The 71,402-nt window shown below is 48.4% G+C and overlaps 1 protein-coding gene and 1 long non-coding RNA gene across 14 annotated transcripts; one reads left to right on the plus strand and one right to left on the minus strand.

Moving 5' to 3' along the window:
- Window positions 1-1,048: 1,048 nt before the first annotated feature.
- LOC146767024 (uncharacterized) lies at window positions 1,049-6,516 on the plus strand. The gene is made up of 2 exons (XR_014956105.1): window positions 1,049-1,325; window positions 1,612-6,516. It is a non-coding gene; the product is annotated as an uncharacterized LOC146767024 (long non-coding RNA).
- A 4,880-nt stretch (window positions 6,517-11,396) lies between these two features.
- On the minus strand, window positions 11,397-32,495 carry LOC144246595 (uncharacterized). Of its 13 annotated transcripts, XR_014956110.1 has the most exons (29): window positions 29,954-32,495; window positions 29,108-29,442; window positions 28,953-29,026; window positions 28,772-28,876; window positions 28,250-28,313; window positions 28,130-28,171; window positions 27,906-28,042; window positions 27,729-27,800; window positions 27,010-27,648; window positions 26,890-26,931; window positions 26,677-26,802; window positions 26,482-26,562; window positions 25,735-26,401; window positions 25,615-25,656; window positions 25,393-25,529; window positions 25,216-25,287; window positions 24,498-25,135; window positions 24,378-24,419; window positions 24,124-24,290; window positions 23,968-24,040; window positions 23,228-23,890; window positions 23,108-23,149; window positions 22,886-23,022; window positions 22,709-22,780; window positions 21,991-22,628; window positions 21,871-21,912; window positions 21,617-21,783; window positions 21,461-21,533; window positions 21,282-21,383 (listed from the first exon to the last, which is right to left on the minus strand). XR_014956110.1 is itself a non-coding variant. In XM_085582404.1 (8 exons), the coding sequence occupies exons 3-8, from the start codon at window positions 27,578-27,580 to the stop codon at window positions 26,390-26,392; spliced, it is 327 nt and encodes a 108-aa protein (XP_085438530.1). In that variant the 5' UTR covers window positions 27,581-27,648; window positions 27,729-27,800; window positions 27,906-28,041; the 3' UTR covers window positions 26,261-26,389. The 13 variants fall into 13 exon arrangements, 7 of the variants coding, with proteins under 7 accessions (XP_085438530.1, XP_085438525.1, XP_085438526.1 ...); XR_014956108.1 differs by lacking the exons at window positions 21,282-21,383; window positions 21,461-21,533; window positions 21,617-21,783; ... (17 more) ...; window positions 29,108-29,442; window positions 29,954-32,495 and having other exon boundaries at window positions 26,261-26,401; window positions 26,890-26,937; window positions 27,010-27,073; window positions 27,511-27,648; window positions 27,906-28,041; XR_014956106.1 differs by lacking the exons at window positions 21,282-21,383; window positions 21,461-21,533; window positions 21,617-21,783; ... (17 more) ...; window positions 29,108-29,442; window positions 29,954-32,495 and having other exon boundaries at window positions 26,261-26,401; window positions 26,635-26,802; window positions 26,890-26,937; ... (1 more) ...; window positions 27,511-27,648; window positions 27,906-28,041.
- Window positions 32,496-71,402: the final 38,907 nt, after the last annotated feature.

Consider the following 71,402-nt stretch of genomic DNA (forward strand, 5'->3'; position numbering starts at 1 on the left):
GCCCCGCGCACCTGTGCGCGCACCTGTGCTGGCCCCGCCCCCGGCCCCGCCCCCCGCCCGTAAATGGCGGCGGCTCCGCGCCCGCCCCGTGTTCTGTGTGGATGCTCGGGCGGACTGCGGCGGGACCGGCGCTCGGAGCTCCGTGCGGGGATCGGATCGGGGCAGCTCCCGGCCTGCGCGGCGTCCGAGGCGCTCAGCTGAGATCGGGATCGGGATTTGGGTCCTGGGCCCGCCGGTGTCTGCTGGGGGAGCCGGGCAGAGCCGCTCCTTCCTCGGCGGGCAGGGAGGGGGTGCCGGGGCCGGCGGATCAAGGCGGGATCGGGGCTGGGATCCGGACCGACAGCGCCGCGGCCGGGAGGAGCCGCTCCGGGACGGGCGCCGCCGCTCCAGCTGCGGCCGGCCCGGGGCTCGGGTCCCGCCTGGGCTCGGGTCCCGTTCTCGCTGTGGCCGCGGGGAGCCGGGGCTGCGTCGGGGCCGGGACCCCATCGGCACCGCCGCTCCCGCAGCGCCGCCTCCGGCCCCGCGGGCGGACACGGAGCCGCCCCGCAGCCCCCGCGGGATGCCGAGCCCCCCCGCCCCGGTAGCCCCGTGGCCACCGCGCTCCCCTGCGAGCAGCAGCGCCCGCCTCCCCCGACCCGTGTCCGCATCCCCGGGGGAGCCCCGCCGGACGAGCGGGGCTGCGGCGCCGCGGCCGGGAGCGGCCGCTCCGCCGGGGCCGCTGCTCCCGCTCCGGCTGTGCCCGGTGCGGGGCTGGAGGCGCCGGAGCCCCCGAAGGGCAGAGAGCACCTCCTGTCCTTGGCTCTGCAGGGCGGGAGCTGCCGTGCCCTGCCCGTGGCTCGCAGCGTGCCGAACGCACGTCCCGGCACGGGCACCGGCGCACGGGACAGCGCTGGCACGGACACGGCTGAAGGGCTGCCCGCGGCTCCTCGGCCAGGGGCTGCTCCCCACAGGCACGCAGGGATGCTTCAGCCCGGACAGACGACAGCGACAGCCCACAGGGACCCCAGGGAACGGCTGGCATTACCTGGGAATGGAGGTACGGGCCGTTTGCAGAGGGGCTCTGACAGCAATCCCTGTTGCCGACCTCCCCGAGCTCCCACACAGCTGCCAGGTATGTTCCAGCCACCCCAAATCTCCTCCCTCTTTTCCAGCCTGAGGCCATCATTCACCAGCAGCATTTCAGCCAAGGCAATCTTCCTTCACGGGTACTAAATGCCAAGCAAGAGCCTCGGAGATGCCTTGAAATCAGAGGTTTGAGTGCGATGATGTTCGGAGATTTCCAGGGAGCCAGCTGGAGGTGCAGAAGGGATGGAAAACTCTCACAGGTGGGTCCCACTGGAGGTGTGCTGCAGGCAGGGATGTGCATCCCTTTCCTGAGGAAAAAGGACATGCCGAGGCTCTGAAAGGAGCTGAGCTTCTGCAGGAGAGATGTTCTGCCTCAGCACAGGCTGGGAGCGCATCCAGCCACCGCCTTGTCGTGCTTTAAAACATCAACTGGAGCCTGAGCTCCGGGTGGGGAGGGAGCTGAGAGCAGGAGGGGCAGGAGCAGGGATGGGAGATGAGGCTGCTGGAATGTCACCTGGAGCAGCTGAACATGTTCTGTCCCTGCAGGAGCCAAAGCAGATCCCTCCTGGCCGGGCTGGATGGGAGATGAGGCTGCTGGAATGTCATTGGAGCAGCCAGGAGCCAAAGCAAATCCCTCCTGGCCGGGCTGGATGGGAGATGAGGCTGCTGGAATGTCACCTGGAGCAGCCAGGAGCCAAAGCAGATCCCTCCTGGCCGGGCTGGATGGGAGATGAGGCTGCTGGAATGTCACCTGGAGCAGCCAGGAGCCAAAGCAGATCCCTCCTGGCCGGGCTGGATGGGAGATGAGGCTGTTGGAATGTCACCTGGAGCAGCCAGGAGCCAAAGCAAATCCCTCCTGGCCGGGCTGGATGGGAGATGAGGCTGCTGGAATGTCACCTGGAGCAGCCAGGAGCCAAAGCAGATCCCTCCTGGCCGGGCTGGATGGGAGATGAGGCTGCTGGAATGTCATTGGAGCAGCCAGGAGCCAAAGCAGATCCCTCCTGGCCGGGCTGGATGGGAGATGAGGCTGTTGGAATGTCACCTGGAGCAGCCAGGAGCCAAAGCAGATCCCTCCTGGCCGGGGTGGAGGGCAGCTGCTGGATCTGCTGTGGGGGAAAACTCCCTGCCCCTGCCAGGAGCGCTGGCTCTGCTCTTCCTCCAGCTCCTGAGCAGTGTCAGGGCCACCGTGAGGGAGTTCAAACCCAAAAAATCCCCACAGCCCACGGAGTGAATGATCCCAGCAGAGAAACGCAGCATTGAAATAAAAATCTTACAGCTCTGTCAAAAAGGCTGTGACATCACTGCAACGGGATTGCCAGGAACCTTCTGGTTTGCTCTTGGATTGCTCTTGGTTCTCTTTTGTGTATTTTTAGTCCCTCAGTGGACAGCTTGTAGAATTTATTCTGAGACTTAGAGGTTGAGCAGGGTTGGCTCAGGATTGACCTTCACCTCTGGTGCCGCTTTGCGCAAACACAACGTGGCCGGGCTGGGTGAACTCGTGACCTCAGCTTTCCCCTCCAAAATGTCCCTCACTTATTTCCCTGGGGTGAGCTGGGATTTTGGCCCAGACTGTCACTCCTCACCTCCCCGTGCCCGCGCGGTGTCCGTTGTGTTCCCCACGGTGCCCTGGGGACACCGGCGGGTCCCTTTGCCTTTCTCCTGCCCCTTTCCAGCCCGAGGCTCCTCTGCCCTCGTCCCACACAGCACAGGGGCACCGAAGGGGAAAGGCTCCAGAAAACATTTCTGCGATTCCTCAGCAATTCTTTCAATTCCCCGGGGAGAGGAGCGTGAACTCACAGCCACCGAGGCCTGACGGGTTCCTGCAGCGAGAGCTCGGCGCGTGTCCGCAGAGGTGAGTGCGGCACCCGAAAGGAAAAAGCGCGGGAGACAAACGTGATTTCTTTTGCTTCAAAGTTATTGCAAGTTCTTAAAGCCCGACCAACTTTTGCTCTTGCTTTTGGTCGGGTGGAGCAGGAGCAGTGGGCAGAGGTGGTGCCATTGATGCGGACGTGCCCGATGCTTTCTGGGGCAGAAAAGGGAGATTAAGCTCGCCTTACATCAAGCAGCTATTTAAAAAGATTTATAGCTCTTTAAACGTAGTGCCCTTTAATTACCATAATGTTTCTTCCATGATTTTAACTAATTCTCAGTGTATTTTATAAAACTTAAAATAACACCTCCTCCCCATAAAACAGACTCATCAAGCATTAGACAAAAATTCCTTGTGCCAGTCTCAGGCTTCCACATCTAACAGGAGACCCTCCCCGTAAGCAAACAAAAAAATCAAAATAACATACCAAAACTAGTCCTTGCTAACATTAAAAATACAGCTCGACTGTATCCAAAAAACCCCCGATTTTATTTCTTCCAAATGCCAAATACTCTTCAAATTCTAAATCAAAAACTCTTAAAAAACAAAAACCATTTGTCCAAGCCCACAAAAAATATAAAACAATCCAATCGATATCCTACATTTAACAAAACCCACTACACAAATTAGTACCATTTGAAATGTAACATAAATAAAAATCTATGACTAAGAAACATATCTCCCAATAAATAAAACCACTCTGTAAAGATATAAGTAATAATCTCAACTCAACAAGCTAAAATTTCTCCAAAACCAAAAGACTTAAAAAACCTTCAATACTTATAAATAATAACATTCAATATGTTAAGTGTTAATAAAATCAAACAAACTTAAATGTCAATGCATTTAAATAAATACATTAAGTTTCTTTTTATCTATTAAAATTAAGTTTATTATTCCTTACTATCAAAATTCATTCAGTCTAAATTTAAATGTTATGTAATATAACTTACCCTAAATTTTATTAAAAATCACTTCTCTAAACTATACAGTATATGGTTAATTTTATTTAAAAAAAAATGAAACTACTCAAATTACAACAACTAAAAGAAAACACTAACAAACACCTATTCAGAAGTTAAAAAAATATAGTGTATTATGTCATCAATTTCATCAAAAATTCTGTTCTTCATTACAATCTCTACTCTTTTTATCTTTTATAAGTAACACCAAAAAATAGCAATTACTATTCATATCATGCTATTTAAGAATTTTACTCTATTTCCTTAATATATATTTTTAAAGTTATCCTAACTTCTTCAAACACTTACTACTAATATACTAATTATATAATAATTTTTATAATAAGCAATATTTATTAAATATTATTATAATATTTACAACCAACTTTCATATACTTTATTATCTCTTTATATAATGATCTAAAAAACACATAAAATTTCTAATTCCTACTTTTTTATTCTCTACTTATACAGCTCTTAAAACAAGTTAACCCTCTAACTAATCTCTACACTAACTCTATAATTTAACCTAATGTTATCTCACAGTTTTAAATATTTTTCAAGACTAAAAAAAAATATATTTCATTAAAAACCTCCTCCAAACTGTTAATCTTATCACTTTCCTCAGTTATTATTACAAAATCACTTTAATATAAAACCCGACTACAACATGAATTTCTATTTCTAAGTTTCACACTAAGTAATCGCTCTCTCATACATTTTCTCCACCTTCACACTCTCAATATCCAAATCCAAACTCACAATCCTGTCCATAACCACTTTCAAATCTTTAAAAAAAAGTTTACTATACTCAAATCTATTCTAAAAACACTTCTAAAAAATCCAATTATTAAATAATGTAATTCATCTTTAATCCTAACATTTTTACTCTTAACTACTATTTTTAGAAACATTATATAAAAATACATTAAGTAACATTCACCAATTAAAATTTAAACTAGAACCTAACCCTAACTCTACCTAAATAAAATAATTAACAAGAAACCTAAATATTTTCTACGTCAAAAATAAAATTCAAATAATTTTAACTTAACAATTTAACTTTATTGGTATAACAAATAAACTTATTTTTATTTTAAACTTAAAAAATCATTATCCACACATAATTATTTAACTTGCTACTAATTTAACATTTATCAACTGTTAAAAACTCTAAAATAACGTACCATCTTTTAATACTTAGTAATGATATAATTTCACCTATGTTACTAATTATAGATGTTATCTAAGTAATTCCTAATTATTGTCAATTTCTTCTTTACTACGTACATTATTTTATTCTTATATTTCTTCATGCTTATAACTGAAAAATTATAACAACCTATACCATTATCTTGCCAGTCTCTATACAATTTTATAAAACAAAACTTAACAATACTTATTTCTCATGTCAAAACATAAAGTTTACTTATATCTCAACAAGTACAAAAACCCAAGTCAATTTCAATAAGGAACATAAAACCAGATCACACAAAAAACACACTCGCCACTCCACAAATAAAACACCAATGTAAATACAAAGATACACTACACCTGACGTCTTGTACTGCACCCACCAAAATATAGAAACTTTAGGTTTCTTTATAAATATAAAAATCAATATTATAAACATCTTATTTAATAACTTACAAAGTATAAAATTCTATCAAATATTATACTTCTACTCTATTTACTTTATTTACTTTTAATTATATCACTTTACCAATTAACCAACCTAAAACAAACATTTAAGTAACTTTAACTAAAGTTTCAAGTTTAAATACTTTGTATTTATCTAGCGCTTCTCAAAAAAATCCATTCTTTACCTACTTACTTAATATACCAATAAAAAACATTACAAGTAATCCATATAATTAAAAAGCCCTTACATTATTAGCTCTTAATAGAAAAATAGTTACCAATTTAAAACAAAAAAGTCATTTATCCATCAATAGTAATCAAAATATAAAAGTAATTTTAAGCCTTGAAACTTAAAAATGGTAGGATCACATTTTATACCACCTATTACTTCAAGAACACTAAAATAATTAAATCAATTGAAATATCTAAATAAACGATCTAATTCTACATCTCTTACACTAAATACCTTTCTAACAAATATAAAAATATTAAATACGCAGTTTTACAAAAAACCAACAATAAATTTTCTTTTATTAACACACAAACATAAATATAAAAATTTAATAAAATTTATAAATGTATCTAATCACATAAAATCTACTTATAAAAGTGTACAACTTTAAGAAATATCAAAAATAAGAATAACTAATATAACAATAAATAAAATTTAACACCATAATTTTAAAATCTTATAACAAAATTATACATTTAAATTATATTATTATAATAATAATAATAATAACGATAACACCTTCTTTATGTTAATATATGCAACAAATGCTTAACAAAATCCATTATTAATTTTATTTTTTTTAAATACAGAGGGAGAGGGGAGACGTGGGAACGGGAAAACCAGAAACTCCCACGGACACTGAAAGATTTGATCTGCAGCCTCGGGAGAAGCTGGGATTGATGTGCAAGTACAAGACGCGGGCATTAAGCAGGAAAAGAATGAAATAAAAGACAATCCCTTCTGTTTCTGTGGCTGTCAGTGAGAGCCTGCCCCGGCTGAGCGAGAGAGAAACCGCGTGGGCACGATGGGGAAGGGCTGGCAGGGCAGGGCTGGGGCTGTGTGGGCTGAACGGAGAGTTTGCACCTTCTGACAGGAGGCGCTGAGCAAAAGTCCCCTCGGTGCAGCGGAGCCGAGCGAAGGCGCTGGGCTGGAAAAGCCAAATAAAGGCCGGGGTCAGAAATTCCGGCTGCCTCGGAACAAAGAGCCGTGAGCGCTCCTGAGCCCCGGCAGCTGCTCGCTCTGTGAACCCCCACGCGCCGGGGCTGGGTTTGCCTGAGCCCCGAGTGCCCCCGGCCCAAGAGCAGCCCCGGCCCTTCCCTGCTGAGCGCGCAGCGATCGCAAAGGAAAAAAGGAAACTCTGGCCGGCAGGGCTCTCTCTGCGTGGGTTAGGGCAGGGCCCTGCGGGGAGCAGGGCGCTCCAGCACGGACAGCCCGGATCCAGAGCAGCTCCAGGGCTGAGCAGCGGGCTGGGGACAGCTGGGGACAGCCGTGAGCAGAGCCCGTCAGCCTCCCTCCGGGGCTGGGACTGCCTTGAGCACACAGCTCCTGCCAGGTGTGGCACCTACAGACCTCAGACTCCTCGCCACAAACGAGTTCTGATCTCGCTCTCGGGGTGACCTGCACCTCCTCCCCAGAAACCGCAGGAATTAGAATTTCGGGCCGCTTTTACAAACTTTACGTCAGCTTTGCAAATGCAAATCCCAGCGGGTCCCTGCTTCCCAGAGCGCCGGTCCTCAGCCATCTCCACTTCCCTGGAAAACTGCTCCAGCCCCAGGCTGTACCAAGGTGAGCACAAGTCTGGACCGCTGCACTCGGAGCGAGATCCAGCTACAAATGGAATTCCAGAAACGGCCTCCAAAATGTTCCATAATCACACCTTTAAAATGGCTCCACAGGGCAACGGCTCCCGTGCCAGAGCGGCACCTGCACGAGTCCTTGTGCCAGCCCTGGCGCCCTGAAAAACACAAGAAACCAACATCACACAGGCCTTGTTTGCAGAATTCCTGATCCAAGCCCTCACCTGTCCTGCCCAGCACCGAGGGAAATCTGACACGGTATTCATAGGTAACCTTTGCTGAGAGCGGCCATCACCCCGGTCCTCCAGCCTGGGCAAGGTTTTGCAGTGAATGGACCCAACTTCTAACCCTGGACCTAAATTTCTGTCAGCTTTTGTTAGAAAGATACTGGAGAGTAAATCCTACAACAGATTTAAAACGTTGCGCAAGGAATAACCGGCCCAGACAAAACCAAACCACCCCCATCTCTGCTCCACCCCATTTCTCCCAATTTTGGGAGAAATACTGATAGAGTTTGTAAAGACTCCCCTTCCCTGCTGCACCGTCCTTCACTGCACGTCCCTGTTGAGAGAGAAATGGAACTGGAAACAAGTTTTAAAGGATGAGTTTGTAAATAAGACTAGATACTTTAGAGAAATAGAACTATGAAAGATGCATTCTAATAAGATTCATGAGGGGTAATTTCAGATGATTGGTTTTAAGGCATAGTGTAGCAAAAGCTAATAGGCCAAGAAACGCTTATAATGTATTGTAATTAGGAAATAGTTGGCTTCTGATTGCGGTGGCATGAATTATAACATCTGTATTGTCTCACCCTTCACGTGAGACTGAAAATGAAATAAAAGTTTTTAAAAACACTTCTCAGTTGCCTTATTTCTGGGTCAGAAAAGGGCATAATCTGATAAACTGGTGCGTTGTGCGAGGAAGATTTATCTCTCTCAATGTCCTATTCCATGGCATTTCTAAGTCAGCTTTTCTTATCTCAAATTTTCCATTCAGATACATACTATGTAAACCTCCTGTCAAACTCTGACAATTTTCTGCAAGTCCATTTCCCACAGCAGAACTGCTCCCTGCCCAGCACAGGAGCTGCGAGTGCTGTTGCAGGGCACAATGCCTGAAGGAACACCGGAGCTGTGACATTAAAACCAGCAAAAGCAATTACTAAGTAAAAGAGATCCTCACCTGCTCCAAGAACTGAACCTCTGTGGCTCATCCTCACGGGGTGAACCTGCTCCAGGGAGGACTCTCCACGCAGCCCCCGAGACCTGGGGTCAGACGCTGCCCTACCAGCAGAAGAACAAGGGGTTAGTGAAGCTTTTTGGACACATTCTGGCCTCAGAGTGGTCTGACAAAACATCCGTCAACGTGGATCTTTAATAAAGGCAGCTGGTACCTATGCTTGCAACAGACTTCCGTGTGTTATTTCCTCGGTCTCTGTTTTAATACATTTTGATATTAAAAGTGTTTAAACAAGATTTAACCTGAGCTCTGCACCCTGCCGTGCTCCAAGCCCTGAGGAAGAGCTGGACATCCTCACGCTCGCCCAAGCTGAGGCAGCTCTCACGTAGGGACAGAGCTGCTGCAGCATTTAACAACACTTAGAAATCACCCCTGCCTTGAGGGCGTCCAGAGCTGGGAGAAAGCCCTTCCCACCACCCTCTTGGATTTCCCTCCCTGCCCCTGGCTTTGCTTCCAGCTTGGGAAGGTTTGTCCTGGGGCCATTTCAGCAGCACGAAGGGCTTTTCCAACCTCAGGGGTTCCACGGGAGCCCAGTGACTGACCCAGCTGCGCACCCAGGCACACAGATCGATTATCCTGCCGTGAGCCAGAGCACTCCAGGGCATCCTTGGAACAGCTGCGGAGAGCGGGAAAAAGACACAGCTGCAGCACCGATCCCGCTCCCTGCTTTCCCAGAGGGGCAGGAACACCATTTCCTCCCGAGCCTGAGAGCTCCCAGGGAAATCCCTGTTAGGGTGACACTGAAGGTGCCACATTTCTGGCACCCTTGCCCTAGAACCACGGCCCAGCAGGTTTCTGTGGGAGTGGGGATTATTGCTGCAGTTCAGAAGCTGCACAACCCTAAAGCATTTCCTTAGGGACACGAAGCTCCCCGCGCGCATGTTGTAGTCCAGTTTGTAATTTCAGCGTCTTTCAAGAGAGTTTAAATCGCAATGAGGCGACTCGGTGCCAGCACAGCATTAGCTACGGGACATCGGGAGACTCACCAGACGACATTCTCGGCAGAGCCTCCATTCTCAGCGCTCCAGCTGCAGCGTTCGCATCTCTCACGGACTCCGAGCTCCGTTTCCAGGGCTCCCATCGGGAAACCGGCGGCCGCTCCCAGATGCAAATGCCCAGGGCACCGCCGATCCCAGCCCCTGCTCCTCTCCCCCCCGGACCCCCCTTCCTCCAGCCTTTACCCCTTTTAGAGCCACGGCCCCGCCCAGGACACAAACGGAGGCTCCCAGGTGCCTCCTGAGACCCAAATCATTCCAGGGGCATCAGGAAATCAAGAGAAATTAACTTTGTAGCCATGATTTCATGTCTTTTGACTCTTCACATGGATAGTCTTAAGCCGTACTTTGTCATCATTTGGTCAGCTCATGAGGTTTTTTAGTTTTTAAAATTGTGTTTTCTCGAGGCAGAGAAACTGCAACTATCTATCTTTGAGTAGAGGAGCACATACAAAATGTCAGGGTGAAAGATTACTCATACCAGTGTGAAAAAAAACGCTAATCGCTTGGTTTTTAAAATTTTAAAAGTTTAATAATAGTAAAATGGCTATAAAAATAATAATATCATTAGAGTACTAAAGCTTAGAGTTAGGACAATTACAAGACAATAAAAAAAGTAAAGAATTACGGACGTCCAGATGTTCTCGGACATTAAGTTACGAAAAGCATGACTTGTGAATAAAGGAATCACCCTTAAACTAATATACTTGTTGCATATTTATATATCCTTTATGGTCATGAATGCATTCTATTTTAAACAAGAAACTCTGTTTGTTGTATGTTAATTGTTCCCTTTAATCCCTTGGTGTCTTCGAGTAAGGCCTGAAGAAATTAGCTTCTTCTGATAAGAAGCCATAAATTCCTCTCCTTTGGAAGATTTAGGTGTTCTTTGAAGTAAGTATCTCATTCCTAAAAAAAAAAACTTCCCCACCTACATAGTCTCTATTTTAACATTATGTTAGAACCTAAAACTGTATTTAACACACTACTTAAGCGAATGAACACAGCATAACTTTCTAACGTTACACTTATAATATTCATTATAGCCTTTGCGAAAAGCCAATCATAAAATATGCATTTTTCACACCAGCAAGGACAAGGAGGTATTGAAGAAGACTGTTGAAGGAGAGGTAAAGTCTTAAATGCTAAAACTGAAGACAGAGCATCACTAAGTCAAATAAAAGATTTGTCTATTTGCTTTTAAACTGATACAAAGCAAGACAAAGTAAATTATTATAACTACTTCAAATCTAGTTGAAAATGTGCTGAGGTGTGCATTAAGACAAAGGTGGAAGTTTACAAGTTACAAATGCTTAAGACACTTCTTGCTAGGGATAGATAGCATTGCATCCATTCCTGAAAGATTTGCATCTCAAAAAGATATGGCATATGAATTCTTAAATTAGACCAATAATGACATGCACCCAAAAAAGAAAAACATTCTCTCTTCTCCCTTTCTTTTCTGCTTTCTTGTCATAGAGTGTGACTAAGGAGAAACGAAAAGAATCCATGAGTGACAGAGCTGATTCCAATCAATCCTCCCCGATGGAGTGATCAAAGGCCAACTGTAGTGGACCAAACAGGGCTTTCCCCTTGGAAGTGTATTCCATCCCGTCGAGATCAGCACAAACACAAGGGATGAAACCGACTTCCCACGGCTGCCATCCAAGCTATGACACTGTAACTCAGTACCACCTGCACATTTTTTTTCTTGAATCCTTAAAGTAATGATTCTCTCCATCTCCATCCCTTAAAATCCAATTCTGTCAGCTTTTCAGTGTTCAAAAATGAACTAGTTAAGATAGCACTGAGGAAAGAAAGAACACAATAAGCATATTTTATTGTGTAAGTAAGTAGATTTGAGATGGAATTACTAAAAGGTAAGCATACATGGACCCCCCCACACACACAGCTGTCTTTTTGCAGTTGCACTTAAGGATTGTACTTCAAATATGGTTACACAGATATCTTCCCCCCCTCCACATTGACTGCCTCTTAATATTAGAACCGAATCTGCCACAAAATTACATGAAATAAAACAGTGAGAAATATACTTGAGAATGACTGTTGTTTACAAAACAGGTAATTTATAGTATACAATTACTGATAAGGTAGAACAAGAGTTCAAAAACTGGACTGCTTTACAAAGCACTTCTTCAAACATCAATTTTGGATTATTGCTGGAAGGTACTAAATGGTCTGTTATAGACTAATTTACAGACATTCATAGAATAGTGAAAAACGCATGCTTTAGAAACCTGGGACATTTCATGCCTTTGTGCTAGCAGAACATGAAAACAGAAGTGATTGGCATTTTTCAATGTAGGTTAGTAGCATTTAGAGTTTTTATTCTGGTGTACTAACTGATTCTTCGTATTTTTTCTCTTTTTTTTCAGGTGATTTTTCATCTTCAGGTTTAGTCCATGGAGGGCTGTGAAACTTCTGTAAAGGTAAAAACATGGTGTATAGAATACATATATACATAAACAGAAATAAAAAAGTCTGCTAAAATTCCATGGCAATGGAATTGTCCCTAGAAAAGGGTCCTGATCTCTAAGAAAGCATCATTAACAACCTTCACAGTGCAAAACCATACAAGTCTGATGCTACATACAGCTTCATATCACTGCATATTTTATGTATATATGTATGAAAACAACCACATAGGTATTTAATATTTAATTATTTTGGATAACTCTCCTTACTCCTGCTTCCAGGGCTATACACATCACACTGTCAAATTAAGTAATTTGACTACTAATTCATTTGACTACCAGCTTTCCAAATATTTCATAGTTTGCAAGTTGTTACCAGCCAGAAATCATTTTGAACAGATCAATTGCAATCAGACACAGTCAAAGTCTGAATTAAGTAGTCTTCTCTTTTGAGACAGAACTTGGTGAAGAATGTGTAAGTATACTTTAAGTAACTGAATCGCATGAGACTTTTTAGTAAAACCCCAAAAATTACTCTGGAAGAGAATACCTGAAAGCTTGTCTCTGTTTCTGCTGCTTCCAAACGAGATGCTGAATCATTACGATTCCCCAGACATGTCTTGGCAACCTGTCAATAGAAATGTCAGAGATAACTACTTCATATTTTTTCCAAAAATATTCAGTTTTCAAAAAAAAAAACCAAAAAAAACCCAAAAAAAAAAAAACCAAAATACCAAAAAAACCCCAACAACAACAGCAAAAAACCAACCCAATTTGGGTCTTCTTTTAAGCCTACTTAATGAAATGGAACTAAGTTTTCATAGCTAAACTTATCCCAGACTCCCATCATCCCTGTAACAGTCTTCAACAATACAGTCTTGTGACAGCGAGTTTAACAACTTCATACTTACCCAGCTTTTTTTCTTCGTGTTTAAATCTCATCACCAATAGTGAAGTTTACTTCTACAGGTGGTCCTAGGGAACAGAAAATTAATTACAAGTGCCTTTTATGGGTGAGGAAATAGTAACAAACAGTAGAAAATCAGCATTACAGTTAGAACTTCTCTATTACTATTCTCTTGGCTATACTCTGGATCTCTTAGGTATAATAATCCCTGAATAGGAATATAAAGTCACTGAATGGAGAAGTCAGGTGACTCTCAAGGCAGAAAATCTTGCTGCATTACTTCCTGTCATTTTATTCAAGAAATAATGTCATATTCTTTGCCAATATGCTTTTTAATATCTGGGAAAGCAGAGTTGCACAGCATAAATAAAATTAATTACAAAGTGGATTTTTGAACTAAGGAGATCTTCAGGTATGAAACCAGAGATTTGCTCAACACTGGAAATTCTACTGTATTTAAATCCAAGTCCCTTCAGGAGTAGGATTAAGGATGCAATAAGAAAAGGAGCTGAAAGATTAAATACAGTCAAATATTCATAATACTTGGTCATTGCTCTAAAATGAGTTCACATTGGAATTTCTCTACTTGTTTTGCTATTAAAAGTGACACATTTAAATGGAGTGAAAACTACAAGGTTTTTTTAAAGTTTTGAGTCAGCAAGACTCCAGTGTAACAGTGGGAGGGGTTTAGTCATGTTTAAGCTACAGAAGGCAGCCTCTGAGATGATGCAGATGGATTTGATGTGGGGAACTCTTTCTCATATTTTCCCACTCTAGACAGTAGAAATAAAAATTGGATTCATGTAGGGAATAATCAAGGCAGTATTGATTAAAATAAAGTCTATTGATAAAGCACCTACTCCTTTTATGACAAAAAATCAAACATCAAACAAACACGTGGTTTATGTCTTAGATAAAGACTAAAAAGTCAGATGACAGGGTAGCAATTTTTCGTAGTCTTGAAATACTTCAAAACCTTATACGTGTGGTCCTGTCAAAACTTCCATTTAAATTATTTACTCTTAATCTAGATTTAAAAAAAAATATTCCAAGCTGAATTATCCTCAGAAAAAATGAAGATTTAGGTGACTTCTAGGTGTGTGGCTTGAGGACAAAAGATACTCTAGGTCCAACAATCAATAGTATTGCAAAATGTGTAATAAAGAGGATAGAAATAATGCTAATTAAATATGATAATTTACATATCCAGAATTTTCTCTGACTGTACCTACTAGAACATGAAATCAGGTGACCTATTTCACCAACATCATTTATAGGAGATAGGAAGCAAAAACTATTAATTGCATTAGTAAAGCTAAAGGTCAACTTCTTAAGACATATGCAAAGGAAAAAGAAAAAAACAACCCCGGTCTGCTTTAGAGAAAATAAAAGTGAACAATAACACAATGCTGTATGAGTGAGTAGTCTTGCAGTGTCTTCATAGGCCAGACAACAAAGGCTATCTTGATAGGAAAAGAGCAATAAAGATTAAGTCTGTACTATTTCACATTTGTTCACTCAGAGATCTTCTCCTTTTAGTAGCACACCATATGGATCACTGTTGGAGAAAGACAGGGACTTTTTCCTAAGGATGTCTTTATGATGTTAAAGCATAACATATTCATTATTGACTCCTTATCACTGTGAAACATTGTATATCATTACCAAATAAATTACAGCTTGAAAACAACAACAGTTCAATAGCCAGGACTGTAACCAGCTCCTGTGGACGAGGTGCAAACACACACACACACAGAGGGCTGGGTTTAACAGAACACAAACTGAATCCCACACACATATGACCTCAGGCATATATATATAAAACATACATATACATACACCCCCACCTGTGTGTATTTATGTGTTTTTATATGTCTATATCTACATGCATATATAAACACATAAATATGCAAACACGCATAACACATATATCTTTGTGTCCCTCAGCTAAAGATCAGTGGCAGAATATAAACTCAATGAACTAGAATACCTTCCACCCCCTTAGGTGACAAAGAAAGCAAAATATTAAACTTCTGTTATTGTTGTTAGTTCCCTCTATGCCAAATAGTGGATTGTTTTGTATGTTTGTCCGTCAGATTTCTTCCCATGAGAGGTACAATCATTACCAATGGACAGAATGAGAGCTCGACATGGCAGAAACTATCAAAAAGCAAAAACTATTTGCTGTGTTGCTTTCCTCAGCTTAGCATGCAGCCCGATTAACAAATTGTCTGTGTGTGAAATTATGGCTATAAAATCTGCATATTGATTGGTCACGTACACAAAATTTGGGAAGTTATGGTATTCAATTGTCCTAGTAAACAGCACTGCAAAGCTGGAGAGCTTCACAGCTGGATGTATAAATGACAAAGGTGGATAAACAAAGGGTGCATCTTTATTACTGTGAGAACCCCGGCCTTGCTCTGGGGTCTCATGTGGTGGTGAAATTCCTCCTCCAACCCGTGCTTCCAAAGAAAAACTCCGCAGGCTTTAGCTGTTCGGTCTCAAGGCAGTTTATCGCTAGTTATCTAACAGATTATGTTCTTGGACTGCGGCTCTTTGATCAGCGGCCTGGGTAGAGGCACACACACCCCCTGACATCCTCTCGATCTGCTGTCTTCTTCGTCTCCCTCTCCGCCCAGGGCTGCTGCTATCTTTTATAAGATATATTACGTATAACATGTTTACAATTATTCCCCAATACCTACTACCTACGTTGCCAAGTGTTTTTCTACTCTAAACCAATCTGTGAGTGCCAACATCACCAAGAATATGGAGGTAAGGAAAAAGAAGGAGGAAGAACAGGATCAGCCCACTTTCCTCCATCTTAGAACTTCTGACCCCCATGTACATGTGTTAAACCCCCCCTGTACAATACTAAAAAAATTTCCCCTCTACTTTGTAACTACTTTTACTATACTATCTAACCTTTTGTGATTGCTTGTTCCACCTCCAAAGTTGGCAATTCATTCCATGGCTCAAACTCAAAATCACAGCTGTTTTTCAGCTGTCTGCCAGGGTCTAGAATGCCTCTGACCAAGGCCTGGAACCTCTAAAAATGTCTGAGAGACATTTTGAGTTCCCACATATTAGAAAAATTTTAACACGCCAGTCAGAACTCAGCATGTCCAGTGGCTATTGAATCATGCAACTTTACCTGCGAACAGCTGAACCATGTAAATATAAGTATTTTCTACTGCATCAACTCAGCAAATCAGAACTGGCTTTATGGTCAAAAAAACCATAACAATTTAAGGTCAAATAATCAATTCACAAGTGAACAGGAAATCAAGTTTAAATAAGTGGTATTATAACAGTTTTTGCAGTTAGAAAATCATTCTGCTGCTCCTAAAGAGCATCATCCAGATTTAGTTGACCAGACATTGGAGTTTCAGTGTTCCTGTGCATCACTGCTCCTCTTGGCTTCATAGGGCACAAAAAGCAGATAGGGAGGTTGTTTGTAAAGCACGATGGGAGAGAAAGTACTGGGTTAATTCTGAAGAAAAGAAACCAGATACAGGAGAAAAGAATGGTGTGGTTAGATCAACTGACAAACTAGTTATCTTAGTTGTCAGGTTAGGTTCACAGTTTACTCAAAGACACGTTTTATCAGATTTGCTCATGAATTTGTTACAGATCTGTACTGGGAGCTGCTTTAATCACTGTTTAGAAGAAAGATACAGAACAAGAAGTATGTGAAATGTGCATATACCTTCTCAGAAGACACCTCTGCAGTTTTTCATACGCTTTTCCTGTTTTAGATCAGTGTGCTAAGGGGATGGTTAAACTCAGATGATGCAACTTCTCTTCCTCTTCCTAGTCCTCATTTACAGAATCAAATTTACTTTAAGGATTTTATTGGCTTGAAATTTCGTTATAAAAATGGTTATTTTTTTTCTCTTATTACACCCTTTGGAAAACAATTGGAGAGTGCAATTTGATCAAAGCTCTGAAACAGATTTAAGAAAATAAAGCAAAATGCTGTAGTTGCTTAGAAACGTATACAATTTTGGCTCCAATACAGAATATCCTTTGTCGTTGAATGATTAATGAACATAGAGTGTTTTTTTATTACAGGAAATTAAGGCAGTAAATAAAAAGCACTACCACTTCTATTTATCAGAGAAGATTCTGTAAGGACAAAGCAAAAAATCTAATAAGAGACCAAAGAATAATTTTATAAGTTCTTTGATGTTGTAGCAATACCAAGCAGGTAGTTAAAAATGAGATGTTATATGCATAAGAATTATCTGACACGAAAAGGCAATTAAGTAAATTATGGTGTAAAAGCCAAAATCCCAAAAGCTTTTGGGAAGACAGAAAAGGGAAGGAATACAGGGGGAAAAGCTCTGCAGAACTCTGGTTCTGCACAGAGACTTTCAGGAGTCAGACATAAGAAAGCATCTCCGGATAAGGCTAAGAAAAAGTAGTACTGACAAGATGCCTCTAATAAAGTACAAATAATAAAAAGAATGGAAACTTTTACAATACCGAAGGTAATTTGGAGGGGGGCTTTTGATGAATTTCAGATGCTGTATCACAGGATATTCTACCTACTTCTGGCTATTGCTGGTCCTATGCCAAATTTCATTACAGATAAATATCAGCAGCGTCTAATTTCCAGATTTGCTACTCTGTATCCCATTTGCCAATAACTTTTCATTTTTTGTATTTCAGTATTTGTTCTAATGTAAATGACACTAATTACTCTGAACAGGCATAAGCCCCATAAATACAAAATTGCAGAAAGATCACAAATTTAAGATAGAGATGCTTAGCCATACAGACTTAAAAATACCAGTTGGAACCAGCAACTAACCATTTTGCTTTATTTTTTGCCTCAGTATCTATAAGGTTGCATGTTCTTCTCTAGTTAGTCTTCACTACCTTAATTCTTTCTAAATAGAAATCACATTTTATTTATCAGAGACACAATAAAAGGACCTTTGTGAAGTTCTGAGAAAGGATTACTGAAATAATAGGTTTCTAAGCAATGCAGTTTCTAGTACATCTTCACAAATATTACTTTGAAATGCTGCATTACAACCTTAACCATCCAGCCTTAATCTTCCTTCATTTGAATGCAAGAAGCTGTAAAAACTTCAGAAAAAATGACAGTCAAGTAATGAAAAAAACAATTAAAACTCTTCCTAAGTGTTGCATTTTCTCCAAGTGATAGTGTTCACAGATACAAATGGCAGCTTTGACTTACCAAAGAATTAGGATCCTTTGGGTATAAATTCCTTCCAGTACTTTCAGAACTTAAAGTGGTATTTCTAATGCCACTATATGTAGGCTAATTGTGGAAAGAAGATTTTTATTTCAGTTCTCAAAGCTAATAATTTGAATTCCTTGTGCCTTTCGTCTCTCTATGTTAATGTGAGATGATGATGATGAAGAAGAAAAGATTGCTAACCAATGTCATCACCTGCACTATTTTTATGGCCATTTTAGCCTATGTTAAGATGGACAGGGTGTCTGTCTGCTGATGGACTAAACAGTTAAAAATACAAGCTGTTAGAAGGACAAAAAACAACCACCTAAATAAGTAAACCACCATCTCAATAACTAAAACCTTGATTTTATGGAAAGGTGAATCTTTTAGGTGTCTTTGATTGCAATACTTGATGCAGAAATTAAATACTGGTTTGACTTTTGAAATATATTACCAGTTATTTTCTTTCCCTTTCTCTTTTAATGTATTCACTTCTGTATAAAAGAGCTGTTTAAAATGTCTGATACAAGTATTTAGCCTAAGAGGAAGAAGAAGAGGAGAGAGGAGGAGAGCGTAAGAGGAAGAAAAAGAGGAGAGAGTGAGGAGGAGAGAGTAAGAGGAAGAAAAAGAGGAGGGAGGGAGAAGAAGAAGAAAGAAAAGAGTGAGAAGAAAGAGGAGAGAGTGAGAAGAAAGAGAAGAGAGCGAGAAGAAAGAGGAGAGAGTGAGAAGAAAAACTGAGAAGAAAAGGAAGAGGAGAGAGTGAGAAGAAGAAAGAAAACAAAGCAAGAAAAATAAGAGTCAGAGATAAAAAGAAAAACCAAAAAAGTCAGATTAGAAAGAGAAAGGCAGAGAAAGAGGAAAGAAAGGTGGGGTAAAGAGAAAAAGAGTGAAAGACAAACAGAAAAGGAAGCACTTGAAATGAAAGAGAAAAGGAAATAGAGAGACAAGAAAAAGAAGAAATAGAGCTAAAAACCTACAGGAAAACAAATGGAGAGACTGAACACAAGGTAGGGTTCAAGAGAGAAAGAAATAGAGAGTTAGACAAAAAAGTTGAAGTTGGACAGAAAAGGAAAAAGGGTCAGAGACAAAGACAATGATAGCAAGTGTTAGAAAGACAAAGGCTGACAAAGAGGAAAAAAAAGAAGAAAACATAGTGAAACCTAGATTGAAAGAGACAAAGAGACATGGGGAAATACATGTAGAGGAATGGAAGAAAATAGACAGGGTGAGAAGGAAATAGGGTTAGAGAAACATAGAGATGTGTTAGAAATGGAAACAAAGGAAAACACAGCCAGAGACAAAGAGTTACACATGGAAGGATAAAGTGAGGAATAGACTAAAGAGGAAAGTAAGAGGCAAAGGGAGAAAAAGGGTGAGAATGATACGACTCAACCACACCAAAGAAAGACAGGAGATGAATGGTGGGCAGGACAGAGGGTAAGAGGCATCATTATTAGGGCTGATTAATCTTTATTCCCTTAATTTAAACTTCAGCAATACACAGGGAAACAACGTATACAAATGCAAGTACAGAGACAAATAAAACAAAGAATACATCATACCTAGGCACACAAGTACAAGTCCAATTTACATACAGCAAAATACATCAATAGACAGGAACAACTGCAAAGACAGAACAATATAATGTATTACAAGCCAAATACATATTGACACAATATAACCGTGTCTCCATTTCAGAAAAGTCCACAACGCTTTTATTGTTATGATGCACCCGGAACAAAAACGGCGCAAAACGCTCCGCCGACGTGCACGCCCCCTTCGCGTTACGCACAAACTCACATTCACGGCAACTCGCTCCGGAGACTCCCAAAAAATCCTCCTGCCTGATGAAAACCCCCCCTGAAAGGCAAAGGCCATACACACAAGGTTGGAACTGCTCCACACACACACACACACACAGCTGCAGACACAAGCACACACAAACTCTCACAGACAGACACAGACAGTCACACTCTCACACATTCTTCTGCTGACATGCTGGCTGCCACCCTTACGTGAAACGCTGCACTGAAGAATATGCTTAAACGCTTCTTCTGACCGCAGGACCTCCATGTCAAATGGTAGATTCCAGGAAATTCTGTAGGGACCCGGGGACCTACGAGACAAGGGGAGGCGGTCAGTGACTGACTATCTGAGAGCTAGGAGCTATACCAACTCTGGGCCCATCAGGGTTGTACCCCAAACCCCGTAGAGAACAGATGAACGGCAAAGCTTTATAACTGCTCTACCTGAGCGTGACTACGTGCCCGGGCAAGGCAGCTCCGATCATAATTGCCACAACAGAGGTGCATATAACATAAGGTAACGTATGTACATACAGTATAAGCACAAACAACATAAGGCAACGTAGGTACATACAGTATAAGCACAAACAACATAAGGCAACGTAGGTACATACAGTATAAGCACAAACAACATAAGGCAACGTAGGTACATACAGTATAAGCACAAACAACATAAGGCAACGTAGGTACATACAGTATAAGCACAAACAACATAAGGCAACATAGGTAGGCGCAACATACACACATACATTAGAAGCCGACACAGGCAGGTGCAACATAAGTGCATACAACGTAAGCCGACAGAGATACAAGATACAAGAAAACCCTCCCCCAGGACTAGTGCTCTCTGCCACAGATTTGAACCGTCAGCATCTGAAATTAAGTTAGGACTAGTGTCAAACGGCTGCAAGACAACTTAGCATCACCAAACATGTTATGTCAATCTCCCCATACAATCTAGAGCCCAACTACACCCTGCAAATGACAAATTTCAAGTCCCCAGGACTTGTGCTATTACAGGCTATGCAGCAGGGCAGAGCAGTTGTGGGACAAATACGTGCAGACACCCATGACACAGGACAGGGAGAGAGAGCTTTTGAGGAGAAGAAAGGACCGAGAGACCCAAAGAACACAGAGTGCACCAGAGACAAGTGACAGGACACACACCAGAACTGCTCTGCCCTGAGCACCTCAGCACTGTGATCAAAACAGTCACTTTCCCTTTAGCTGGCCTAAGGGGACACTTCTTCCACATCCCTGCCCCCAAAGCTGATCCTAAAGGCCCTCCCAGCACCCCGCTTTCACCCCCTCTGTGGGCCTTAGCCCTCCACTTATCTCTCTGGCATCTGGGGATGAGAATCCACGTCGCCTGGCAATGGAGGCTGCCTCGCCAGCGGGGAATGTCCTATGGTCACCGGGCTGTGGTCCCGTGCTCAGCTACAATCGAGAACACCAAACATCACTGCATGATCTTAGCTGCACAATGGACAAAACCCAGCAATTCTGCTACTCACCATTCTCCTGAGAACGCTCGGGCCGCACATTTTGGCCAGGCTCAGAGGCTGCCACCGTCATCGCAGGGTCTGCCTGGGTTAAGAAGGGACAAAGAGACTCAGCATTGCTGAAACACGAGTGGACCTTGGCTCCCCCTCCCTACCTCGGCGTCTCACCACAACTCCTCAGCCATTGCCAAAGGCAACTCTGATGCAATCTTAAAATACAAAATTTCAAGGCTTCATCTCAGAGTCCTGCAATACTTCCCGAGAGCTCACAAGCACAGGAAATCCAGGCCATCAGCTGTTGGTGACAGGGGCTTGGCATATGCTGAGTGGATTCCCTAAAGCACACAAACAACAATGGATGCTTACAATTGCACCAAAACCTGAAACCTGAGCAAGAACAACTGCTTCTGTCCACTGCTCACCTGGCACACAGGGCCTTGACTGCTGCTAACTGCCGGGACCTCCTAAAAATAAAGGCAAAGAACACTGCTGTAACATGGTCACCATTCAGGCTACCCCTGCAAATGCAAACAATGACTGACCTGATCATGGGAAAATCCTCACGCAACAATGGGGCCCTCTGCCACTGACCTGAACTGTCTGCATCTGAAATTAAGTTAGGACTAGTGTCAAACAGCTGCAGGACAACTTAACAGCACCAAACATATTAAGGCAATCTCCTAATACAATCTAGAGCCCAACTACACCCTGCAAATGACAAATTTCAAGTCCCCAGGACTTGTGCTATTACAGGCTATGCAGCAGGGCAGAGCAGTTGTGGGACAAATATGTGCAGACACCCGTGACACAGGACAGGGAGAGAGAGCTTTTGAGGAGAAGAAAGGACCGAGAGACCCAAAGAACACAGAGTGCACCAGAGACAAGTGACAGGACACACACCAGAACTGCTCTGCCCTGAGCACCTCAGCACTTTGATCAAAACAGACACTTTCCCTTTAGCTGGCCTAAGGGGACACTTCTTGGACATCCCCATCTCCAAAACTGACTCAAAAACCCCTCCTGAGGAGTCCCAACCCGGCACCTCTTCCATCCCCTCTGTGGGTTGTAGCTCTCCACTTATCTTGCACATATCTGGGGATGCAATTCCTCATCAGGTGCAGAACGAGGCCTCCTGCCTGTCTGGGAAGTTCCAGTTGTCATCAGGCTGTTATCTCTTGCTCTGCCAAGAGAAAGAAAACCAAATGTCAGCGCACTACCTTAACAGCACATGGGCCAGAACCTGACAATTCTGCTACTCACCGTCTCCCAAGAAGTCTTGGGCCACACACCTCAGGCGCGCTCGGATTCTGACACCGTCATCTCAAGGCACACCTAGGTTAAGGGCAGACAAGGTGACATGGCATTGCTGCAACTTGAGGGTACCCTCGCTCCTCTTCCCTGCCTCACCACAACTCCTTGCCCATTCCTGTGGGTTACCAGGAGGGGACCTTGAAATGCAAAATTGGAAAGCTCTGTCACAGGGTCCTGTAATGCTTCTGGCAAGACCACACGTGCATGAAACCCGGTCCATCAGCCAGTTGGAGACAGAGGTATAAGTACTCTGAGTGGATTCCCTAAAGCACACAAACAACAGTGGATGCTTACAGTTCCACCAAAAACTAAAAGCTGAGCAAAAAACTCCTTTGGTCCATTGCTCACCTGGCACACTTGGCCTTGACTGCTGCTATCTGCCTGGACCACCTAAAAATAAAGGCAAAGAACACTGCTGTAACATGGTCACCATTCAGGCTGCCCCTGCAAATGCAAACAATGACTGACCTGATCATGGGAAAATCCTCACGCAACAATGGGGCCCTCTGCCACTGACCTGAACTGTCTGCATCTGAAATTAAGTTAGGACTAGTGTCAAACAGCTGCAGGACAACTTAACAGCACCAAACATATTAAGGCAATCTCCTAATACAATCTAGAGCCCAACTACACCCTGCAAATGACAAATTTCAAGTCCCCAGGACTTGTGCTATTACAGGCTATGCAGCAGGGCAGAGCAGTTGTGGGACAAATACGTGCAGACACCCGTGACACAGGACAGGATGTGACAAACCAGGGGACAGGACAGGGAGAGAGAGCTCTTGATGAGAAGAATATCTGCAAGGACCGAGAGACCCAAACAACACAGAGTGCACCAGAGACAAGTGACAGGACACACACCAGAACTGCTCTGCCCTGAGCACCTCAGCACTGTGATCAAAACAGTCACTTTCCCTTTAGCTGGCCTAAGGGGACACTTCTTGCACATCCCTGCCCCCAAAGCTGATCCTAAAGGCCCTCCCAGCACCCTGCTTTCACCCCCTCTGCGGGCCTTAGCCCTCCACTTATCTCTCTGGCATCTGGGGATGAGAATCCACGTCGCCTGGCAATGGAGGGTGCCTCGCCAGCGGGGAATGTCCTATGGTCACCGGGCTGTGGTCCCGTGCTCAGCTACAATCGAGAACACCAAACATCACTGCATGATCTTAGCTGCACAATGGACAAAACCCAGCAATTCTGCTACTCACCATTCTCCTGAGAACGCTCGGGCCGCACATTTTGGCCAGGCTCAGAGGCTGCCACCGTCATCGCAGGGTCTGCCTGGGTTAAGAAGGGACAAAGAGACTCAGCATTGCTGAAACACGAGTGGACCTTGGCTCCCCCTCCCTACCTCGGCGTCTCACCACAACTCCTCAGCCATTGCCAAAGGCAACTCTGATGCAATCTTAAAATACAAAATTTCAAGGCTTCATCTCAGAGTCCTGCAATACTTCCCGAGAGCTCACAAGCACAGGAAATCCAGGCCATCAGCTGTTGGTGACAGGGGCTTGGCATATGCTGAGTGGATTCCCTAAAGCACACAAACAACAATGGATGCTTACAATTGCACCAAAACCTGAAACCTGAGCAAGAACAACTGCTTCTGTCCACTGCTCACCTGGCACACAGGGCCTTGACTGCTGCTAACTGCCGGGACCTCCTAAAAATAAAGGCAAAGAACACTGCTGTAACATGGTCACCATTCAGGCTACCCCTGCAAATGCAAACAATGACTGACCTGATCATGGGAAAATCCTCACGCAACAATGGGGCCCTCTGCCACTGACCTGAACTGTCTGCATCTGAAATTAAGTTAGGACTAGTGTCAAACAGCTGCAGGACAACTTAACAGCACCAAACATATTAAGGCAATCTCCTAATACAACCTAGAGCCCAACTACACCCTGCAAATGACAAATTTCAAGACCCCAGGACTTGTGCTATTACAGGCTATGCAGCAGGGCAGAGCAGTTGTGGGACAAATATGTGCAGACACCCGTGACACAGGACAGGGAGAGAGAGCTTTTGAGGAGAAGAAAGGACCGAGAGACCCAAAGAACACAGAGTGCACCAGAGACAAGTGACAGGACACACACCAGAACTGCTCTGCCCTGAGCACCTCAGCACTTTGATCAAAACAGACACTTTCCCTTTAGCTGGCCTAAGGGGACACTTCTTGGACATCCCCATCTCCAAAACTGACTCAAAAACCCCTCCTGAGGAGTCCCAACCCGGCACCTCTTCCATCCCCTCTGTGGGTTGTAGCTCTCCACTTATCTTGCACATATCTGGGGATGCAATTCCTCATCAGGTGCAGAACGAGGCCTCCTGCCTGTCTGGGAAGTTCCAGTTGTCATCAGGCTGTTATCTCTTGCTCTGCCAAGAGAAAGAAAACCAAATGTCAGCGCACTACCTTAACAGCACATGGGCCAGAACCTGACAATTCTGCTACTCACCGTCTCCCAAGAAGTCTTGGGCCACACACCTCAGGCGCGCTCGGATTCTGACACCGTCATCTCAAGGCACACCTAGGTTAAGGGCAGACAAGGTGACATGGCATTGCTGCAACTTGAGGGTACCCTCGCTCCTCTTCCCTGCCTCACCACAACTCCTTGCCCATTCCTGTGGGTTACCAGGAGGGGACCTTGAAATGCAAAATTGGAAAGCTCTGTCACAGGGTCCTGTAATGCTTCTGGCAAGACCACACGTGCATGAAACCCGGTCCATCAGCCAGTTGGAGACAGAGGTATAAGTACTCTGAGTGGATTCCCTAAAGCACACAAACAACAGTGGATGCTTACAGTTCCACCAAAAACTAAAAGCTGAGCAAAAAACTCCTTTGGTCCATTGCTCACCTGGCACACTTGGCCTTGACTGCTGCTATCTGCCTGGACCACCTAAAAATAAAGGCAAAGAACACTGCTGTAACATGGTCACCATTCAGGCTGCCCCTGCAAATGCAAACAATGACTGACCTGATCATGGGAAAATCCTCACGCAACAATGGGGCCCTCTGCCACTGACCTGAACTGTCTGCATCTGAAATTAAGTTAGGACTAGTGTCAAACAGCTGCAGGACAACTTAACAGCACCAAACATATTAAGGCAATCTCCTAATACAATCTAGAGCCCAACTACACCCTGCAAATGACAAATTTCAAGTCCCCAGGACTTGTGCTATTACAGGCTATGCAGCAGGGCAGAGCAGTTGTGGGACAAATACGTGCAGACACCCGTGACACAGGACAGGATGTGACAAACCAGGGGACAGGACAGGGAGAGAGAGCTCTTGATGAGAAGAATATCTGCAAGGACCGAGAGACCCAAACAACACAGAGTGCACCAGAGACATGTGACAGGACACTCATCGGAACTGCTCTGCCCTGCATGCCTCAGCACTAAGGTCAAAACAGACACTTTTCGCCTTTAGATGGTCTAAGGAGACACTTCTTGGACGTCCCCAATTCCAAACTGACTGAAAAACCCCTCCTGGGGAGTCCCAACCTGGCACCTCGCTTATCACGCCCCTCTGTGGGTCATAACCCTCCACTTATCTTGCACATATCTGGGGATGCAAATCCCTGTTGGGTGCAGAAGAACGCCATCTCCCTGTCTGGTAAGTTCCAGCTGTCACCTCTTGGTCTGCCAAGGGAAAGAAAACTAAACATCAGTGCAAAATCTGAACAGCACATCAGCCAAAACCTGGTAAATCTGCTACTCACCATACTCCTCAGAATGCCCAGGTTCTTGGCCCTCACGCTTTGGGCGTGCTTGGATTCTGACACCGTCATCGCAGGGGACACCTGGGTTAAGTGGAGACAAGGCAACATGGCATTGCTGAAACACGAGTGGAATTTGATCCCTCCCTGACTCACCACAACACCTTGGCCATTCCCTCAGGGCTACCAGGATGGGACCTTGAAATGCAGGATTGGAAGGCTCCATCACAGGGTCCTGTAATGCTTCCAGCAAGATCACAAGGGCATGAAACCTGGTCCATCAGCCAGTTGGTAACGGAGGTATGCGCACTCGGAGTTGATTCCCTAAAGCACAAAATCAAGAATAAATGCTTAGAATTGCACCAAAAATTGAGACCTGAGCAAAACCAACTGTTTCTGTCCACTGCTCACCTTGGACACTTGGCCTTGACTGCTGCTAACTGTCTGGACCTCCTAAAACTAAAGGCAAAGAACACTGCTGTAACACAGTCACCCTTTAGGCTGCCCCTGCAAATGCAAACAACGACTGACCTGATCATGGCAACACCCTCACCCAGGACTGGGGCTCTCTGCCACTGATTGGAGTCGTCAGCATCTTGAAAGGAAGTTAGGACTAGTATCAAATGGCTGCAGGACAACTTAGCATCACCAAACATATTAAGGCAATCTCCTAATACAACCTAGAGCCCAACTACACCCTGCAAATGACAAATTTCAAGACCCCAGGACTTGTGCTATTACAGGCTATGCAGCAGGGCAGAGCAGTTGTGGGACAAATACGTGCAGACACCCGTGACACAGGACAGGGAGAGAGAGCTTTTGAGGAGAAGAAAGGACCGAGAGACCCAAAGAACACAGAGTGCACCAGAGACAAGTGACAGGACACACACCAGAACTGCTCTGCCCTGAGCACCTCAGCACTTTGATCAAAGCAGACACTTTCCATTTAGGTTGCCTTAGGAGACACTTCTTGAACATCCCCATCTCCAAAACTGACTCAAAAACCCCTCCTGGGGAGTCCCAACCCGGCACCTCTTCCATCCCCTCTGTGGGTTGTAGCTCTCCACTTATCTTGCACATATCTGGGGATGCAAATCCCCATCAGGTGCAGAACGAGGCCTCCTGCCTGTCTGGGAAGTTCCAGTTGTCATCAGGCTGTTATCTCTTGCTCTGCCAAGAGAAAGAAAACCAAACGTCAGCACACTACCTTAACAGCACATGGGCCAGAACCTGACAATTCTGCTACTCACCGTCTCCCAAGAAGTCTTGGGCCACACACCTCAGGCGCGCTCGGATTCTGACACCGTCATCTCAAGGCACACCTAGGTTAAGGGCAGACAAGGTGACATGGCACTGCTGCAACTTGAGGGTACCCTCGCTCCTCTTCCTTGCCTCACCACAACTCCTTGCCCATTCCTGTGGGTTACCAGGAGGGGACCTTGAAATGCAAAATTGGAAGGCTCTGTCACAGGGTCCTGTAATGCTTCTGGCAAGACCACACGTGCATGAAACCCGGTCCATCAGCCAGTTGGAGACAGAGGTATAAGTACTCTGAGTGGATTCCCTAAAGCACACAAACAACAGTGGATGCTTACAGTTCCACCAAAAACTAAAAGCTGAGCAAAAACAACTGCTTTGGTCCACTGCTCACCTGGCACACTTGGCCTTGACTGCTGCTATCTGCCTGGACCTCCTAAAAATAAAGGCAAAGAACACTGCTGTAACACAGTCACCATTTAGGCTGCCCCTGCAAATGCAAACAATGACTGACCTGATCATGGCAACACCCTCACCCAGGACTGGGGCTCTCTGCCACTGATTGGAGTTGTCAGCATCTGAAAGGAAGTTAGGACTAGTATCAAACGGCTGCAGGACAACTTAGCATCACCAAACATGTTATGTCAATCTCCCCATACAATCTAGAGCCCAACTACACCCTGCAAATGACAAATTTCAAGACCCCAGGACTTGTGCTATTACAGGCTATGCAGCAGGGCAGAGCAGTTGTGGGACAAATACGTGCAGACACCCGTGACACAGGACAGGGAGAGAAAGCTTTTGAGGAGAAGAAAGAGCTGAGAGACCCAAAGAACACAGAGTGCACCAGAGACAAGTGACAGGACACACACCAGAACTGCTCTGCCCTGAGCACCTCAGCACTGTGATCAAAACAGACACTTTCCCTTTAGCTGATCTAAGGGGACACTTCTTGCACATCCCCACCCCCAAAGCTCATTCAAAATGCCCTCCCAGCACCCCGCTTTCACCCCCTCTGTGGGCCTTAGCCCTCCACTTATCTCTCAGGATCTGGGCATGAGAATCCACGTCGCATGGCAATGGAGGCTGCCTCGCCAGCGGGGAATGTCCTATGGTCACCAGGCTGTGGTCCCGTGCTCAGCTACAATCGAGAACACCAAACATCACTGCACGATCTCAGCCGCACAGCAGCCACAACTCAGCAATTCTCTGCTCACCATTATTCTCCTGAGAACGCCGGGCTCCTCGGGCCGCACGCTTCGCCCACGCCCTCCTGGCAGGGTCTGCCTGGCTGAAGAGCAGGCGAGGTGAGGTGGCGTTCCCAATACTCGAGTGGACCCTGGTCCCCCTCACTAGTAGTTCCCCGACTTACAGCAACTCCTCGGCCGCTCCTGAGGCTCCCTGGTGCCACCTCCAAGTGACAAAGATCAAGGCTTCGTCGCAGAGCCGTGTGCCGCTCCCCGAATTCCCAGGAGAGCGAAGGAGCGGCTCTGCGGCCGCTTGCAGGGGGGACTCGCTGGTACACGAGTGGACTGCCTGACGCACACAAACATGAATGGATACTGAGACTTGCAGCAGAGACACTACAGCTGCAGGCACACAAATTCATAAATAATTAAACTAACAAAACCCCAAAATCCTACCAAAATATTAATTTTATTTACCCAGTATCCAAATTGCCAAATAGATTAACAGAGACACCCTGTCCTATCCCTGTGGGATGAGTAAGCTCCTTTGCACGGTTGGGGTGTAGGGAGGCAGAGATCTCTGAAGCTTGCTCTTGGGGGAAGAGGTTTATTGGAGAATTCAGGGATGCCCAAGCTTCGTGCTCTCAGGCGTAGCACAGGGCTGGGCTTAGGAGGACGGGGGAGGGGAGAGAGAAACGGAGGGTTTAGGAGAGGGGAAGCCCCAGGCAGGGAGGGAGTCCTAGAGGGGAGGAAATCCAAGAGAGGGAGGAAGTCCAAGAGAGGAGGAGAGGGCCAAGAGGCCGGATGGCCGCTCGGAGCCCCCTTTTCAGGGGTTCCTAGGTGGGCTGGGACAAGGCATGGGCCAATGGGGTTACAGACTCTGTTTTAGGGGTAGGTACAGAGGTGCGGGATGAACCACAATCTTTTGCAGGGTGGGATGGAACAGTCCATTTCACTCCAGGATTCATCCAAGGGTAGAAGTGACATCCGGCTAGCTAAGATAACAATCATATCTATCTATCCTCTGCAACATATCCCCTCAATTACGCCTCTAAAATCTATGCCAAACAAATCCCGAAAACTAAGAAAACCCTGCCTGTATTGAAATAAAAACAAAAAAAAGTCTTGTAAACGTTATAAATTCATTAACCTAACACATCAGAACCATAAAAATATTAAACCTTTATGAACACCAGTACACACGACCCTCGTTTCAACATGTAAAAGTAAAGCTATCCCTACTACTAACCTAACACAAATATCACAAAATATAGCAGTAAGAAAAGAAAAAAAAAATAATCCTCACTATAACTAGAATATAAATTTTTTATTTTAAGCCAAGAAAAATTCATACATTCTAAACAGGAACTTCCTCAAAATCAAGTATTTCAATAAACACAAAAAACTCTAACATATTTCAAATAACTACAAAAAGGCTAAAAAACATAAAACAATCAAGCAACCCACCACAACTATCTAAAACTATCTACAATAAACCTTCTTTAAAAAAACCCAACAAATACTTCTTACCACCTCAACAATACATCACCAGTGACACCAAACAACTCAAAATACTGTAACTCCCATCCAAAAAATGCTCTATAAACTGAAACACTAAAACTCATCTAAAACACCCACTTACCCTTCAATAACCTCCTCTAACCTACACACAAATCTAAAACCAATAAGAATTAACTATAAACTATCATACCTTAAAGAACTCCACCATTAAACACTACTGTACCAGACTTACTATAAATCAAAAACCCCAAAAAAACACACCACTGTTAACATCACCAAAACATTTTTCTCCATTCCTCTAACAACCAAATACAAACCTCGATTTACCTTCACTTGAAAAACATACAATACACCTACAACCAACTGCCCCAAAAATAAAAACACAGTCCTACCATCCAGCATAAATTCATCCAAATGAAACTTCAAAAAAATAAAGCTCCAAAACATCTGTAATAATCCAACAACATTAGATGAAAAGTATAACAAAAATATTTTTAAAATCATCCAAATTCTTCTAAAAGACTATTATACCACAAAAAAAAAAAAAAAAAAAAAAAAGAAAGCAAAATCAAAAAGCATCAAAGTCCCACCAATTTAATAAAAAACAGCCAGAATGGCTCCACGAGCCAACAAAAAAAACCCCCAACTTAGAAGAAAATGCCAAACCACCTCAAAAACAAACAATAAAACACAGCCCCTCTTACCATGGTATTATTTTAGTACTATGATTAAAATACACATTCTATACAAAAATGTCCTCTACCCTTCCATCAATGCCACATAAAGCAAATAAATTAACTGTTATCATACAGGACATCCATATAAAAAAAATCTCAATCGCCCTAAAACCTTAAAAATAATTACAAATTAACCCCAAAATGAAAACTTTAACAAAAGAAACCCAAAAACAAACAACAGAAACTAAAAATACACCACCATAGAATTACCTACCAGCAAAAACAACCCCACACTACACTCTTTTCACTAACAGTTGTCAGTGAGACACATCACAAAAATGAAACAAAAATAAAAAACAGCCCTAGAGAAACCCACAAAACAAATCACAAAACCCACTAGAAAAAGAAGTCCAACCAACTTACTAAACTTCAAACCATACAACAGACCCTGAAAGCTGCTAAAAATTAAAACCATACCTCTACACTAACTCAAAGAGTAACCAGCATTCTGCTAAGTTAGCTTTAAAAACCAAACTAATAAAGGAGATTAACAAAAACCTAAACCACTAGACAATAAAAAGAGAAGCACCCAAATAAATAACTACCTAAAAAAATCCACTGTATAAATACACAAGTTCCTAAAAAAAACACTGATAAAAAGCAACCAACAAGTACATCAAACTGAAACAAAAACCCAAATAAATACAGTAACAACAAAAAAATTATTCCTAACTCAATAAACCCATAATGCCTCAAACCATCAAAATACAAATACCACCTAGAAATAAACACATCACCAAAAGAGAAATGTAACCACAAAAAATAAGTCCCAAATTACCGGTAACAATAAAACGTCCACAACAATTAAACAAACCAAATGAATAAAACCACTATAGGAAAATTTAAAAATGCAATTACCAAGATTAAAAAAAAACCTCACTAATTCACTACAGCACACTACCTCAAGCCCACCAAAACTAACACTACATACTCATGCTAATAAAAGCCACCACATCCTAATTAAAAACCAACCCTGTACTTCATGCTACGACCCATAAAAATCAGTGTAAACCTTAAAAAAACATATCCTTTAAGAAGATAACTACAATTATATTTTCACAACATGAAAATAATCCAAACAAAACATCCAACATATCGCACAAAAAAAAAAAAAAATCCAACAACCAACTCAATCCAAAAAAGCCCTTGTCACAGCACCTGAACCAAGAACCGTAACAACCAACAAGTACACCGTGACCCTTCTCCTACACCAACTACGAACAAAAGAAAAGGACCCAAAACATTCCTCAGGAGCGCCTCAAAACCAGCGCAGTGAGGGAGGCTGGAAGATGCGAAGCCGCGCTCCCGGCCCCGGGTGCAGCGCGGCTCCGGCAGGAAAGCGGCTCCTCCGGCAGGCAGAGGCAGCGCCACGCCGGGAGACCCCCGCCCGCTGCCCCCGGCCCGGCGGGGCCGGCACCGCGCCCAGGGGGCCCCGGCGGCGCCCGAGCCCCGCGCCCGGAGCGGCGGCACCGGCCGGCACCGGCCCTGCCCGCGCCGCCTCCCCCGCCCGCCGGCCCAGCCAAAGCTCCGCTCGGCTCCGCACGGCTCGCACCGGCGCGGCTCCGGCGGGCCCGCGGCAGCCCAGCCGCGCCCAGCTCCCCTTCCGCCACGGCCAGCCCCGGCACTGCCGGCAGGGCTCCGCGCCGGACCCTTCGCTGCCGGGCCGGGGGCAGAAGAAGCGCCCCGAATGCAGCGGCACAGCTCGATCCCCGCCCTGCCAGCGCTGCCACAGCTGCAGCTCCCTTCCTCTGAAGCCCCGACACTGACGCCACGCTCCGGCGCTCACCTCACCCCAACTAGGGAAAAGAAATGTAGGGTTCCTTTCAATCGCGTCCCCTAGAAGAGAAGAAAAGAAGCGGCTTTCCTCAAACGATGGCAAAAGGGAGCTTTTTACCTCAGTCCAAACCTCTTAAAAGGCGGGACCACAGGACTGCCCCCTCCAATTCAACCTCAGGATGACGAAATTTCAAAGGGAAAGGGGAAAAGTCCCCGCTACGCTTTGAGCAATGCTCCACGTATCCAAGTGTGTATCCAGGTGATTCCCCGGACCCTGTCCGAGGCGCTCACCATCCTTCCAGGAGACAGCCCCGGGAGCCCCCCATAAACTCCTCTTCTCCAGCAGTTCCGTGCAGAAGCCAGCAAAGGTAAACCCTCGCCCTTAAATAACCTCCCCCGGCAGGACCCCGCCCCTCCTCATCATGCTAACAGCTCACACCTGTGGCTGCTCTGAGCCCTCATCATCTTAACAACTCACACCTGTGGCTGCTCTGAGCCCTCATCATGCTAATAGCTCACACCTGTGGCTGCTCTGAGCCCTCATCATGCTAACAGCTCACACCTGGGGCTGCTCTGAGCCCTCCTCATCCTCACAGCTCACACCTGCTGCTGTTGCCACTCTCCAACAGCGTATCTCCCTCTCCAGCACACAGCCCACTTCTCACAGACACAGATCCAACAGAAATCTGCTACAGGTGTTGGCTTTTCTTAATCCACCTGGTTACACGATTAAAACACATACATGCATTGATGGTCATTGAGAGAAAGCTTTCCCCTGGACAAAACAGTCCTTTTGCTCACACGCTTTGATACACCTTCGGAAAAAGCAGAATCTGCACCAACTCCTAAGACCCCAGCCGAGGAACCCAGCCCTGCTTGGGACACCCAAAGCAGCAGACGTTGAAAAAGGAGGGGAAAAGTCAAGCTTGGAGTGGAAAAAGAGGACAGAAGTACAGCAGCCTTTAAAAATGCCTGCACGGAGCAATAGTGGGAACCAGTCACATTTCTTCTTTCCTTGCTTTCTGTGATGACATATAAAGGAAGTAAGAACACGTTAAACAAAAGGCAGAGCTAGGATTTTACAGGTCTTTATTTTGGCAGGCTGCATGACAAATGCCTCTTCCGGGACTGCGAGCCTTTTGGGTAATGGCAGAGAACAGAGGCAAAAGGTGCCGGGGAGCCCTTTCTGTTCCCTTCAGCCCCTGCAGCTGCTCCGCTGGTTTCAGGGCACTTGCTTGGTTCGTCCCTAGAGAAAAAGGCTAGGGCATGATTTTCAAAACTACTGCCCGTCCCCAGTCAGAGTTTCCTACATTCCTGGGTACAAATGAGTGGATGGAGAGAGTGGATGGATGCTGTCCAGCAGTGTCCCCAGGGGCATCTGGAGTGTTCACACTGCTGAGCTGAGAAAAACTCACCAAACCCAGCCCAGGGGCCTGTGATCCCCCACCCACCCGGGGGAACTCTGGGCGCTGTAAACAGAGGCCACAGCACACACCAGGCTCTGCTGTGCCTGCTGAGGAGTCTCTGTATGAGCCCTGAGCCCTGGCATCGCCTCCCAAACACCACAGAGACCTCTTGTGTCATCAGAGAAAAGCCCTGGAGCAAACGTGTGTCCCCAGCATGATCAACAAGAGATGCAGAATTACCTCCTCAATAAAAACGCTGTTTCTGATGGAAATGTTACCTCTGTCGACTGCGAGGATTTTATAGGAATACTGGCTCAAGAATTCAGTGACTTCAGGGATTCCATACCACAGGTTCCTGGGACTGCTTGGGCATCCAGAGCCTATAGTATCGGTTAAACTGGTAGAGCTGAGGATACTTAGCAGCTTTGTCACAGAGCTGGAACATCAAGCAGGGAGCAAGGGGTTCTCTCAGAGAGTGCAGGAGGCCAGTGAAAACAGCACCAAGGTCCTCCACGACGTCTGCTCCTAGAAAAGCCAAATAAATTAAACTATTGACATGAGCACGGACACTGGGGCAATCTTCCTTACTATGGGCCTGGCCAGCAGCCCACAGAACCTCACGCAGAAAAGAACTGAACGAGATCAAAAAGTGTTCCAAGTGACCTAGACAGGTGCTCCTGGCCGCTGAGGTACCTAAAAAACCCATCAGACATCATCAGCTCTTGCTGAAGCAAATAATCCACCTTCACCGTGTTGTGCCAAAAACACACCCGGCCCTTAACAGGGAGAGACCCTGCCAGGCACCGCCTCAGAGAAGAACCGAGCTGTACTGGGGGGACACACCCAGCCAAAGTGTATGAGTTAAACAGAATCTTCTCTCAGAACTGGGACTTTCAGAACCCCCCAGGTGCTACTTGACTGCAACAGACACACAGAGGGCTTCGTGAGGTGCTCTGGGGTTGGCCAGTCCTGCCCCAAGCCCTGCTGATGCCCCGGTGGTTTTAACGCTGTCCTCAAGGAGACACCTTGCGCCCACCACAAACTTGTGCTGCCATGATAGACCCAAGGGAGCCCTACAAACTGACATCAGGAACCTGGACCTGTGAGTTTTCTTTCCCAGGGAAAAAAGGCAAAGGATGTGCCCAGGGGCACCTGGGCTGGGGCCTGACTGCAAAAAATCCTTATATCGAAGGATGGAGCCCAGACCAAAGTTGTCCCCACCTCAAAATTGTGCTGCCCTGATAGACCCAAGGGAGCCCTACAAACTGACATCAGGAACCTGGACCTGTGAATATTCTTTCCCAGGGAAAAGGAACAAAGGATGTGCACAGGGGCCCCTGGCCTGGGACCTGACTGCAAAAATTACTTATATCGATGAATGGACCCCAGACCAAAGTTGTCCCCACCTCAAACTTGTGCTGCCCTGATAGACCCAAGGGAGCCCTAAAAACTGACATCAGGAACCTGGACTGCTGAGTTTTCTTTCCCAGGGAAAAGGGATAAAGGATGTGCCCAGGGGCCCCTGGCCCAGGACCTGACTGCAAAAAATCCTTATATCGAAGGATGGACCCCAGACCAAAGTTCTCCCCACCTCAATCTTGTGCTGCCCAGATAGATCCAAGAGAGCCCTACAAACTGACATCAAAAAACCTGGACCTGTGAGTTTTCTTTCCCAGGGAAAAGGGACAAAGGATGTGCCCAGGGGCACCTGGGCTAGGGCCTGACTGCAAAAAATCCTTATATCGAAGGATGGACCCCAGACCAAAGTTGTCCCCACCTCAAAATTGTGCTTCTCTGATAGACCCAAGGGAGCCCTACAAACTGACATCAGGAACCTGGACCGGTGAGTATTCTTTCCCAGGGAAAAGGGATAAAGGATGTGAAGAGGGGACCCTGGCCTGGGCCCTGACTGCAAAAAATCCTTATATCGAAGGATGGACCCCAGACCAAAGTTGTCCCCACCTCAATCTTGTGCGGCCCTTATAGAACCAAGGGAACCCTACAAACTGACATCAGGAACCTGGACTGATGAGTTTTCTTTCCCAGGGAAAATGTCCAAAGGATGTGCCCAGGGGCCCCTGGCCCAGGACCTGACTGCAAAATTCCTTATATCGAAGGATGGAGCCCAGACCAAAGTTTTCCCCAACTCAAACTTGTGCTGCCCAGATAGATCCAAGAGAGCCCTACAAACTGACATCAGGAATCTGGACCTGTGAGTTTTCTTTCCCAGGGAAAAGGGATAAAGGATGTGCCCAGGGGACCCTGGCCCAGGACCTGACTGCAAAAAATCCTTATATCGAAGGATGGAGCCCAGACCAAAGTTTTCCCCAACTCAAACTTTTGCTGCCCAGATAGATCCAAGAGAGCCCTACAAACTGACATCAGGAACCTGGACTGGTGAGTTTTCTTTCCCAGGAAAAAAGGGATAAATGATGTGCCCAAGGGGCCCCTGGCCCAGGACCTGACTGAAAAAAATCCTTATATCGAAGGATGGACCCCAGACCAAAGTTGTCCCCACCTCAAACTTGTGCTGCCCTGATAGACCCAAGGGAGACCTACAAACTGACATCAGGAACCTGGACCTGTGAGTTTTCTTTCCCAGGGAAAAGGGACAAAGGGTGTGCCCAGGGAGCCCTGGCCTGGGCCCTGAGTGCAAAAAATCCTTATATCAAAGGATGGACCCCAGACTAAAGTTGTCCCCACCTCAAAATTGTGCTGCCTTGATAGACCCAAGGGAGCCCTACAAACTGACACCAGGAATCTGGACTGGTGAGTTTTCTTTCCCAGGGAAAATTGCCAAAGGTTGTGCCCAGGGGCCCCCGGCCCAGGACCTGACTGCAAAAAATCCATATATCGAAGGATGGACCCCAGACCAAAGTTGTCCCCACCTCAAACTCGTGCTGCCCTGATAGACCCAAGGGAGCCCTACAAACTGACATCAGGAACCTGGACCTGTGAGTTTTCTTTCCCAGGGAAAAGGGACAAAGGATGTGCCCGGGGGCCCCTGGCCCTGGGCTGGAACCTGACTGCAAAAAATCCTTATATCAAAGGATTGATCGTAGACCGAAGTTGTCCCCACCTCAAACTTGTGCTGCCCTGATAGACCCAAGGGAGCCCTACAAACTGACATCAGGAACCTGGACCTGTGAGTTTTCTTTCCCAGGGAAAAGGGACAAAGGGTGTGCCCAGGGGCCCCTGGACCTGGCCAGGCCATGACTGCAAAAAAATCCTTTTATCGAAGGATGGACCCCAGACCGAAGATGTCCCCACCTCAAACTTTTGCTGCCCTGATAGATCCAAGAGAGTTGTACAAACTGATATCGGGAACCTGGACCTGTGAATATTCTTTCCCAGGAAAAAGGAACAAAGGATGTGCTCAGGGGCCCCTGGGCTGGGACCTGACTGCAAAAAATCCTTATATCGATGAATGGACCCCAGACCAAAGTTGTCCCCACCTCAAACGTGTGCTGCCCGGATAGACCCAAGAGAGCCCTACAAACTGACATCAGGAACCTGGACCGGTGAGTTTTCTTTCCCAGGGAAAAGGGACAAAGGATGTGCCCAGGGGCCCCTGGCCCAGGACCTGACTGCAAAATGTCCTTATATTGAAGGATTGATCGTAGACTGAAGTTGTCCCCACCTCAAACTTGTGCTGCTCCGATAGACCCAAGGGAGCCCTAGAAACTGACATCAGGAACCTGGACCTGTGAATTTTCTTTCCTAGGGAAAAGGGACAAAGGATGTGCCCAGGGGCCCCTGGACCTGGCCAGGCCATGACTGCAAAAAAATCCATATATCGAAGGATGGACCCCAGACCGAAGATGTCCCCACCTCAAACTTGTGCTGCCCTGATAGATCCAAGAGAGTTGTACAAACTGATATCAGGAACCTGGACCTCTGAATATTCTTTCCCAGGGAAAAAGAACAAAGGATGTTCACAGGGGGCCCTGGCCTGGGACCTGACTGCAAAAAATCGATATATCGATGAATGGACCCCAGACCAAAGTTGTCCCCACCTCAAACTTGTGCTGCCCTGATAGACCCAAGGGAGCCCTACAAACTGACATCAGGAACCTGGACTGGTGAGTTTTCTTTCCCAGGGAAAAGGGATAAAGGATGTGCCCAGGGGCCCCTGGCCCACGACCTGACTGCAAAAAATACTTATATCGAAGGATGGACCCCAGACCAAAGTTGTCCCCAACTCAAACTTGTGCTGCCCAGATAGATCCAAGAGAGCCCTACAAACTGACATCAAAAACCTGGACTGGTGAGTTTTCTTTACCAGGGAAAAGGGACAAAGGATGTGCCCAGGGGCACCTGGGCTAGGGCCTGACTGCAAAAAATCCTTATATCGAAGGATGGAGCCCAGACCAAAGTTGTCCCCACCTCAAAATTGTGCTGCCCTGATAGACCCAAGGGAGCCCTACAAACTGACATCAGGAACCTGGACTGGTGAGTTTTCTTTCCCAGGGAAAAGGGACAAAGGATGTGCCCAGGGGCCCCTGGCCCAGGACCTGACTGCAAAAAATCCTTATATCGAAGGATTGATCGTAGACCGAAGTTGTCCCCACCTCAAACTTGTGCTGCCCTGATAGACCCAAGGGAGCCCTACAAACTGACATCAGGAACCTGGTCCTGTGAGTTTTCTTTCCCAGGGAAAATGTCCAAAGGATGTGCCCAGGGGCCCCTGGGCCGGGACCTGAATGCAAAAAATCCTTATATCGAAGGATGGAGCCCAGACCAAAGTTGTCCCCACCTCAAACTTGTGCTGCCCTGATAGACCCAAGGGAGCCCTACAAACTGACATCAGGAAGCTGGACCGGTGAGTTTTCTTTCCCAGGGAAAAGGGACAAAGGATGTGCCAAGGGGCCGCTGGGATGGGCCCTGACTACAAAAAATGATAATATCAAAGGATGGACCCTAGACCAAAGTTGTCCCCACCTCAAACTTGTGTTGCCCTGATAGACCCAGTGGAGCCCTACAAACTGACATCAGGAATCTGGACTGGTGAGTTTTCTTTCCCAGGGAAAATGGCCAAAGGATGTGCCCAGGGGCCCCTGGCCCAGGACCTGACTGCAAAATTCCTTATATCGAAGGATGGAGCCCAGACCAAAATTGTCCCCACCTCAAACTTGTGCTGCCCTGATAGACCCAAGGGAGCCCTACAAACTGACATCAGGAACCTGGACTGGTGAGTTTTCTTTCCCAGGGAAAAGGGATAAAGGATGTGCCCAGGGGCCCCTGGCCCACGACCTGACTGCAAAAAATACTTATATCGAAGGATGGACCCCAGACCAAAGTTGTCCCCAACTCAAACTTGTGCTGCCCAGATAGATCCAAGAGAGCCCTACAAACTGACATCAAAAACCTGGAGTGGTGAGTTTTCTTTCCCAGGGAAAAGGGACAAAGGACGTGCCCAGGGGCACCTGGGCTAGGGCCTGACTGCAAAAAATCCTTATATCGAAGGATGGAGCCCAGACCAAAGTTGTCCCCACCTCAAAATTGTGCTGCCCTGATAGACCCAAGGGAGCCCTACAAACTGACATCAGGAACCTGGACTGGTGAGTTTTCTTTTCCAGGGAAAAGGGATAAAGGATGTGAAGAGGGGCCCCTGGCCTGGGCCCTGACTGCAAAAAATCCATATATCGAAGGATGGAGCCCAGACCAAAGTTGTCCCCACCTCAAACTTGTGCTGCCCTGATAGACCCAAGGGAGCCCTACAAACTGACATCAGGAACCTGGACTGATGAGTTTTCTTTCCCAGAGAAAAGGGACAAAGGATGTGCCCGGGGGCCCCTGGCCCTGGGGTGGAACCTGACTGCAAAAAATCCTTATATCAAAGGATTGATCGTAGACCGAAGTTGTGCCCACCTCAAACTTGTGCTGCCCTGATAGACCCAAGGGAGCCCTATAAACTGACATCAGGAACCTGGAGCTGTGAGTTTTCTTTCCCAGGGGAAATGTCCAAAGGATGTGCCCAGGGGCCCCTGGCCCAGGACCTGACTGCAAAAAATCCATATATCGAAGGACGGAGCCCAGACCAAAGTTGTCCCCAACTCAAACTTGTGCTGCCCTGATGGACCCAAGGGAGCCCTACAAACTGACATCAGGAATCTGGACAGGTGAGTTTTCTTTCCCAGGGAAAATGGCCAAAGGCTGTGCCCAGGGGACCCTGGCGCAGGACCTGACTGCAAAAAATCCTTATATCGAAGGATGGACCCCAGACCAAAGTTGTCCCCACCTCAAACTTGTGCTGCCCTGATAGACCCAAGGGAGACCTACAAACTGACATCAGGAACCTGGACCTGTGAGTTTTCTTTCCCAGGGAAAAGGGACAAAGGGTGTGCCCAAGGGCCCCTGGCCCGCGACCTCTCTTCAAAAAACCCTTATATCGAAGGATGGACCCCAGACCGAAGATGTCCCCACCTCAAACTTGTGCTGCCCTGATAGATCCAAGAGAGTTGTACAAACTGATATCGGGAACCTGGACCTGTGAATATTCTTTCCCAGGGAAAAGGAACAAAGGATGTGCACAAGGGCCCCTGGCCTGGGACCAGACTGCAAAAAATCCATATATCGAAGGATGGACCCCAGACCAAAGTTGTCCCCACCTCAAACTTGTGCTGCCCTGATAGACCCAAGGGAGCCCTACAAACTGACATCAGGAACCTGGACCTCTGAGTTTTCTTTCCCAGGGAAAAGGGATAAAGGATGTGCCCAGGGGCCCCTGGCCCGGGACCTGACTGCAAAAAATCCTTATATCGAAGGATGGACCCCAGACCAAAGTTGTCCCCAACTCAAACTTGTGCTGCCCTGATAGATCCAAGAGAGCCCTACAAACTGACATCAAAAACCTGGACCTGTGAGTTTTGTTTCCCAGGGAAAAGGGACAAAGGATGTGCCCAGGGGCACCTGGGCTGGGGCCTGACTGCAAAAAATCCTTATATCGAAGGATGGAGCCCAGACCAAAGTTGTCCCCACCTCAAACTTGTGCTGCCCTGATAGACCCAAGGGAGCCCTACAAACTGACATCAGGAACCTGGACTGGTGAGTTTTCTTTCCCAGGGAAAAGGGACAAAGGATGTGAAGGGGGGCCCCTGGCCTGGGCCCTGACTGCAAAAAATCCATATATCGAAGGATGGACCCCAGACCAAAGTTGTCCCCACCTCAAACTTGTGCTGCCCTGATAGACCCAAGGGAGCCCTATAGACTGACATCAGGAACCTGGAGCTGTGAGTTTTCTTTCCCAGGGGAAATGTCCAAAGGATGTGCCCAGGGGCCCCTGGCCCAGGACCTGACTGAAAAATGTCCTTATATTGAAGGATTGATCGTAGACTGAAGTTGTCCCCACCTCAAACTTGTGCTGCCCTGATAGACCCAAGGGAGCCCTACAAACTGACATCAGGAACCTGGACTGGTGAGTTTTCTTTCCCAGGGAAAAGGGACAAAGGATGTGAAGAGGGGCCCCTGGCCTGGGCCCTGACTGCAAAAAATCCATATATCGAAGGATGGAGCCCAGACCAAAGTTGTCCCCACCTCAAACTTCTACAACCCTGATGGACCCAAGGGAGCCCTACAAACTGACATCAGGAACCTGGACCTGTGAGTTTTCTTTCCCAGGGAAAAGGGACAAAGGATGTGCCCAGGGGCCCCTGGACCTGGCCAGGCCATGACTGCAAAAAAATCCTTTTATCGAAGGATGGACCCCAGACCGAAGATGTCCCCACCTCAAACTTGTGCTGCCCTGATAGATCCAAGAGAGTTGTACAAACTGATATCGGGAACCTGGACCTGTGAATATTCTTTCCCAGGAAAAAGGAACAAAGGATGTGCTCAGGGGCCCCTGGGCTGGGACCTGACTGCAAAAAATCCTTATATCGAAGGATGGACCCCAGACCAAAGTTGTCCCCACCTCAAACGTGTGCGGCCCTTATAGACCCAAGGGAGCCCTACAAACTGACATCAGGAACCTGGACTGATGAGTTTTCTTTCCCAGGGAAAATGTCCAAAGGATGTGCCCAGGGGCCCCTGGGCCGGGACCTGAATGCAAAAAATCCTTATATCGAAGGATGGACCCCAGACCAAAGTTGTCCCCAACTCAAACTTGTGCTGCCCAGATAGATCCAAGAGAGCCCTACAAACTGACATCAAAAACCTGGACCTGTGAATTTTCTTTCCCAGGGAAAAGGGACAAAGGATGTGCCCAGGGGCCCCTGGCCCGGGACCTGACTGCAAAAAATCCATATATCGAAGGATGGAGCCCAGACCAAAGTTGTCCCCACCTCAAACTTGTGCTGCCCTGATAGACCCAAGGGAGCCCTACAAACTGACATCAGGAACCCGGACCGGTGAGTTTTCTTTCCCAGGGAAAAGGGACAAAGGATGTGAAGAGGGGACACTGGCCTGGGCCCTGACTACAAAAAATGATAATATCAAAGGATGGACCCTAGACCAAAGTTGTCCCCACCTCAAACTTGTGTTGCCCTGATAGACCCAGTGGAGCCCTACAAACTGACATCAGGAATCTGGACTGGTGAGTTTTCTTTCCCAGGGAAAATGGCCAAAGGATGTGCCCAGGGGCCCCTGGCCCAGGACCTGACTGCAAAATTCCTTATATCGAAGGATGGAGCCCAGACCAAAATTGTCCCCACCTCAAACTTGTGCTGCCCTGATAGACCCAAGGGAGCCCTACAAACTGACATCAGGAACCTGGACCTGTGAGTTTTCTTTCCCAGGGAAAATGGCCAAAGGATGTGCCCAGGGGCCCCTGGCCCTGGGCTGAAACCTGACTGCAAAAAATCCTTATATCGAAGGATGGATCCCAGACCAAAGTTGTCCCCACCTCAAACTTGTGCTGCCCGGATAGACCCAAGGGAGCCCTACAAACTGACATCAGGAACCTGGACCGGTGAGTTTTCTTTCCCAGGGAAAAGGGACAAAGGATGTGCCCAGGGGCCCCTGGCCCAGGACCTGACTGCAAAATGTCCTTATATTGAAGGATTGATCGTAGACTGAAGTTGTCCCCACCTCAAACTTGTGCTGCCCTGATAGACCCAAGGGAGCCCTACAAACTGACATCAGGAACCTGGACCTGTGAGTTTTCTTTCCCAGGGAAAAGGGACAAAGGGTGTGCCCAGGGGCCCCTGGACCTGGCCAGGCCATGACTGCAAAAAAATCCTTATATCGAAGGATGGACCCCAGACCAAAGTTGTCCCCACCTAAAACTTGTGCTGCCTTGATAGACCCAAGGGGGCCCTACAAGCTGACATCAAAAACCTGGACCTGTGAGTTTTCTTTCCCAAGGAAAATGTCCAAAGGATGTGCTCAGGAGCCCCTGGGCTGGGACCTGAATGCAAAATATCCTTATATCGAAGGATGGAACCCATACCGAAGATGTCCCCACCTCAAACTTGTGCTGCCCTGATAGATCCTAGAGAGTTGTACAAACTGATATCGGGAACCTGTACCTGTGAATATTCTTTCCCAGGGAAAAGGAAGAAAGGATGTGCACAGGGGCCCCTGGCCTGAGACCTGACTGCAAAAAATCCTTATATCGATGAATGGACCCCAGACCAAAGTTGTCCCCACCTCAAACTTGTGCTGCCCTGATAGACCCAAGGGAGCCCTACAAACTGACATCAGGAACCTGGACCTGTGAGTTTTCTTTCCCAGGGAAAAGGGATAAAGGATGTGCCCAGGGGCCCCTGGCCCAGGACCTGACTGCAAAAAATCCTTATATCGAAGGATGGACCCCAGACCAAAGTTGTCCCCAACTCAAACTTGTGCTGCCCTGATAGATCCAAGAGAGCCCTACAAACTGACATCAAAAACCTGGACCTGTGAGTTTTGTTTCCCAGGGAAAAGGGACAAAGGATGTGCCCAGGGGCCCCTGGACCTGGCCAGGCCATGACTGCAAAAAAATCCTTATATCGAAGGATGGACCCCAGACCAAAGTTGTCCCCACCTCAAACTTGTGCTGCCCTGATAGACCCAAGGGAGCCCTAAAAACTGACATCAGGAACCTGGACCTGTGAGTTTTCTTTCCCAGGGAAAAGGGACAAAGGATGTGCCCAAGGGCCCCTGGCCCGCGACCTCTCTTCAAAAAACCCTTATATCGAAGGATGGACCCCAGACCGAAGATGTCCCCACCTCAAACTTGTGCTGCCCTGATAGATCCAAGAGAGTTGTACAAACTGATATCGGGAACCTGGACCTGTGAATATTCTTTCCCAGGGAAAAGGAACAAAGGATGTGCACAAGGGCCCCTGGCCTGGAACCTGACTGCAAAAAATCCTTATATCAAAGGATTGATCGTAGACCGAAGTTGTGCCCACCTCAAACTTGTGCTGCCCTGATAGACCCAAGGGAGCCCTACAAACTGACATCAGGAACCTGGACCTGTGAGTTTTCTTTCCCAGGGAAAAGGGACAAAGGATGTGCCCAGGGGCACCTGGGCTAGGGCCTGACTGCAAAAAATCCTTATATCGAAGGATGGAGCCCAGACCAAAGTTGTCCCCAACTCAAACTTGTGCTGCCCAGATAGATCCAAGAGAGCCCTACAAACTGACATCAAAAACCTGGACCTGTGAGTTTTCTTTCCCAGGGAAAAGGGACAAAGGATGTGCCCAGGGGCACCTGGGCTGGGGCCTGACTGCAAAAAATCCTTATATCGAAGGATGGAGCCCAGACCAAAGTTGTCCCCACCTCAAACTTGTGCTGCCCTGATAGACCCAAGGGAGCCCTACAAACTGACATCAGGAACCTGGACCTGTGAGTTTTGTTTCCCAGGGATAAGGGACAAAGGATGTGCCCGGGGGCCCCTGGCCCTGGGCTGGAACCTGACTGCAAAAAATCCTTATATCGAAGGATTGATCGTAGACCGAAGTTGTCCCCACCTCAAACTTGTGCTGCCCTGATAGACCCAAGGGAGCCCTACAAACTGACATCAGGAACCTGGACCGGTGAGTTTTCTTTCCCAGGGAAAAGGGACAAAGGGTGTGCCCAGGGGCCCCTGGACCTGGCCAGGCCATGACTGCAAAAAAATCCTTATATCGAAGGATGGACCCCAGACCAAAGTTGTCCCCACCTCAAACTTCTGCTGCCTTGATAGACCCAAGGGAGCCCTACAAACTGACATCAAAAACCTGGACCTGTGAGTTTTCTTTCCCAGGGAAAATGTCCAAAGGATGTGCCCAGGGGCCCCTGGGCTGGGACCTGAATGCAAAATATCCTTATATCGAAGGATGGACCCCAGACCGAAGATGTCCCCACCTCAAACTTGTGCTGCCCTGATAGATCCAAGAGAGTTGTACAAACTGATATCAGGAACCTGGACCTGTGAGTTTTCTTTCCCAGGGAAAAGGGATAAAGGATGTGCCCAGGGGCCCCTGGCCCAGGACCTGACTGCAAAAAATCCTTATATCGAAGGATGGACCCCAGACCAAAGTTCTCCCCACCTCAATCTTGTGCTGCCCAGATAGATCCAAGAGAGCCCTACAAACTGACATCAAAAACCTGGACCTGTGAGTTTTGTTTCCCAGGGAAAAGGGACAAAGGATGTGCCCAGGGGCACCTGGGCTAGGGCCTGACTGCAAAAAATCCTTATATCGAAGGATGGAGCCCAGACCAAAGTTGTCCCCACCTCAAAATTGTGCTTCTCTGACAGACCCAAGGGAGCCCTACAAACTGACATCAGGAACCTGGATCGGTGAGTTTTCTTTCCCAGGGAAAAGGGAAAAAGGATGTGCCCAGGGGCCCCTGGCCTGGGCCCTGACTGCAAAAAATCCTTATATCGAAGGATGGACCCCAGACCAAAGTTGTCCCCAGCTCAATCTTGTGCGGCCCTTATAGACCCAAGGGAGCCCTACAAACTGACATCAGGAACCTGGACTGATGAGTTTTCTTTCCCAGGGAAAATGTCCAAAGGATGTGCCCAGGGGCCCCTGGCCCAGAACCTGACTGCAAAAAATCCATATATCGAAGGATGGAGCCCAGATCAAAGTTGTCCCCACCTCAAACTTGTGCTGCCCTGATAGACCCAAGGGAGCCCTACAAACTGACATCAGGAACCTGGACCGGTGAGTTTTCTTTCCCAGGGAAAAGGGACAAAGGATGTGAAGAGGGGCCACTGGCCTGGGCCCTGACTACAAAAAATGATAATATCAAAGGATGGACCCTAGACCAAAGTTGTCCCCACCTCAAACTTGTGTTGCCCTTATAGACCCAGTGGAGCCCTACAAACTGACATCAGGAATCTGGACTGGTGAGTTTTCTTTTCCAGGGAAAATGGCCAAAGGATGTGCCCAGGGGCACCTGGCCCAGGACCTGACTGCAAAATTCCTTATATCGAAGGATGGAGCCCAGACCAAAATTGTCCCCACCTCAAACTTGTGCTGCCCTGATAGACCCAAGGGAGCCCTACAAACTGACATCAGGAACCTGGACCTGTGAGTTTTCTTTCCCAGGGAAAATGGCCAAAGGATGTGCCCAGGGGCCCCTGGCCCTGGGCTGAAACCTGACTGCAAAAAATCCTTATATCGAAGGATGGATCCCAGACCAAAGTTGTCCCCAACTCAAACGTGTGCTGCCCGGATAGACCCAAGGGAGCCCTACAAACTGACATCAGGAACCTGGACCGGTGAGTTTTCTTTCCCAGGGAAAAGGGACAAAGGATGTGCCCAGGGGCCCCTGGCCCAGGACCTGACTGCAAAATGTCCTTATATTGAAGGATTGATCGTAGACTGATGTTGTCCCCACCTCAAACTTGTGCTGCCCTGATAGACCCAAGGGAGCCCTACAAACTGACATCAGGAACCTGGACCTGTGAATTTTCTTTCCTAGGGAAAAGGGACAAAGGATGTGCCCAGGGACCCCTGGACCTGGCCAGGCCATGAATGCAAAAAAATCCTTATATCGAAGGATGGACCCCAGACCGAAGATGTCCCCACCTCAAACTTGTGCTGCCCTGATAGATCCAAGAGAGTTGTACAAACTGATATCAAGAACCTGGACCTCTGAATATTATTTCCCAGGGAAAAGGAACAAAGGATGTTCACAGGGGGCCCTGGGCTGTGACCTGACTACAAAAAATCGATATATCAATGAATGGACCCCAGACCAAAGTTGTCCCCACCTCAAACTTGTGCTGCCCTGATAGACCCAAGGGAGCCCTACAAACTGACATCAGGAACCTGGACTGGTGAGTTTTCTTTCCCAGGGAAAAGGGATAAAGGATGTGCCCAGGGGCCCCTGGCCCAGGACCTGACTGCAAAAAATCCTTATATCGAAGGATGGAGCCCAGACCAAAGTTGTCCCCAACTCAAACTTGTGCTGCCCAGATAGATCCAAGAGAGCCCTACAAACTGACATCAAAAACCTGGACTGGTGAGTTTTCTTTCCCAGGGAAAAGGGACAAAGGATGTGCCCAGGGGCACCTGGGCTAGGGCCTGACTGCAAAAAATCCTTATATCGAAGGATGGAGCCCAGACCAAAGTTGTCCCCACCTCAAAATTGTGCTCCCCTGATAGACCCAAGGGAGAACTACAAACTGACATCAGGAACCTGGACTGGTGAGTTTTCTTTCCCAGGGAAAAGGGATAAAGGATGTGAAGAGGGGCCCCTGGCCTGGGCCCTGACTGCAAAAAATCCTTATATCAAAGGATTGATCGTAGACCGAAGTTGTGCCCACCTCAAACTTGTGCTGCCCTGATAGACCCAAGGGAGCCCTACAAACTGACATCAGGAACCTGGACCTGTGAGTTTTCTTTCCCAGGGAAAGGGGACAAAGGATGTGCCCAGGGGCCCCTGGACCTGGCCAGGCCATGACTGCAAAAAAATCCTTATATCGAAGGATGGACCCCAGACCAAAGTTGTCCCCACCTCAAACTTGTGCTGCCTTGATAGACCCAAGGGAGCCCTACACAATGACATCAAAAACCTGGACCTGTGAGTTTTCTTTCCCAGGGAAAATGTCCAAAGGATGTACCCAGGAGCCCCTGGGCTGGGACCTGAATGCAAAATATCCTTATATCGAAGGATGGACCCCAGACCGAAGATGTCCCCACATCAAACTTGTGCTGCCCTGATAGATCCAAGAGAGTTGTACAAACTGATATCGGGAACCTGTACCTGTGAATATTCTTTCCCAGGGAAAAGGAACAAAGGATGTGCACAGGGGCCCCTGGCCTGAGACCTGACTGCAAAAAATCCTTATATCGATGAATGGACCCCAGACCAAAGTAGTCCCCACCTCAAACTTGTGCTACCCTGATAGACCCAAGGGAGCCCTACAAACTGACATCAGGAACCTGGACCTGTGAGTTTTCTTTCCCAGGGAAAAGGGATAAAGGATGTGCCCTGGGGCCCCTGGCCCAGGACCTGACTGCAAAAAATCCTTATATCGAAGGATGGACCCCAGACCAAAGTTGTCCCCAACTCAAACTTGTGCTGCCCTGATAGATCCAAGAGAGCCCTACAAACTGACATCAAAAACCTGGACCTGTGAGTTTTCTTTCCCAGGGAAAAGGGACAAAGGATGTGCCCAGGGGCACCTGGGCTGGGGCCTGACTGCAAAAAATCCTTATATCGAAGGATGGAGCCCAGACCAAAGTTGTCCCCACCTCAAAATTGTGCTGCCCTGATAGACCCAAGGGAGCCCTACAAACTGACATCAGGAACCTGGACTGGTGAGTTTTCTTTCCCAGGGAAAAGGAACAAAGGTTGTGAAAAGGGGCCCCTGGCCTGGGCCCTGACTGCAAAAAATCCATATATCGAAGGATGGACCACAGACCAAAGTTGTCCCCACCTCAAACTTGTGCTGCCCTGATAGACCCAAGGGAGCCCTACAAACTGATACCAGGAACCTGGACCTGTGAGTTTTCTTTCCCAGGGAAAAGGGACAAAGGATGTGCCCAGGGGCCCCTGGACCTGGCCAGGCCATGACTGCAAAAAAATCCTTATATCGAAGGATGGACCCCAGACCAAAGTTGTCCCCACCTCAAACTTGTGCTGCCCTGATAGATCCAAGAGAGTTGTACAAACTGATATCGGGAACCTGGACCTGTGAATATTCTTTCCCAGGGAAAAGGAACAAAGGATGTGCACAAGGGCCCCTGGCCTGGGACCTGACTGCAAAAAATCCTTATATCGATGAATGGAACCCAGACCAAAGTTGTTCCCACCTCAAACTTGTGCTGCCCTGATAGACCCAAGGGAGCCCTACAAACTGACATCAGGAACCTGGACCTGTGAGTTTTCTTTCCCAGGGAAAAGGGACAAAGGGTGTGCCCAAGGGCCCCTGGCCCGCGACCTCTCTTCAAAAAACCCTTATATCGAAGGATGGACCCCAGACCGAAGATGTCCCCACCTCAAACTTGTGCTGCCCTGATAGACCCAAGGGAGCCCTACAAACTGACATCAGGAACCTGGACCTGTGAGTTTTCTTTCCCAGGGAAAAGGCATAAAGGATGTGCCCAGGGGCCCCTGGCCCAGGACCTGACTGCAAAAAATCCTTATATCGATGAATGGACCCCAGACCAAAGTTGTCCCCAACTCAAACTTGTGCTGCCCTGATAGATCCAAGAGAGCCCTACAAACTGACATCAAAAACCTGGACCTGTGAGTTTTCTTTCCCAGGGAAAAGGGACAAAGGATGTGCCCAGGGGCACCTGGGCTGGGGCCTGACTGCAAAAAATCCTTATATCGAAGGATGGAGCCCAGACCAAAGTTGTCCCCACCTCAAACTTGTGCTGCCCTGATAGACCCAATGGAGCCCTACAAACTGACACCAGGAACCTGGACCTGTGAGTTTTCTTTCCCAGGGAAAAGGGACAAAGGATTTGTCCAGGGGCCCCTGGCCCTGGCCCCGGACCTGACTGCAAAAAATCCATATATCGAAGGATGGACCCCAGACCAAAGTTGTCCCCACCTCAAACTTGTGCTGCCCTGATAGACCCAAGGGAGCCCTATAAACTGACATCAGGAACCTGGAGCTGTGAGTTTTCTTTCCCAGGGGAAATGTCCAAAGGATGTGCCCAGGGGCCCCTGGCCCAGGACCTGACTGCAAAAAATCCATATATCGAAGGATGGACCCCAGACCAAAGTTGTCCCCACCTCAAACTTGTGCTGCCGTGATAGACCCAAGGGAGCCCTACAAACTGACATCAGGAACCTGGACTGGTGAGTTTTCTTTCCCAGGGAAAAGGCATAAAGGATGTGCCCAGGGGCCCCTGGCCCAGGACCTGACTGCAAAATATCCTTATATCGAAGGATGGACCCCAGACCAAAGTTGTCCCCACCTCAAACTTGTGCTGCCCAGATAGATCCAAGGGAGCCCTACAAACTGACATCAAAAACCTGGACCTGTGAATTTTCTTTCCCAGGGAAAAGGGACAAAGGATGTGCCCAGGGGCACCTGGGCTGGGGCCTGACTGCAAAAAATCCTTATATCGAAGGATGGAGCCCAGACCCAAGTTGTCCCCACCTCAAAATTGTGCTGCCCTGATAGACCCAAGGGAGCCCTACAAACTGACACCAGGAACCTGGACAGGTGAGTTTTCTTTCCCAGGGAAAAGGGACAAAGGATGTGAAGAGGGGCCCCTGGCCTGGGCCCTGAGTTCAAAAAATCCTTATATCAAAGGATGGACCCCAGACCAAAGTTGTCCCCACCTCAAACTTGTGCTGCCCTGATAGACCCAAGGGAGCCCTACAAACTGACATCAGGAACCTGGACTGGTGAGTTTTCTTTCCCAGGGAAAATGGCCAAAGGATGTGCGCAGGGGACCCTGGCCCAGGACCTGACTGCAAAAAATCCTTATATCGAAGGATGGACCCCAGACCAAAGTTGTCCCCAACTCAAATTTGTGCTGCCGTGATAGACCCAAGGGAGCCCTACAAACTGACATCAGGAACCTGGACCGGTGAGTTTTCTTTCCCAGGGAAAAGGGACAAAGGATATGAAGAGGGGCCCCTGGCCTGGGCCCTGACTGCAAAAAATCCTTATATCGAAGGATGGACCCCAGACCAAAGTTGTCCCCACCTCAAACTTGTGCTGCCCTGATAGACCCAAGGGAGCCCTACAAACTGACATCAGGAACCTGGACCTGTGAGTTTTCTTTCCCAGGGAAAAGGGACAAAGGATGTGCCCAGGGGCCCCTGGACCTGGCCAGGCCATGACTGCAAAAAAATCCTTATATCGAAGGATGGACCCCAGACCAAAGTTGTCCCCACCTCAAACTTGTGCTGCCCTGATAGATCCAAGAGAGTTTTACAAACTGATATCAGGAACCTGGACCTGTGAATTTTCTTTCCCAGGGAAAATGGCCAAAGGATGTGCACAGGGGCCCCTGGCCCAGGACCTGACTGCAAAAAATCCATATATCGAAGGATGGACCCCAGACCAAAGTTGTCCCCAACTCAAACTTGTGCTGCCCTGATGGACCCAAGGGAGCCCTACAAACTGACATCAGGAATCTGGACTGGTGAGTTTTCTTTCCCAGGGAAAATGGCCAAAGGATGTGCCCAGGGGACCCTGGCCCAGGACCTGACTGCAAAAAATCCTTATATCGAAGGATGGACCCCAGACCAAAGTTGTCCCCAACTCAAACTTGTGCTGCCCTGATAGACCCAAGGGAGACCTACAAACTGACATCAGGAACCTGGACCTGTGAGTTTTCTTTCCCAGGGAAAAGGGACAAAGGATGTGCCCAGGGGCACCTGGGCTGGGGCCTGACTGCAAAAAATCCTTATATCGAAGGATGGAGCCCAGACCCAAGTTGTCCCCACCTCAAAATTGTGCTGCCCTGATAGACCCAAGGGAGCCCTACAAACTGACACAAGGAACCTGGACAGGTGAGTTTTCTTTCCCAGGGAAAAGGGACAAAGGATGTGAAGAGGGGCCCCTGGCCTGGGCCCTGACTGCAAAAAATCCTTATATCAAAGGATGGACCCCAGACCAAAGTTGTCCCCACCTCAAACTTGTGCTGCCCTGATAGACCCAAGGGAGCCCTACAAACTGACATCAGGAACCTGGACTGGTGAGTTTTCTTTCCCAGGGAAAATGGCCAAAGGATGTGCGCAGGGGACCCTGGCCCAGGACCTGACTGCAAAAAATCCTTATATCGAAGGATGGACCCCAGACCAAAGTTGTCCCCAACTCAAACTTGTGCTGCCGTGATAGACCCAAGGGAGCCCTACAAACTGACATCAGGAACCTGGACCGGTGAGTTTTCTTTCCCAGGGAAAAGGGACAAAGGATGTGAAGAGGGGCCCCTGGCCTGGGCCCTGACTGCAAAAAATCCTTATATCGAAGGATGGACCCCAGACCAAAGTTGTCCCCACCTCAAACTTGTGCTGCCCTGATAGACCCAAGGGAGCCCTACAAACTGACATCAGGAACCTGGACCTGTGAGTTTTCTTTCCCAGGGAAAAGGGACAAAGGGTGTGCCCAAGGGCCCCTGTCCCGCGACCTCTCTTCAAAAAACCCTTCTATCGAAGGATGGACCCCAGACTGAAGATGTCCCCACCTCAAACTTGTGCTGCCCTGATAGATCCAAGAGAGTTGTACAAACTGATATCGGGAACCTGGACCTGTGAATATTCTTTCCCAGGGAAAAGGAACAAAGGATGTGCACAAGGGCCCCTGGCCTGGGACCTGACTGCAAAAAATCCTTATATCGATGAATGGACCCCAGACCAAAGTTGTCCCCACCTCAAACTTGTGCTGCCCTGATAGACCCAAGGGAGCCCTACAAACTGACATCAGGAACCTGGACCTGTGAGTTTTCTTTCCTAGGGAAAAGGGACAAAGGATGTGCCCAGGGGCCCCTGGCCCAGGACCTGACTGCAAAAAATCCATATATCGAAGAATGGACCACAGACCAAAGTTGTCCCCACCTCAAACTTGTGCTGCCCTGATAGACCCAAGGGAGCCCTACAAACTGACATCAGGAACCTGGACCTGTGAGTTTTCTTTCCTAGGGAAAAGGGACAAAGGATGTGCCCAGGGGCCCCTGGCCCAGGACCTGACTGCAAAAAAATCCTTATATCGAAGGATGGACCCCAGACCAAAGTTGTCCCCACCTCAAACTTGTGCTGCCCTGATAGACCCAAGGGAGCCCTACAAACTGACATCAGGAACCTGGACCTGTGAGTTTTCTTTCCCAGGGAAAAGGGACAAAGGTTGTGCCCAGGGGCCCCTGGCCCAGGACCTGAGTGCAAAATTCCTTATATCGAAGGATGGACCCCAGACCAAAGTTGTCCCCACCTCAAACTTGTGCTGCCATGATAGACCCAAGGGAGCCCTACAAACTGACATCAGGAACCTGGACTGGTGAGTTTTCTTTCCCAGGGAAAAGGCATAAAGGATGTGCCCAGGGGCCCCTGGCCCAGGACCTGACTGCAAAATATCCTTATATCGAAGGATGGACCCCAGACCAAAGTTGTCCCCACCTCAAACTTGTGCTGCCCAGATAGATCCAAGGGAGCCCTACAAACTGACATCAAAAACCTGGACCTGTGAATTTTCTTTCCCAGGGAAAAGGGACAAAGGATGTGAAGAGGGGACCCTGGCCTGGGCCCTGACTGCAAAAAATCCTTATATCGAAGGATGGACCCCAGAACAAAGTTGTCCCCACCTCAAACTTGTGCTGCCCTGATAGACCCAAGGGAGCCCTACAAACTGACATCAGGAACCTGGACCTGTGAATTTTCTTTCCCAGGGAAAATGGCCAAAGGATGTGCACAGGGGCCCCTGGCCCAGGACCTGACTGCAAAAAATCCATATATCGAAGGATGGACCCCAGACCAAAGTTGTCCCCAACTCAAACTTGTGCTGCCCTGATGGACCCAAGGGAGCCCTACAAACTGACATCAGGCATCTGGACTGGTGAGTTTTCTTTCCCAGGGAAAATGGCCAAAGGATGTGCCCAGGGGACCCTGGCCCAGGACCTGACTGCAAAAAATCCTTATATCGAAGGATGGACCCCAGACCAAAGTTGTCCCCAACTCAAACTTGTGCTGCCCTGATAGACCCAAGGGAGACCTACAAACTGACATCAGGAACCTGGACCTGTGAGTTTTCTTTCCCAGGGAAAAGGGATAAAGGATGTGCCCAGGGGCCCCTGGCCCAGGACCTGACTGCAAAAAATCCTTATATCGAAGGATGGACCCCAGACCAAAGTTGTCCCCAACTCAAACTTGTGCTGCCCTGATAGACCCAAGGGAGCCCTACAAACTGACATCAGGAACCTGGACCGGTGAGTTTTCTTTCCCAGGGAAAAGGGACAAAGGATGTGAAGAGGGGCCCCTGGCCGGGGCCCTGACTGCAAAAAATAGTTATATCGAAGGATGGAGCCCAGACCAAAGTTGTCCCCACCTCAAACTTGTGCTGCCCTGATAGACCCAAGGGAGCCCTACAAACTGACATCAGGAACCTGGACCTGTGAGTTTTCTTTCCCAGGGAAAAGGCATAAAGGATGTGCCCAGGGGCCCCTGGCCCAGGACCTGACTGCAAAATATCCTTATATCGAAGGATGGACCCCAGACCAAAGTTGTCCCCACCTCAAACTTGTGCTGCCCAGATAGATCCAAGGGAGCCCTACAAATTGACATCAAAAACCCGGACCTGTGAATTTTCTTTCCCAGGGAAAAGGGACAAAGGATGTGCCCAGGGGCACCTGGGCTGGGGCCTGACTGCAAAAAATCCTTATATCGAAGGATGGAGCCCAGACCCAAGTTGTCCCCACCTCAAAATTGTGCTGCCCTGATAGACCCAAGGGAGCCCTACAAACTGACACCAGGAACCTGGACAGGTGAGTTTTCTTTCCCAGGGAAAAGGGACAAAGGATGTGAAGAGGGGCCCCTGGCCTGGGCCCTGACTGCAAAAAATCCTTATATCAAAGGATGGACCCCAGACCAAAGTTGTCCCCACCTCAAACTTGTGCTGCCCTGATAGACCCAAGGGAGCCCTACAAACTGACATCAGGAACCTGGACTGGTGAGTTTTCTTTCCCAGGGAAAAGGGACAAAGGATGTGCCCAGGGGCCCCTGGACCTGGCCAGGCCATGACTGCAAAAAAATCCTTATATCGAAGGATGGACCCCAGACCAAAGTTGTCCCCACCTCAAATTGTGCTGCCCTGATAGATCCAAGAGAGTTGTACAAACTGATATCAGGAACCTGGACCTGTGAATTTTCTTTCCCAGGGAAAATGGCCAAAGGGTGTGCACAGGGGCCCCTGGCCCAGGACCTGACTGCAAAAAATCCATATATCGAAGGATGGACCCCAGACCAAAGTTGTCCCCAACTCAAACTTGTGCTGCCCTGATGGACCCAAGGGAGCCCTACAAACTGACATCAGGAATCTGGACTGGTGAGTTTTCTTTCCCAGGGAAAATGGCCAAAGGATGTGCCCAGGGGCCCCTGGCCCAGGACCTGACTGCAAAAAATCCATATATCGAAGGATGGACCCCAGACCAAAGTTGTCCCCAACTCAAACTTGTGCTGCCCTGATAGACCCAAGGGAGACCTACAAACTGACATCAGGAACCTGGACCTGTGAGTTTTCTTTCCCAGGGAAAAGGGACAAAGGATGTGCCCAGGGGCCCCTGGCCCAGGACCTGACTGCAAAAAATCCTTATATCGAAGGATGGAGCCCAGACCAAAGTTGTCCCCAACTCAAACTTGTGCTGCCGTGATAGACCCAAGGGAGCCCTACAAACTGACATCAGGAACCTGGACCGGTGAGTTTTCTTTCCCAGGGAAAAGGGACAAAGGATGTGCCCAGGGGACCCTGGCCGGGGCCCTGACTGCAAAAAATAGTTATATCGAAGGATGGAGCCCAGACCAAAGTTGTCCCCACCTCAAACTTGTGCTGCCCTGATAGACCCAAGGGAGCCCTACAAACTGACATCAGGAACCTGGACCTGTGAGTTTTCTTTCCCAGGGAAAAGGGACAAAGGGTGTGCCCAAGGGCCCCTGTCCCGCGACCTCTCTTCAAAAAACCCTTCTATCGAAGGATGGACCCCAGACTGAAGATGTCCCCACCTCAAACTTGTGCTGCCCTGATAGATCCAAGAGAGTTGTACAAACTGATATCGGGAACCTGGACCTGTGAATATTCTTTCCCAGGGAAAAGGAACAAAGGATGTGCACAAGGGCCCCTGGCCCAGGACCTGACTGCAAAAAATCCTTATATCGATGAATGGAGCCCAGACCAAAGTTGTCCCCACCTCAAACTTGTGCTGCCCTGATAGACCCAAGGGAGCCCTACAAACTGACATCAGGAATCTGGACTGGTGAGTTTTCTTTCCCAGGGAAAATGGCCAAAGGATGTGCCCAGGGGCACCTGGCCCAGGACCTGACTGCAAAAAATCCTTATATCGAAGGATGGACCCCAGACCAAAGTTTTCCCCAACTCAAACTTGTGCTGCCCTGATAGATCCAAGAGAGCCCTACAAACTGACATCAAAAACCTGGAGCTGTGAGTTTTCTTTCCAGGGGAAATGTCCAAAGGATGTGCCCAGGGGCCCCTGGCCCAGGACCTGACTGCAATAAATCCATATATCGAAGAATGGACCACAGACCAAAGTTGTCCCCACCTCAAACTTGTGCTGCCCTGATAGACCCAAGGGAGCCCTACAAACTGACATCAGGAACCTGGACCTGTGAGTTTTCTTTCCCAGGGAAAAGGGACAAAGGATGTGCCCAGGGGCCCCTGGACCTGGGCTGGGCCCTGACTTCAAAAAATCCTTATATCGAAGGATTGATCGTACACCGAAGTTGTCCCCACCTCAAACTTGTGCTGCCCTGATAGACCCAAGGGAGCCCTACAAACTGACATCAGGAACCTGGACCTGTGAGTTTTCTTTCCTAGGGAAAAGGGACAAAGGATGTGCCCAGGGGCACCTGGGCTGGGGCCTGACTGCAAAAAATCCTTATATCGAAGGATGGACCCCAGACCGAAGATGTCCCCACCTCAAACTTGTGCTGCCCTGATAGATCCAAGGGAGCCCTACAAACTGACATCAGGAATCTGGACTGGTGAGTTTTCTTTCCCAGGGAAAATGGCCAAAGGATGTGCGCAGGGGACCCTGGCCCAGGACCTGACTGCAAAAAATCCTTATATCGAAGGATGGACCCCAGACCAAAGTTGTCCCCAACTCAAACTTGTGCTGCCGTGATAGACCCAAGGGAGACCTACAAACTGACATCAGGAACCTGGACCGGTGAGTTTTCTTTCCCAGGGAAAAGGGACAAAGGATGTGAAGAGGGGCCCCTGGCCTGGGCCCTGACTGCAAAAAATAGTTATATCGAAGGATGGACCCCAGACCAAAGTTGTCCCCACCTCAAACTTGTGCTGCCCTGATAGACCCAAGGGAGCCCTACAAACTGACATCAGGAACCTGGACCTGTGAGTTTTCTTTCCCTGGGAAAAGGGACAAAGGATGTGCCCAAGGGCCCCTGGCCCGCGACCTCTCTTCAAAAAACCCTTATATCGAAGGATGGACCCCAGACCGAAGATGTCCCCACCTCAAACTTGTGCTGCCCTGATAGATCCAAGAGAATTGTACAAACTGATATCAGGAACCTGGACCTGTGAACATTCTTTCCCAGGGAAAAGGAACAAAGGATGTGCCCAGGGGCCCCTGGCCTGGGACCTGACTGCAAAAATTCCTTATATCGATGAATGGACCCCAGACCAAAGTTGTCCCCACCTCAAACTTGTGCTGCCCTGATAGACCCAAGGGAGCCCTACAAACTGACATCAGGAACCTGGACCTGTGAGTTTTCTTTCCCAGGGAAAAGGGATAAAGGATGTGCCCAGGGGCCCCTGGCCCAGGACCTGACTGCAAAAAATCCTTATATCGAAGGATGTACCCCAGACCAAAGTTGTCCCCAACTCAAACTTGTGCTGCCCAGATAGATCCAAGAGAGCCCTACAAACTGACATCAAAAACCTGGACCTGTGAGTTTTCTTTCCCAGGGAAAAGGGACAAAGGATGTGAAGAGGGGCCCCTGGGCTGGGGCCTGACTGCAAAAAATCCTTATATCGAAGGATGGAGCCCAGACCAAAGTTGTCCCCACCTCAAAATTGTGCTGCCCTGATAGACCCAAGGGAGCCCTACAAACTGACATCAGGAACCTGGACTGCTGAGTTTTCTTTCCCAGGGAAAAGGGACAAAGGATGTGAAGAGGGGCCCCTGGCCTGGGCCCTGACTGCAAAAAATCCATATATCGAAGGATGGAGCCCAGACCAAAGTTGTCCCCACCTCAAACTTGTGCTGCCCTGATAGACCCAAGGGAGCCCTACAAACTGACATCAGGAACCTGGACCTGTGAGTTTTCTTTCCCAGGGTAAAGGGACAAAGGATGTGCCCAGGGGCCCCTGGACCTGGCCAGGGCATGACTGCAAAAAAATCCATATATCGAAGGATGGAACCCAGACCAAAGTTGTCCCCACCTCAAACTTGTGCTGCCCTGATAGACCCAAGGGAGCCCTATAAACTGACATCAGGAACCTGGAGCTGTGAGTTTTCTTTCCCAGGGGAAATGGCCAAAGGATGTGCCCAGGGGCCCCTGGCCCAGGATCTGACTGCAAAAAATCCATATATCGAAGAATGGACCCCAGACCAAAGTTGTCCCCACCTCAAACTTGTGCTGCCCTGATAGACTCAAGGGAGCCCTACAAACTGACATCAGGAACCTGGACCTGTGAGTTTTCTTTCCCAGGGAAAAGGGACAAAGGATGTGCCCAGGGGCCCCTGGACCTGGGCTGGGCCCTGACTGCAAAAAATCCTTATATCGAAGGATTGATCGTACACCGAAGTTGTCCTCACCTCAAACTTGTGCTGCCCTGATAGACCCAAGGGAGCCCTACAAACTGACATCAGGAACCTGGACCTGTGAGTTTTCTTTCCTAGGGAAAAGGGACAAGGATGTGCCCAGGGGCCCCTGGACCTGTCCAGGCCATGACTGCAAAAAAATCCTTATATCGAAGGATGGACCCCAGACCAAAGTTGTCCCCACCTCAAAGTTGTGCTGCCCTGATAGATCCAAGAGAGTTGTACAAACTGATATCAGGAACCTGGACCTGTGAATTTTCTTTCCCAGGGAAAATGGCCAAAGGATGTGCACAGGGGCCCCTGGCCCTGGACCTGACTGCAAAAAATCCTTATATCGAAGAATGGACCCCAGACCAAAGTTGTCCCCACCTCCAACTTGTGCTGCCCTGATAGACCCAAGGGAGCCCTACAAACTGACATCAGGAACCTGGACCTGTGAGTTTTCTTTCCCAGGGAAAAGGGACAAAGCAGGTGCCCAGGGGCCCCTGGCCCAGGACCTGAGTGCAAAATTCCTTATATCGAAGGATGGACCCCAGACCAAAGTTGTCCCCACCTCAAACTTGTGCTGCCCTGATAGACCCAAGGGAGCCCTACAAACTGACATCAGGAACCTGGACCTGTGAGTTTTCTTTCCCTGGGAAAAGGGACAAAGGATGTGCCCAAGGGCCCCTGGCCCGCGACCTCTCTTCAAAAAACCCTTATATCGAAGGATGGACCCCAGACCGAAGATGTCCCCACCTCAAACTTGTGCTGCCCTGATAGATCCAAGAGAATTGTACAAACTGATATCAGGAACCTGGACCTGTGAACATTCTTTCCCAGGGAAAAGGAACAAAGGATGTGCCCAGGGGCCCCTGGCCTGGGACCTGACTGCAAAAATTCCTTATATCGATGAATGGACCCCAGACCAAAGTTGTCCCCACCTCAAACTTGTGCTGCCCTGATAGACCCAAGGGAGCCCTACAAACTGACATCAGGAACCTGGACCTGTGAGTTTTCTTTCCCAGGGAAAAGGGACAAAGGATGTGCCCAGGGGCCCCTGGACCTGGCCAGGCCATGACTGCAAAAAAATCCTTATATCGAAGGATGGACCCCAGACCAAAGTTGTCCCCACCTCAAACTTGTGCTGCCCTGATAGACCCAAGGGAGCCCTATAAACTGACATCAGGAACCTGGACCTGTGAGTTTTCTTTCCTAGGGAAAAGGGACAAAGGATGTGCCCAGGGGCCCCTGGACCTGGCCAGGCCATGACTGCAAAAAAATCCTTATATCGAAGGATGGATCCCAGACAAAGTTGTCCCAAACTCAAAATTGTGCTGCCCTGATGGACCCAAGGGAGCCCTACAAACTGACATCAGGAATCTGGACTGGTGAGTTTTCTTTCCCAGGGAAAATGGCGAAAGGATGTGCCCAGGGGACCCTGGCCCAGGACCTGACTGCAAAAAATCCTTATATCGAAGGATGGACCCCAGACCAAAGTTGTCCCCAACTCAAACTTGTGCTGCCCTGATAGACCCAAGGGAGACCTACAAACTGACATCAGGAACCTGGACCTGTGAGTTTTCTTTCCCAGGGAAAAGGGATAAAGGATGTGCCCAGGGGCCCCTGGCCCAGGACCTGACTGCAAAAAATCCATATATCGAAGGATGGACCCCAGACCAAAGTTGTCCCCAACTCAAACTTGTGCTGCCGTGATAGACCCAAGGGAGCCCTACAAATTGACATCAGGAACCTGGACCTGTGAGTTTTCTTTCCCAGGGAAAAGGGACAAAGGATGTGCCCAGGGGCCCCTGGCCCGGGACCTGACTGCAAAAATCCTTATATCGAAGGATGGACCCCAGACCGAAGATGTCCCCACCTCAAACTTGTGCTGCCCTGATAGATCCAAGAGAGTTGTACAAACTGATATCGGGAACCTGGACCTGTGAATATTCTTTCCCAGGGAAAAGGAACAAAGGATGTGCACAAGGGCCCCTGGCCTGGGACCTGACTGCAAAAAATCCTTATATCGATGAATGGACCCCAGACCAAAGTTGTTCCCACCTCAAACTTGTGCTGCCCTGATAGACCCAAGGGAGCCCTACAAACTGACATCAGGAACCTGGACCTGTGAGTTTTCTTTCCCAGGGAAAAGGGACAAAGGGTGTGCCCAAGGGCCCCTGGCCCGCGACCTCTCTTCAAAAAACCCTTATATCGAAGGATGGACCCCAGACCGAAGATGTCCCCACCTCAAACTTGTGCTGCCCTGATAGACCCAAGGGAGCCCTACAAACTGACATCAGGAACCTGGACCTGTGAGTTATCTTTCCCAGGGAAAAGGGATAAAGGATGTGCCCAGGGGCCCCTGGCCCAGGACCTGACTGCAAAAAATCCTTATATCGATGAATGGACCCCAGACCAAAGTTGTCCCCAACTCAAACTTGTGCTGCCCTGATAGATCCAAGAGAGCCCTACAAACTGACATCAAAAACCTGGACCTGTGAGTTTTCTTTCCCAGGGAAAAGGGACAAAGGATGTGCCCAGGGGCACCTGGGCTGGGGCCTGACTGCAAAAAATCCTTATATCGAAGGATGGAGCCCAGACCAAAGTTGTCCCCACCTCAAACTTGTGCTGCCCTGATAGACCCAATGGAGCCCTACAAACTGACACCAGGAACCTGGACCTGTGAGTTTTCTTTCCCAGGGAAAAGGGACAAAGGATTTGTCCAGGGGCCCCTGGCCCTGGCCCCGGACCTGACTGCAAAAAATCCATATATCGAAGGATGGACCCCAGACCAAAGTTGTCCCCACCTCAAACTTGTGCTGCCCTGATAGACCCAAGGGAGCCCTATAAACTGACATCAGGAACCTGGAGCTGTGAGTTTTCTTTCCCAGGGGAAATGTCCAAAGGATGTGCCCAGGGGCCCCTGGCCCAGGACCTGACTGCAAAAAATCCATATATCGAAGAATGGACCACAGACCAAAGTTGTCCCCACCTCAAACTTGTGCTGCCCTGATAGACCCAAGGGAGCCCTACAAATTGACATCAGGAACCTGGACCTGTGAGTTTTCTTTCCCAGGGAAAAGAGACAAAGGTTGTGCCCAGGGGCCCCTGGCCCAAGACCTGAGTGCAAAATTCCTTATATCGAAGGATGGACCCCAGACCAAAGTTGTCCCCACCTCAAACTTGTGCTGCCGTGATAGACCCAAGGGAGCCCTACAAACTGACATCAGGAACCTGGACTGGTGAGTTTTCTTTCCCAGGGAAAAGGCATAAAGGATGTGCCCAGGGGCCCCTGGCCCAGGACCTGACTGCAAAATATCCTTATATCGAAGGATGGACCCCAGACCAAAGTTGTCCCCACCTCAAACTTGTGCTGCCCAGATAGATCCAAGGGAGCCCTACAAACTGACATCAAAAACCTGGACCTGTGAATTTTCTTTCCCAGGGAAAAGGGACAAAGGATGTGCCCAGGGGCACCTGGGCTGGGGCCTGACTGCAAAAAATCCTTATATCGAAGGATGGAGCCCAGACCCAAGTTGTCCCCACCTCAAAATTGTGCTGCCCTGATAGACCCAAGGGAGCCCTACAAACTGACACCAGGAACCTGGACAGGTGAGTTTTCTTTCCCAGGGAAAAGGGACAAAGGATGTGAAGAGGGGCCCCTGGCCTGGGCCCTGACTGCAAAAAATCCTTATATCAAAGGATGGACCCCAGACCAAAGTTGTCCCCACCTCAAACTTGTGCTGCCCTGATAGACCCAAGGGAGCCCTACAAACTGACATCAGGAACCTGGACTGGTGAGTTTTCTTTCCCAGGGAAAATGGCCAAAGGATGTGCGCAGGGGACCCTGGCCCAGGACCTGACTGCAAAAAATCCTTATATCGAAGGATGGACCCCAGACCAAAGTTGTCCCCAACTCAAATTTGTGCTGCCGTGATAGACCCAAGGGAGCCCTACAAACTGACATCAGGAACCTGGACCGGTGAGTTTTCTTTCCCAGGGAAAAGGGACAAAGGATATGAAGAGGGGCCCCTGGCCTGGGCCCTGACTGCAAAAAATCCTTATATCGATGAATGGACCCCAGACCAAAGTTGTCCCCACCTCAAACTTGTGCTGCCCTGATAGACCCAAGGGAGCCCTATAAACTGACATCAGGAACCTGGAGCTGTGAGTTTCCTTTCCCAGGGGAAATGTCCAAAGGATGTGCCCAGGGGCCCCTGGCCCAGGACCTGACTGCAAAAAATCCATATATCGAAGAATGGACCACAGACCAAAGTTGTCCCCACCTCAAACTTGTGCTGCCCTGATAGACCCAAGGGAGCCCTACAAACTGACATCAGGAACCTGGACCTGTGAGTTTTCTTTCCTAGGGAAAAGGGACAAAGGATGTGCCCAGGGGCCCCTGGCCCAGGACCTGACTGCAAAAAAATCCTTATATCGAAGGATGGACCCCAGACCAAAGTTGTCCCCACCTCAAACTTGTGCTGCCCTGATAGACCCAAGGGAGCCCTACAAACTGACATCAGGAACCTGGACCTGTGAGTTTTCTTTCCCAGGGAAAAGGGACAAAGGTTGTGCCCAGGGGCCCCTGGCCCAGGACCTGAGTGCAAAATTCCTTATATCGAAGGATGGACCCCAGACCAAAGTTGTCCCCACCTCAAACTTGTGCTGCCATGATAGACCCAAGGGAGCCCTACAAACTGACATCAGGAACCTGGACTGGTGAGTTTTCTTTCCCAGGGAAAAGGCATAAAGGATGTGCCCAGGGGCCCCTGGCCCAGGACCTGACTGCAAAATATCCTTATATCGAAGGATGGACCCCAGACCAAAGTTGTCCCCACCTCAAACTTGTGCTGCCCAGATAGATCCAAGGGAGCCCTACAAACTGACATCAAAAACCTGGACCTGTGAATTTTCTTTCCCAGGGAAAAGGGACAAAGGATGTGAAGAGGGGACCCTGGCCTGGGCCCTGACTGCAAAAAATCCTTATATCGAAGGATGGACCCCAGAACAAAGTTGTCCCCACCTCAAACTTGTGCTGCCCTGATAGACCCAAGGGAGCCCTACAAACTGACATCAGGAACCTGGACCTGTGAATTTTCTTTCCCAGGGAAAATGGCCAAAGGATGTGCACAGGGGCCCCTGGCCCAGGACCTGACTGCAAAAAATCCATATATCGAAGGATGGACCCCAGACCAAAGTTGTCCCCAACTCAAACTTGTGCTGCCCTGATGGACCCAAGGGAGCCCTACAAACTGACATCAGGCATCTGGACTGGTGAGTTTTCTTTCCCAGGGAAAATGGCCAAAGGATGTGCCCAGGGGACCCTGGCCCAGGACCTGACTGCAAAAAATCCTTATATCGAAGGATGGACCCCAGACCAAAGTTGTCCCCAACTCAAACTTGTGCTGCCCTGATAGACCCAAGGGAGACCTACAAACTGACATCAGGAACCTGGACCTGTGAGTTTTCTTTCCCAGGGAAAAGGGATAAAGGATGTGCCCAGGGGCCCCTGGCCCAGGACCTGACTGCAAAAAATCCTTATATCGAAGGATGGACCCCAGACCAAAGTTGTCCCCAACTCAAACTTGTGCTGCCCTGATAGACCCAAGGGAGCCCTACAAACTGACATCAGGAACCTGGACCGGTGAGTTTTCTTTCCCAGGGAAAAGGGACAAAGGATGTGAAGAGGGGCCCCTGGCCGGGGCCCTGACTGCAAAAAATAGTTATATCGAAGGATGGAGCCCAGACCAAAGTTGTCCCCACCTCAAACTTGTGCTGCCCTGATAGACCCAAGGGAGCCCTACAAACTGACATCAGGAACCTGGACCTGTGAGTTTTCTTTCCCAGGGAAAAGGCATAAAGGATGTGCCCAGGGGCCCCTGGCCCAGGACCTGAGTGCAAAATTCCTTATATCGAAGGATGGACCCCAGACCAAAGTTGTCCCCACCTCAAACTTGTGCTGCCCAGATAGATCCAAGGGAGCCCTACAAACTGACATCAAAAACCCGGACCTGTGAATTTTCTTTCCCAGGGAAAAGGGACAAAGGATGTGCCCAGGGGCACCTGGGCTGGGGCCTGACTGCAAAAAATCCTTATATCAAAGGATGGACCCCAGACCAAAGTTGTCCCCACCTCAAACTTGTGCTGCCCTGATAGACCCAAGGGAGCCCTACAAACTGACATCAGGAACCTGGACTGGTGAGTTTTCTTTCCCAGGGAAAAGGGACAAAGGATGTGCCCAGGGGCCCCTGGACCTGGCCAGGCCATGACTGCAAAAAAATCCTTATATCGAAGGATGGACCCCAGACCAAAGTTGTCCCCACCTCAAATTGTGCTGCCCTGATAGATCCAAGAGAGTTGTACAAACTGATATCAGGAACCTGGACCTGTGAATTTTCTTTCCCAGGGAAAATGGCCAAAGGGTGTGCACAGGGGCCCCTGGCCCAGGACCTGACTGCAAAAAATCCATATATCGAAGGATGGACCCCAGACCAAAGTTGTCCCCAACTCAAACTTGTGCTGCCCTGATGGACCCAAGGGAGCCCTACAAACTGACATCAGGAATCTGGACTGGTGAGTTTTCTTTCCCAGGGAAAATGGCCAAAGGATGTGCCCAGGGGCCCCTGGCCCAGGACCTGACTGCAAAAAATCCATATATCGAAGGATGGACCCCAGACCAAAGTTGTCCCCAACTCAAACTTGTGCTGCCCTGATAGACCCAAGGGAGACCTACAAACTGACATCAGGAACCTGGACCTGTGAGTTTTCTTTCCCAGGGAAAAGGGACAAAGGGTGTGCCCAAGGGCCCCTGTCCCGCGACCTCTCTTCAAAAAACCCTTCTATCGAAGGATGGACCCCAGACTGAAGATGTCCCCACCTCAAACTTGTGCTGCCCTGATAGATCCAAGAGAGTTGTACAAACTGATATCGGGAACCTGGACCTGTGAATATTCTTTCCCAGGGAAAAGGAACAAAGGATGTGCACAAGGGCCCCTGGCCCAGGACCTGACTGCAAAAAATCCTTATATCGATGAATGGACCCCAGACCAAAGTTGTCCCCACCTCAAACTTGTGCTGCCCTGATAGACCCAAGGGAGCCCTACAAACTGACATCAGGAATCTGGACTGGTGAGTTTTCTTTCCCAGGGAAAATGGCCAAAGGATGTGCCCAGGGGCACCTGGCCCAGGACCTGACTGCAAAAAATCCTTATATCGAAGGATGGACCCCAGACCAAAGTTTTCCCCAACTCAAACTTGTGCTGCCCTGATAGATCCAAGAGAGCCCTACAAACTGACATCAAAAACCTGGAGCTGTGAGTTTTCTTTCCAGGGGAAATGTCCAAAGGATGTGCCCAGGGGCCCCTGGCCCAGGACCTGACTGCAATAAATCCATATATCGAAGAATGGACCACAGACCAAAGTTGTCCCCACCTCAAACTTGTGCTGCCCTGATAGACCCAAGGGAGCCCTACAAACTGACATCAGGAACCTGGACCTGTGAGTTTTCTTTCCCAGGGAAAAGGGACAAAGGATGTGCCCAGGGGCCCCTGGACCTGGGCTGGGCCCTGACTTCAAAAAATCCTTATATCGAAGGATTGATCGTACACCGAAGTTGTCCCCACCTCAAACTTGTGCTGCCCTGATAGACCCAAGGGAGCCCTACAAACTGACATCAGGAACCTGGACCTGTGAGTTTTCTTTCCTAGGGAAAAGGGACAAAGGATGTGCCCAGGGGCACCTGGGCTGGGGCCTGACTGCAAAAAATCCTTATATCGAAGGATGGAGCCCAGACCCAAGTTGTCCCCACCTCAAAATAGTGCTGCCCTGATAGACCCAAGGGAGCCCTACAAACTGACACCAGGAACCTGGACAGGTGAGTTTTCTTTCCCAGGGAAAAGGGACAAAGGATGTGAAGAGGGGCCCCTGGCCTGGGCCCTGACTGCAAAAAATCCTTATATCAAAGGATGGACCCCAGACCAAAGTTGTCCCCACCTCAAACTTGTGCTGCCCTGATAGACCCAAGGGAGCCCTACAAACTGACATCAGGAATCTGGACTGGTGAGTTTTCTTTCCCAGGGAAAATGGCCAAAGGATGTGCGCAGGGGACCCTGGCCCAGGACCTGACTGCAAAAAATCCTTATATCGAAGGATGGACCCCAGACCAAAGTTGTCCCCAACTCAAACTTGTGCTGCCGTGATAGACCCAAGGGAGACCTACAAACTGACATCAGGAACCTGGACCGGTGAGTTTTCTTTCCCAGGGAAAAGGGACAAAGGATGTGAAGAGGGGCCCCTGGCCTGGGCCCTGACTGCAAAAAATAGTTATATCGAAGGATGGACCCCAGACCAAAGTTGTCCCCACCTCAAACTTGTGCTGCCCTGATAGACCCAAGGGAGCCCTACAAACTGACATCAGGAACCTGGACCTGTGAGTTTTCTTTCCCTGGGAAAAGGGACAAAGGATGTGCCCAAGGGCCCCTGGCCCGCGACCTCTCTTCAAAAAACCCTTATATCGAAGGATGGACCCCAGACCGAAGATGTCCCCACCTCAAACTTGTGCTGCCCTGATAGATCCAAGAGAATTGTACAAACTGATATCAGGAACCTGGACCTGTGAACATTCTTTCCCAGGGAAAAGGAACAAAGGATGTGCCCAGGGGCCCCTGGCCTGGGACCTGACTGCAAAAATTCCTTATATCGATGAATGGACCCCAGACCAAAGTTGTCCCCACCTCAAACTTGTGCTGCCCTGATAGACCCAAGGGAGCCCTACAAACTGACATCAGGAACCTGGACCTGTGAGTTTTCTTTCCCAGGGAAAAGGGATAAAGGATGTGCCCAGGGGCCCCTGGCCCAGGACCTGACTGCAAAAAATCCTTATATCGAAGGATGTACCCCAGACCAAAGTTGTCCCCAACTCAAACTTGTGCTGCCCAGATAGATCCAAGAGAGCCCTACAAACTGACATCAAAAACCTGGACCTGTGAGATTTCTTTCCCAGGGAAAAGGGACAAAGGATGTGAAGAGGGGCCCCTGGGCTGGGGCCTGACTGCAAAAAATCCTTATATCGAAGGATGGAGCCCAGACCAAAGTTGTCCCCACCTCAAAATTGTGCTGCCCTGATAGACCCAAGGGAGCCCTACAAACTGACATCAGGAACCTGGACTGCTGAGTTTTCTTTCCCAGGGAAAAGGGACAAAGGATGTGAAGAGGGGCCCCTGGCCTGGGCCCTGACTGCAAAAAATCCATATATCGAAGGATGGAGCCCAGACCAAAGTTGTCCCCACCTCAAACTTGTGCTGCCCTGATAGACCCAAGGGAGCCCTACAAACTGACATCAGGAACCTGGACCTGTGAGTTTTCTTTCCCAGGGTAAAGGGACAAAGGATGTGCCCAGGGGCCCCTGGACCTGGCCAGGGCATGACTGCAAAAAAATCCATATATCGAAGGATGGAACCCAGACCAAAGTTGTCCCCACCTCAAACTTGTGCTGCCCTGATAGACCCAAGGGAGCCCTATAAACTGACATCAGGAACCTGGAGCTGTGAGTTTTCTTTCCCAGGGAAAAGGGACAAAGGATGTGCCCAGGGGCCCCTGGACCTGGGCTGGGCCCTGACTGCAAAAAATCCTTATATCGAAGGATTGATCGTACACCGAAGTTGTCCCCACCTCAAACTTGTGCTGCCCTGATAGACCCAAGGGAGCCCTACAAACTGACATCAGGAACCTGGACCTGTGAGTTTTCTTTCCTAGGGAAAAGGGACAAGGATGTGCCCAGGGGCCCCTGGACCTGGCCAGGCCATGACTGCAAAAAAATCCTTATATCGAAGGATGGACCCCAGACCAAAGTTGTCCCCACCTCAAACTTGTGCTGCCCTGATAGATCCAAGAGAGTTGTACAAACTGATATCAGGAACCTGGACCTGTGAATTTTCTTTCCCAGGGAAAATGGCCAAAGGATGTGCACAGGGGCCCCTGGCCCTGGACCTGACTGCAAAAAATCCTTATATCGAAGAATGGACCCCAGACCAAAGTTGTCCCCACCTCCAACTTGTGCTGCCCTGATAGACCCAAGGGAGCCCTACAAACTGACATCAGGAACCTGGACCTGTGAGTTTTCTTTCCCAGGGAAAAGGGACAAAGCAGGTGCCCAGGGGCCCCTGGCCCAGGACCTGAGTGCAAAATTCCTTATATCGAAGGATGGACCCCAGACCAAAGTTGTCCCCACCTCAAACTTGTGCTGCCGTGATAGACCCAAGGGAGCCCTACAAACTGACATCAGGAACCTGGACCTGTGAGTTTTCTTTCCCAGGGAAAAGGGACAAAGGATGTGAAGAGGTGCCCCTGGCCTGGGCCCTGACTTCAAAAAGTCCTTATATCGAAGGATGGACCCCAGACCAAAGTTGTCCCCAACTCAAACTTGTGCTGCCCTGATAGACCCAAGGGAGCCCTACAAACTGACATCAGGAACCTGGACCTGTGAGTTTTCATTCCCAGGGAAAAGGGACAAAGGGTGTGCCCAAGGGCCCCTGGCCCGCGACCTCTCTTCAAAAAACCCTTATATCGAAGGATGGATCACAGACCAAAGCTGTCCCCACCTCAAACTTGTGCTGCCCTGATTGACCCAATTGAGCCCTACAAACTGAGATGAGGAACATGGACCTGTGAGTTTTCTTTCCCAGGGAAAAGGGACAAAGGATTTGCCCAGGGGCACCTGGGCTGGGGCCTGACTGCAAAAAATCCATATATCGAAGGATGGAGCCCAGACCAAAGTTGTCCCCACCTCAAACTTGTGCTGCCCTGATAGACCCAAGGGAGCCCTACAAACTGACATCAGGAACCTGGACTGGTGAGTTTTCTTTCCCAGGGAAAAGGGACAAAGGATGTGCCCAGGGGCCCCTGGCCCGGGACCTGACTGCAAAAAATCCTTATATCGAAGGATGGACCCCAGACCAAAGTTGTCCCCAACTCAAACTTGTGCTGCCCAGATAGATCCAAGAGAGCCCTACAAACTGACATCAAAAACCTGGACCTGTGAATTTTCTTTCCCAGGGAAAAGGGACAAAGGATGTGCCCAAGGGCCCCTGGCCCACGACCTCTCTTCAAAAAATCCTTATATCGAAGGATGGATCACAGAACCAAGCTGTCCCCACCTCAAACTTGTGCTGCCCTGATAGACCCAAGGGAGCCCTACAAACTGACATCAGGAACCTGGACTGGTGAGTTTTCTTTCCCAGGGAAAAGGGACAAAGGGTGTGTCCAGGGGCCCCTGGGCTGGGACGTGACTACAAAAAATCCTTATATCGAAGGATGGACTCCAGACCAAAGTTGTCCCCACCTCAAACGTGTGCTGCCCTGATAGACCCAAGGGAGCCCTACAAACTGACATCAGGAACCTGGACCTGTGAATTTTCTTTCCCTGGGGAAATGGCCAAAGGATGTGCCCAGGGGCCCCTGGGCTGGGACTTCACTGCAAAAAATCCTTATATCGAAGGATGGACCCCAGACCAAAGTTGTCCCCAACTCAAACTTGTGCTGCCCTGGTAGACGCAAGGGAGCCCTACAAACTGACATCAGGAACCTGGACCTGTGAGTTTTCTTTCCCAGGGTAAAGGGACAAAGGATGTGCCCAGGGGCCCCTGGACCTGGCCAGGGCATGACTGCAAAAAAATCCATATATCGAAGGATGGAACCCAGACCAAAGTTGTCCCCACCTCAAACTTGTGCTGCCCTGATAGACCCAAGGGAGCCCTATAAACTGACATCAGGAACCTGGAGCTGTGAGTTTTCTTTCCCAGGGGAAATGGCCAAAGGATGTGCCCAGGGGCCCCTGGCCCAGGATCTGACTGCAAAAAATCCATATATCGAAGAATGGACCCCAGACCAAAGTTGTCCCCACCTCAAACTTGTGCTGCCCTGATAGACTCAAGGGAGCCCTACAAACTGACATCAGGAACCTGGACCTGTGAGTTTTCTTTCCCAGGGAAAAGGGACAAAGGATGTGCCCAGGGGCCCCTGGACCTGGGCTGGGCCCTGACTGCAAAAAATCCTTATATCGAAGGATTGATCGTACACCGAAGTTGTCCTCACCTCAAACTTGTGCTGCCCTGATAGACCCAAGGGAGCCCTACAAACTGACATCAGGAACCTGGACCTGTGAGTTTTCTTTCCTAGGGAAAAGGGACAAGGATGTGCCCAGGGGCCCCTGGACCTGGC

Source organism: Lonchura striata, chromosome 6 (genome assembly GCF_050655825.1).
Source record: "Lonchura striata isolate lonStrDom1 chromosome 6, ASM5065582v1, whole genome shotgun sequence".
In the NCBI taxonomy this organism is placed as follows: domain Eukaryota; kingdom Metazoa; phylum Chordata; class Aves; order Passeriformes; family Estrildidae; genus Lonchura; species Lonchura striata.

Excerpts from the sequence above, each read along its gene's own strand:
- LOC144246595 (XM_085582397.1), bottom strand. The coding sequence starts at position 27,580 with ATGGGGATTTGCATCCCCAGATATGTGCAAGATAAGTGGAGAGCTACA. Across the intron at positions 26,938-27,009 it reads GAGGGTGTTGCCATGATCAG|TTTTAGGAGGTCCAGACAGT; the intron begins GTCAGTCGTTGT and ends CTTTGCCTTTAG. Across the intron at positions 26,563-26,665 it reads CATTTCAAGGTCCCATCCTG|GTGTCCCCTGCGATGACGGT; the intron begins GTAGCCCTGAGG and ends CACTTAACCCAG.